Raw genomic sequence first — 72089 nt, 5'->3', positions numbered from 1 at the left:
CTGCCAAATAGTCACGCACAAAATTCAATTAAATGCCGAAAAACCTTGTAGGACTAAACCTTATCGGTATGACAAACAAAAAGACGTAATCATCGAAGAAGATATTCAGGAGATGTTAAAGAATAAAATAATAACGCCCATAAATAGTGAGTACGCGAATCCAGTCGTACTATGTAGGAAAAAGAACGAGTTTCCTCCTTCGGATAAAAGGGCTTGGAGGTTTGCTATTGATTACAGAAAACTAAATAGTATTACCAAATTTCCAGTTTACCCTTTGCCGGTTATAGACGAGATCATTAGACAGATCAAATCGACAAGATATATGTCTACTTTGGACTTAACGTCTGGCTACTATCAAATAGCTATGAGACCCGAAGATATACATAAAACCGCGTTTATAACAAAATCGGGCACTTATGTATTTTTTCGCATGCCTTTTGGGTTGTGTGGGGCCCCATCAACATTCCAGAGAGCTATGGACATTGTTCTAAAGCCTGTCCTAGTAAAATCAACTTTAATTTATCTAGATGATATAATTATAACGAGTAGTACGTTGGAACAACACATTAATGATCTAGAACAAGTTTTTAAATTTTTAAAAGAGGCCGGTCTTACAATTAACGCCTCAAAATGCAAGTTCGCAACTAAAGAACTTAAATATCTCGGTTATAAAATTTCGCAAAAGGGTATAGAAACGCAAGATTCAAAAATAAAAGCTATTAAGAATTTCCCACCGCCCAACACCGCCAAGAAACTTTCTTCCTTCCTTGGGTTATGTTCTTACTACCGATCTTTCATAAAAGATTTCGCTAATATTGTTGAACCACTCTTAGTAATCAAACGAAAAAGGGGTAAATTTACGTGGACAGCGGAAGCTAACACAGCTTTTGAAAGATTAAAAGAAGCGCTCATTAATGCCCCTGTTTTAAAATTCCCGGAGGGGGACGAAAACCTGGAAATTGCAGCAGATGCGTCAGACTATGCGGTGGGTGCGGTTCTTATGCAAAATAACCATCCGCTGGCATTTTTTAGTAAAACATTGAATCAGACACAAAGGAATTATACAGCTACAGAAAGAGAAACATTAGCTATGAAATAATAGATAATTTATTATTCTATACGAAAACAACAAACGAAAATCTTGAGTATAAGCCAGTCATCCCAGCCTCGCTTCGATTAAGCATTTTGTAGGAGTTGCACGAAGCAAAAACAGCGGGCCATCTAGGGGTCAGAAAGACTTTAAAAAGGGTACGCGAGGCGGTATATTTCCCGCAATTATACAAAATAGTAACGGCGTATGTCAGGTCCTGCAATCAATGTCAGTTAATAAATGATATTAATTACAGCCTGGCCGGGTACTTAAATAGCATTCGCGCTACATTTCCGAATGAAATTTTAGGCATAGATCTTCTTGGTCCCTTCCCCCAGAGCCAGTTAAATAAAAATCGTTTTCTTTTAGTAATAGTAGATCATTTTTCAAAATGGACAGAAATTGTTCCACTTAAACGAGCGTCAGCCAAAACTGTCGCAGATGCATTCTTACACAGATACATTTTAAAATACGGTGCACCGATAAAAGTCATTAGCGATAACGGAAAACAATTCATTAGTCAAATATTTGAAAACATATGCAATGGACTTGGCATACGCCATATCAAAATGGTTCCGTATAGACCACAGGCTAACATAGCAGAAAGAGTTAATAAAAATATAGTAAAAATAATTCGCAGTTACGTGAGCACACATCACAAGCGCTGGGATGGCTACATAAATGAATTAGCTTATGCTTTAAGAACGGCACATCATGATACTACGGGAAAAACTCCAGCAGAATTATTTTTAGGCAGAAAGTTAATTACGCCTTTAGATAAATTATTCTTTGTGCAACAAAGAGAGCAGGAGTTTAAACAAAAAGATGTGCAAAAGCTGATTGATCAGGCGCTTAAAACCTCGGATACGGCAAGAAATAGGCAGAAAATATATTATGATAGAAAACGCCGTGAAGTAGATTTTAAAGTTGGGGATAAAGTATTGAAGCGGAAATTTTCTTTATCAAGTGCCCCAGACAATTTTACGGCAAAGCTAGCTCCAAAGTTTGAAGGCCCCTATGTAATTCAGGAAATCAAAGGAGTAGTATTATATCTTAAGAACGAGAGAGGGGAAATCTGGAAAGCAACTCCCGACCAGGTGAAAAAATACTATAATCCAAATGATTTTGAAATCCTTAAAAGTTTCTTGCAGGACTCAAGTCTAAACGAAATAGAAGGGCCAGAGACTACAACAACTATTCCACCACCCAAGAAACAGAGAACTGAAGAGAGACCTAGCACTTCTACAACCCGGACGTCGGTATCAAAAAGAAAAAATAATTTTCAAACTCCAGCGTTTAAGAAAAACAAAAATACAGATGCACCGGGTAAAGAAACCGTGGTAAAGAGAAAAACACCACCTACAAAGGATAGCAGGAGAAATTACACATCAAGGAGAACGCGCACACGGCCACAGTGTCAGGTGCCAGCAAGGCCGCCGTTCCGGAAACTGAAACGCCAGCAGGAGGCACGAAAATACGACGAACAGAAGAAATTCAAGAAGGACTCCAGACCGGAGGACGGGTAAGACCAGCCGTCCCAGGGATAAACGGAAATGCCAACAACCAGACGATTACTCCGCCAAGAGGCCAGCATGTAGAGGACGCAAAAGAAAAAGTCAGGTATACGACACTCGGAGGGCAGTAAGGAGAAGATTAACATCCATGAAAGCTCTAACTTGGGACCAATTCTGCCAAAAACGAATGACGGAGTTTCAAGCATCGAAAACTCAAAGATAAGTTAAAACCTTCTATAATTTTTTTTCTCTTTTGTTCCGAAATGTTATGCATAAGTACGAAGTTCTATGTTTTGACGAAAGTCAATATGTCTCGGTTGAGACTTAGGTTTGATTTACTTTATTTAGCTAAGGCAAAAGTATTATTTTCTTTAAGTGTAAAAGCTAAAAACAAGCATTTTCTGGTGGTCGAAAGACTAATTCTGTTATGTTAAAGCCAAAATTTGGCGGAAGATAAAAATAACTTCGAATTCTTGTATTAATAAGAATTTTAGTTTCAGTGCCGCCAGCTTGGCGAAGATTGAGTAAAGTAAAAATTTATTTTCTCTTATTCATTTTATGGTAAATTGTAAAAATCATATGTATTAAAATTTTGTTAATGTACGTAAATACTTGAATGTTATGTAAAAGTAGAATTTAGTCTAGAAGCATAAAATTGTAGATGCTAAAAGTGAATGCTGAAAAGCAATGAAGTCAAAATTTAAGTATTAAATTGTAGATAAAGTCATGCTTTAGAGCGAAAGCCTGCATGTTTAAAGATGAATGAGGGGGAAGTTAGAATGAATGTGTTTTGTAGGGTTCTCCACCTACATTTGAATTTTTAAGACTATTAAAGTAGCTCATTGAGTTGTAGAATGTCGAGTAAGGTGTGTCTATTTGGTCGTTGAATTCTAACAAATCATGGTGGTTAGGGTAAGTGTTGTAAGACTAAAACAAGAATATTCCCGTTTGACACCACACACGGTGGAGAGCCAGGGTAAAGTTAAATTAATGCTTGAAAAATTGAATGAATGTGAAGTAAGCAATAACTAAGAAAAACGAATCGTTTAAAAACAAAAATTTATTGTGCCAAGAAAGTGTAAATTATAATGTATTTAGAAAGATACTGATACTTATTCCTTCCAGATGCTGGAAGGAAAGACCAAGATTGATTGATGAAGTCCAGGAAAAGTTGCTGTAAGAAGAGAGAGTTAAAACGAGCAACAGAAGTTTAGTATACAAATTGTTACATAAGATTTTTTTTGTGTAAACGAGGTTCTCGCCAGTTAGTTCAGAATTAGAGAAACTTACCACAGGTCGTTTGTAGGACCTGTTTCCAAGTTTTCCAAATTCTGGCAGCGGCAAATGTAGGGTTTATATTTATTTTAACTAACATTTATTTTAAGTTTAAACTATCTTTCCTGTCAAGCCTTACTTTCCCCTGGAACTGCCAATGCCAGAATATGTAAATTTTAGTAGAACGCGCAAGGATTCAAATTATCAGCGGAAGTATTATGAGTTAAATAGGAAGGAAACGAGTTCGGTGTGTGATATTCTTACTTCACGAGCGCGGAGGCAGTTAGCGAGAAATTGAAGAACCCCGCGTTTCGGCCTATGTGCTTGGCGGAATCGTTCAAGTGAGCTTCAAGTCTGCTGAATTAGCAGCGGTGTTGTAAAACGCGATGAGTTAGTTATTTTAGAGAGCCTCGTAGTTAGAGTCTTGTCTTTAGTTTCTTTTCAGGTTATTATTTTTATTTGACCGCCGAGTTGGCGCAGTCTGTGAGCGTCAAGAGCACGCAATTGTAATTTTTACGTTGAATAAAAAGGGACTTAAACCCTTCACAGGACTGTGTATTTTATCCAGTTTTCACAGTCACCTCTTGGTTGCGTGCAAGTTGGAGGCGCGCAACGTTACAATCTTATGCTTTGCAGAATGGCAACAAAAAGCTTTACGGATGACCGAAAACACACGTCCTTATTTATGTTTTATTATTGATTTAGCTAAAATGACAGTGCAATTACTGCTAACGCGAATGTAATACAATAATGCGATAATAAAATATTAATGTAATAATATGTATATAATATAATAATACAATAATGTGAATATAATAAAATAACACAGTAATAAAATTTATATAATGTAACAATATAATAACCAGAATGTAATACAATAATGCAATAATACAATATTCATGTAATAATATGTATATAGTTTAATAATATTATCATATGTATATAATGTAATAATACAATACTTTCCGATTTGATTACAGGATCCTGGCATGTTTTGGAAGTTAGCCGTTTTTCATCAAGTCCTAAGGAGTGCCGGAACCCTTGCAGAGCTCATTACTTATGGTAAAGAATGCGACCTTCGTCAAGATCTTTATTTTAGGAATCATCACCGACTTGCATAAAAGTGCCGGCGCCCTTCTCAGCTTCATTAACGGGGAGAAAGCAACTTTCATCCATCATCCCGTAATTATCATCCTGGCGGGATTACCATATTAAACATATATATAAGTGGGTTACTATTTTTCAAGAACGCTTCGGTATGAAACCTTATAAAACCGGCAACATTCGCCTCATAATTTGTAGTCGAAGTGTGCTGGTACTTTAAAATTAGAGCATCTTTATTTGGAGTTCCTATCGTAAACCTCAGTTTCTAACCTGGAAGTCGTCGAGGTATCGACATCATTATGTCAGTTACGATGGGTTCCGTACTGGCGGGGAACAATTGCCGAGTTGCATAAAGGTGCCTGCGTCTTTAAGGAACTTACAACAAATGGCGACTAGAGAAATTTTCCGAATTGCCGATAGCTCCAACCGCCCATGCTCATGCGGGGTGGTAGCAGGTCTTGATGACCAGCATAGAAGTATATCTGTGCCTAGGGATGCAGTTACTTCACAAAATCTGTATGCTTGGAAACGCATACGTGGCTGCGTCTGTATCGCACATAATATCTGAAACAAGTTGGAGTAAACTTCAGCTGCCATCTTCGTCGCCAGGGCAACCCCTATTATGTTATGTACCTGAGTTTAACGCAGCTTATTTAAATTACCATTTTATGTTCTGTACTATTTATTTTTATTTACTTTTGTCTTATTTCTTTCTCATGAGTTAATTTTTTTATTTAATATGTATGATTATTAGTTGCATGGTTATATATGTTTATTTATTTAGTATTATATATATACACTTACGAGGCAAAAGATTATGATCCTCCCCACAATTTTGAGTGAAATCTTCTGGATGAAGTTTAGAGCACGTGATTAAGTGGGAATGGTGTTTAATTGATGTTGGAGAAGGTAAGGAATCATTCTTGCACTTACATTTGCGAGTGATGAGAAAGGCTGCTGATCAAAGCGAATTGGATAGAGGCCATTGCAAACTGAATTTTGTAATGGCCCAAAGACTCGGAAAGAGTATCTCCGAACCTGAACTAAGTTGTTCACGATCTGCCGTTGTTAGTATTTCTGCAAAGTGGATAAATGAGAGTGAAACCAGCAGTAGACGCGAAGGTATTAGACGCCGCGTCATCAAGCAGAAAGGACGTCGGAAACTGTCCCGATTGGTACAATAAAATCGGCGCCAGACGGTGACTCATCTGATACCCGAATATACTATTTTTCCAAATGCGAGTATTTCGGAACATACAGTTCAGTGGACGCTGTTGGATATGGGTCTGCGTAGAAAACATCCCACCTCGTGTTCCTCTGTTGACTAAAGGTCATTATAGATCACGCCTACAATTGGTCCGGGAACATAGAGACTGGACCATGGAGAAGTGGAATACAGTTGTCTGGTCGGGTGAATCACGATTTCTCATTCATAACCTCGATCGTCTTTGTCAGCCGTCTTCCAGGCGAACAGTTGCTCTCCCCTTTAGACACAGTAGATCATACACAGGCTGGTGGTGGCAGTATTATGCTTTACGGGAAGTTCTAATGGGCGGCTCTGGGGCCTTTAATTGTGGTAGAATAGACCATGAAAGCTTCGGACTATATTGTTACGAAATGTACAGGCGCGGTGAGATAGCTTCCTCGCAAAGCAGTTTTAGGGTTGCCATAAAATGGCAAGGTAAGACAGGGTTGCCACATTTAGCGAGAAATCGCTTATTTGGCGACAAAATTGGTGATATACCATGGACGGATGGAGAACCTTCTGGAACGAATTCTTACCGGTTTAGCCCAGGATGTTCTCGAACACAAGCCGACAGCTATATAAACCCTGCTGGTCCGCAGTCAGTTAGCGTGTGTGTGTCTCGTCCAGCGAGTCAGTCCCTGCGGAGTCGATCGAGTTGACAGCCGGGCAGCGAGTGCCCACTGAGTCGTCGAGTGCACCGCAAGAGTCTTGTAGTATATCGCGGTTAGTGCATTGTCGAGAGAGCGTGTTGAGCTCCGGGAACGACTGAACCGAAGAGTCGGAAGCTGTGCTCGTGTGTCGTCGCGTGCATCGCAAGTTGTAGCGTGGAGAGTCTCGAGAGTACGTGAAGTTCCGAGAACGACCGAGCAGAGTTGGGAGCTTTGCAATGAAGCTGTTTCCACCGTTATTGCCTGACAGCGTAAAGGCTGTGTCACTGATTGTTCCAGCGTATTTAGAGTAGATATTCGACGACTGCAAAAAGTGTTTTTGGAGCTGTCCTGATTAATATTGGCTAAATAAAGTGTGTTTCGATACTTCATGAAGTGTCGTCGTTATTCACTCCAAATCTACGAACCCCGTACGAACGTGAAGGAAGAATATAACGTAACAACTGGTGTCAGAAGAAAGAAAAACGTAACAATATAAACGTAGATTTTCACCTCTACACGGCGTCTGTCTTCACAATTGGAAATTGGATCTTCTAGCAAGCTAACGCCTCATATCACAAGGGTCGATTTGTGTTGGAGTGGTTCGAGGAGCCTAAGTATGAATTAATGTTCTGGCTCCCTAAAAAGCCGGAAATTAACTTCGTAGAACACATTTGGAATGTCATGCATCGGTAGCTCAGAGATCAAACACTACTATATCAGAAAATCTCTACTTTGCTTGACCGCTACTTAGATATTTAGTACACAATATCTCCAGACATCTACCAAGAACTTGTTGTATTCGTGCCAAAACGAGTTGCAGCTGTTTAGTTGGCCAAAGATCGCATAACACGTTCTTAAGAAGGTGGTCATACTGTTTTGGCTCTTAAGTAAATGTGTTTCAATTATCTTCTAATTAATGTCATGTACTCTAATTTGACCTTCAATAATTGCATATATTGGCTTCATTAATGTATTATTTTATATTTTTATATCAGTAATTATGTTAAATGTTCGTAGTCATACTCAATGCATTACATAGCTGACTGTACCAAGGATAACCGTGTAACTCAGTCATACCTTTACCTACATTGTAATTATCGACAGAACTTATTAATTGTTCACGGTGTGGAGCTTATTCCGTCAGCGAGGCGATCTGGCCGATATTCTAACCGTTCCAGTGGATCGGCTGCCTCGCCATCGATGGAAATAGAGAAAAAAAGAAAGCCCCAATCGCACCTAGATCATATAAAGATGTGTGTCCCTCAATTCTGTAGAGAAATTTATACATTTTCTAAAAGTCGAACATATAGAATCTTATACAAAAGGAATATTCACAGGGTGGTTCTTATGCGAGTAAAGTATGGATAGGATATACGGTAAACTAAAACTGATCAGTGTTCGAAAGGAAGTAATTATTTTATTTCAGTTCTTTTTCGAACTTGCTAGTAAACATAAAGTAATCAATGTCCAAATGCAATTATTTTTACGTAATTAAAAGTTAATTAATTTTAACATTTGAGAAATGAATGAAGATTAATTAATGATTAATTAAACATAAATATTTATTTCTCATTAGATAGAAAATTTAATGCTATTCAAAAACAAATATGATTAAATAAAATTAATCAAATTAAATATGATTAAATAAATGCATAGAAATATTGTATTGATTCCATCAAACAATTTTTTAAATAAAGTCATTAATTTATACGTTTAACGCATCAGAAACGCTTGATATCATACGGAATTTGCTCGAAATTAAATATATATTTTTTTAATTGTGGGCACTAGCCATTTTAGGTTTTGGCCACTACTGAGGCATGAAGCGGTGGCCATTTTATTTACGGAGGCAACTTATAGGTGGCCACCATTACCTCTTATGGAGGGATAGACCATTTACATACACGCCTTCTCCGGGATTCGAACCCTGGCCCTTCGGTACGGCAGTCAGAATCACTAACCATTTTCCTGTGTGGGCTGCAGTTAAAAGGAATTTAGAAGTTGATTCGAGTTCGAATTCATGAGAAGTTTATTTTAATTCGAAGTTTCCGGAATTTCTAACAAATATGACTACAGCTTAGAAAGTTAGAAGCTTTATACAGCTTAGAACACAACGTTGCTACAGCTAGAAAATTTCAAGAATCCATGTTATAGTTGTAACTTATGCTCACTTGTCTGACAGTAACATCAACCTAAGCCCACGAAACTCCTCGTGGTAAAGAGCGCAAGATATGCCTGTCATTGGCATTAGCCTTGAACACAATGCTGGTGACAATGCGATTTAGGTCAGTTCCGCTCCCAAATTTTATGGACAACACTTCGGGCGGGACAGGCCTGAGGGTCTTCCACCCCTCTCCCTTTCCACCAAAGCAGACGAGAGGACTTTTGGCTCGCCGCAAATTGGAAGTGCCGCCGTACGGCACCGACACTGTACGTTTGCAAACCTCCATGCCTTCTCCGGAATTTGATCCCGGGGCCTTCGTCACGGCAGTAAGCGACGATAACCACTATACCGGTTGGGCGATTCAAGAATCTTTAAGTTTGGAAGATTACAAATATACGGCTTCCTTGCCATGCAACTAGCATGTGAATTACGGCATAATTCTGAAGTGGCAGGAAAATGATTTGAGTCCTGTGATCCAAATTCGAGAAGAATCTGAAGTTCCACAAGCTTTACAAAACTTTGACAGTTCAACATTTACGAAAAGATATCGTGGAAGAATTGGAGGAATTTAAAAACTGAAAAAATATTTTTTACTGCATCAGGGTGTAAAAGGAGAAAACAAAGACACTACAAAACTCCGCGTTGTGTTCGACCCATCATTACATGCTGAAGGCAAATTGTCAATAAAAATGTTTCACTACTTTTAAAATTATATAAATATGGATTTGTGGCTTTTCAGAAAATATAACTGCGGCTGTCCAAATTCCCTAAATTCCAAATGCGTAATAAGTTTTTGGAGATTTCAAAAAATAAATTAAGTTTTAGCTTTTGAATAGAATTTTCTAATCTAAATTTTAAAATGACACCTGACGTGAAGGGGAGATTAAAAATTTGCCGAACAGTTGTGATTTTTTTTTTCCTTATATTGTTTTCATTTCAAAAACTACTCAGATAAAAATAAATACACTTTAAATAAAGTAAAACTAAGTTTTGAGTTTGAAACCATTTTTTTTTATTATTTTAATATGCGATAACTTCATGTACGAAACCTTAATTTCAGGGATTAAAAATTTATAATTAAGAGCATAAATTTAATCTTGTGATTTAAATTGATTTTTTTGCTTTAACAAATTTAATTTTTGTATTATATAAGCAATACTTAAAAAAGCCATCCAGACGGGAGTGTGGTTAGTGACTCTGACTGTCGTACCGAAGAGTCCAGGTTCGAATCCCGGAGAAGGCAATGAAATAAGTTTTCCGTCTTTTTCACAGTGGCATCAAGTATTAGGAGCCTCCATAATAAAGTAATCAGCGTTTCCCAACTTTGTAGAGGTCGATGACTATAATGGTTTGTGCCCGACATTGGGACCAAAACGTACTTTACAAAAAATTGCGCAAAATGAAACATAAATGTACACTTTGGTCACATTAAAGTGACCTTGAAATGTGACTAAAAAGCATTAAGCTAGAGAGGAAAGAAAGAGCAAGAATTTCCATTCAAAAAAATGGTTCAACACTCAATGAATCAAACGGTTTTTATTTTAAATTTTATATATTCTATATAGTACATCCGAAACTGAAAATTGACTTTGATTATAATCATTTGATCAAAATCATTTCATTTGGTCATTGAAAACTTTACAAATTTCTATAGAATACCACTTTATAAAACTTTGGAACTGATTTTCGATTCGACTCTAAAGAATTCGAATCTGTGAATCATTCTATTAGCAGGGTGTCTCTCGTTGAGTGAGGACGTGCGACAATGAGCTCCCCACAAGCCACCTGCAGCGAAGCGACGCCGGAAATCATGGCCGGCAACCCCACCGATACCAGCGCCGAGATGGACACGACCGTCCCTGTCTCCGACTCTGATCCAGTTCAAGAAGTGAATCCGGATGATCTACTTATCCAGATAAAACAACTCTATCTGCTCAAGGCAAGATTCACAGACTTGGAGCAGAATTTGTCCAGGGCTCGAAGATCTACTCCTCTTGCAAGCTTCGACCTCAAGTGCGTGCAACAGGAATCTAAGGTAACGCTTTTTAATCTTACCACTCTTGCTAAACGCCTTAATCTGCCTCTCTTTGCCATTCCCCCAACTGAGGAAGAATGCATAAAAAAATTACTTAAATCGGCCAAAGAATTATCTAACGATGTTATCTCTGAACAAAATAATGTTAATTCGGATAAAATTCAAAATTCAGAAAAAAAAAACAATCCAACAGCCAAATCCTAAAACCTGCAAAGTTAAATGCAGAAAAAATCCTCCATAGTGCCAAAAAAATTCAAAAATTATCTCTAAATTCGCGAGATACTAATGATTTTCCTAAAAATAAGAAAATTAGAAAAGTTGACGATGAGGGGTTTCAGCGGCCTCCTCGCCATCTTGTTGCACGTGGTGCGCCGAATTCCCCTTCCAAACCTGATTCAAACAATAGCCTTCCTCCATTTTGGAGTGAACAACCAGAGGAGGAATTGCCTCCCACCCAACCTGCGGTTAGGGTGGAAGAGAAAAGTGATCTCGCGGAGCAACCCGGCGACGGTACTTCCCCCCCTACTGAAAGCTCTAAGAATTCAAAGAGAAAAATCCCATTCTTCTTTGTAGAACCCAAAGATTTTGAATTTCTGACGTCTTTAGTACAGGCTACTGTGCCTACGGCCATCTGTAGGATGAAGGGTAAGTTTCTGCGTATCGAAATGCAGACCGAAGAAGATTATCGTTCGGTGGCCCAAATTTTAAATAACCAGGGCGCCGAATATAAATCGTTTAATCTAAAGCAGGATCGGCCCGTAAAGGCAATACTACGCGGCTTACCCAACTCTGCAAAAGCAGATAAAATCAAGGCTGAACTACAACTCCTAGGTTATTCTGTTATCAATGTAACGCAACTCCGTAGGCACAGGTCCCGCTATCCTATGCCATTATTTTTAGTACAATTAAATCCTTCCTTAAATGTCTATGACATCTTTGAGGAGACTTCAATGTTCGGCATTGAGATTAAATTCGAAAAACATATTGGGAAGAAGGGGCCGAGCCAGTGTTGGCGCTGCCAAGGCTTCTTCCATAGTTCCGCAGTGTGCACACTGCCAATCCGGTGTCTGAGGTGCGCCGGCCCGCATTACGCGTACCAATGCGCCAAAGACCCGGAGGAAGCCAACACCTGCGCGAACTGCCTTGGGCGGCACGCAGCCAACTGGTTTCACTGTCCCCGAGACCCAGCAAATAAAAATAACCCCCCCTATTAGATCGGATAGCGGGATTTCAAAATTTGTACCGGCTCCGGTTAAAGCTCCAATTAGCAGCACGGATCCCTCATTTAGTGATGTCGTTTCCGGACGGAAAAATCCCGGACTACCATCATCTACTAAGGAACAGAAGCAAGCATCTGCGTTGAAGCAAGCTTCGAAACCAGCACAGAAGCAGAGTCCTCTCCTCCAGCCAGCACCACCGGCCCAGGCTCCAGCCCCAACTGTAGATGATGGCAGTTGCACAGACACTCTCCGGAGCGTTTTCCAAATTGCCTCGGAGTTTGGAATTGAACACAAGATCCTCCTTGAAGCTTTTAGAAATGCTCTCCCTAGGCTCCGAAATGTCTCCACGGGGCCTGAGAGAGCATTTTATATTTACGAGGCATACTGTGGCCTCCTAAACTAAAGGCTTGAAATTCAACTGTGCAACTAGTGAAGATACTCTCCTGATCTCCTACTGGAATGCCAATGGAATCAAGAAGAAGATTCACGAAGTCCGGGATTTTATTAATGAGCATCACATGGACCTCTTCCTCGTTCAGGAGACGCATCTGGTTGAGGGACTTAGCGCGAACATCGCGAATTATTTCTGCTACCGAAACGACAGAGAGGTATGCATCAGTGACACTGTTCGTGCTAGTGGCGGTACTAGCATTTATGTAAAACGCTCCCTAAAACATTCTAGGATACCCACGCCACCACTGGAGGCCTTAGAAGCGACTATAGTACAAATTCATATTCCAAATTGTCCCCCAATAGCAGTAGCGTCCTGCTATATGCCTCCGAGACAGGGACCCGCATTTATCTCTGATCTCAGAAAATTAAGTGGTGTTGCAAATAACCTGATTATCGCAGGAGATTTAAATGCCCGTCATAGAAGTTGGGATTGTGTCACTGCCAACAACTATGGCGACAAACTCAAAATTTGGGCTCAGGACGCCCGTATCCAAATTATTGCGCCAAACACACTTACCCATTACCAGTTTCCTGGGGGGTTAGGTGCTCCTTCCATTATTGATTTGGCCTTATTTAAAAATATTCCAGTAGATTATTCGATCGAAGTGATTCCGGAATTGTCCTCTGACCATTATCCGGTTCACCTCACCCTTAAAACATCCAAAATTAACCAAAATTTACCGGCGCAAGTCTCCACAAATTGGGACAACTTTCGGTATGTCTTGGAAAATGGTATTCTCCCCCCTATCAAAATTCACGATAATCAGGAGGTTGATTTAGCCATTGACAAGCTCAACCAAACCCTAGGAAGCGCATTTTCAGCTGCTTCCAAACCCAAATTCAGGCAAAATTATTATAAATTACCTGATCACATTAAAGATAAAATCAAAATTAAAAACCGCCTTCGCAGAGACTGGCAAAATACCCGTTTGGAAAACTTTCGAGCGCAACTGCGAAGGATCCAGAATGAGATCAAGTCTGACATTAAGAAATACACAGACGAAAAATACGCAAACTATCTTAAGTCCTTAAAGACTTCTGATAATAGCCTCTGGGTTGCTAGCGCACGGCTTCGCAAACCAAAACACGACATTCCCCCCCTAATGGGCACGGTCAACGACCGGATGGCATTAACAGACACCGAAAAGGCTGAACGCATAGCAGACAGCCTTCAAACACAATTTTCACCTAACACTGGACTCATGTTCGATTCCTGTGCAGAGCACACGCATGAAGTCCAACACCAAGTTGAAGAATTTCTCTCCTCAGATACAAATTCTGAGGAACCCATCACCACAACAATGACTGAGATTTCTGCTTTTGTCAAAAATCTCACCCCTGCAAAAGCACCTGGCCTGGATAGGATTTCTAATCGCATGATTAAAAATTTACCAGTAAAATTCATATTTTACCTAGCAGTTCTGATAAATTCAATGCTAAGGCTAAAATATTATCCTCATAGCTGGAAGAATGCATTAGTCATTCCTATTCTAAAACCTGGATTGGACCCAAAGGTCCCTCAAAATTATAGGCCGATCAGCCTTCTGTCTTCACTTAGTAAAATTTACGAAGCTATACTGCTTAGATACCTGAATGATTTCTGCCGAAACCGAAATATTATTATTCCTCAGCAATTCGGCTTTCGTGCTAAACACTCAACTCAGGCCCAGCTACTGAGGGTAGTTGAAATCATTCATACAGGATCTCGCAGTGGAAAGCCTACAGCTATCGTTTACTTAGACGTAGCAAAGGCTTTCGACAGATGTTGGCATATCGGAATTTTATTCAAGCTCATGCGACTTGAAATTTCGGCTAATTTTGTGCACATAATGCACTCTTACCTCACTAATCGTACCTTTTCTGTTAAAGTTAAATATTCTGTCTCTTCTCCTCGCCCTATCTTGGCTGGGGTGCCTCAGGGAGGAATTCTTAGCGCTACGCTCTTCAACTTGTATGTAAATGACATACCACAAACACCAAGTGTCGATCTAGCACTCTATGCAGACGACACAGCCATCATTTCACAGCATTCAACATTAAATGCCACTCTCAATCACCTACAGCTGTATTTAACAGACTTGGAGTCCTGGCTCATTACCTGGAAAATCAAAATTAATGTCGCAAAAAGTGCCGCCACAGTTTTCTTTTCCAGAAAGAGGAATGTCCATAGTCAACTCCCTCCACTCAGATTATTTAAAGAAAATGTACCCTGGGTGGAATCCTACAAATATCTGGGAGTATATCTAGATGCGAAGCTGCTCTGGAATACCCACATCAATTATGCCATTTCAAAAGCAAGAACAACAAGAACCCAACTGATGTCTCTCCTCAAAAGAACAAGCAACCTCTCCCTCAATAACAAGATCCTACTGTATAAAAGTACCATCCTTCCAATCCTGACCTATGCAGTTGTCGTATGGTCAACTGCTGCCAATAGCCATCTGAAAAAAATCCAAGTATTCCAGAGCGTCACGCTTCGTATCCTGACAAATGCTCATTATTTCGTCCGTAATGAAGTGCTTCATAACGATCTCAAAATTCTTCCCCTTGACGCCTTTTTCAGGCAAAATTCGGCCAAATTCTTTAATAGATTAACACAGATCGAAAACCCAGTCTTGCATTCACTTCCTGCTTATGATCCAGCTGAGCCCAGCTCAGCTAAGCGACCTAGGAGCGTTCTTGATAGAACTTTTAACATCTTTCCTAGGAAGCCAAAGCGGAGGTGTCTGCTTGACTAGGAATTCTTTCTAAAAATTTTTTAAATTAACAAGCACTTCACGGGCCTAACCCGGCGACCCTTAACTATTTCTATACTTCCACATGCCCGCCGGACCTAATTCGGCCTCGTTTCTCGGTTTTATATCCGTGCTGCTATAGGTAACATGCTCCTCCACTTGCCAAGACCTCATCTTTTCATGAAACACGGACCAGACAACTTAAACTTAAAATTATACTAGCTTTAAAGATTCTCAATATTTTAGTAAACAACTTAAACTATTTTGCTTTTAAAATCTAAATAATTATCCTAATTATTAAAATTTACACCTTTCGTATGCTACTCAAAACACTTTTTATGTAAATCTTTGTTCCAGCAATCTGCATATAAATATACAAGCTTGCATATCTTCAGTCATCATCTGCAATCAGGTAATTCAGATTAATCCTGTCTCTATTTTTGTTTCTTTCGCCTTTTTAATCCACCTCCCCTCTCCAACTTAAATCACCTTTCCTCTCTTGCCTTCCCTTTAACTATCTTAAAACTTCTCCGTCTTTTTTACAGTTAACCTTCTTCACGGTTCTTTCCGCTTCAAAAGTTGCTCCTATTCTTCCATCGCCACGGGCGGTAGGAGAACTTTTTCGCCTCTTGAACTCTTTCCCCCTTCTTTTCTTTCCTCCATCCCTTGCTCCGAGCTTTAGTCGTAAGACTCTCTCCCCCCCAGCCCATCCCCAAGGCATTAGCAATTACTGCGGTTTTCCGTATTACCTAATATACCTTTCCCGAGCCCTGGAAAATTATGTTTCCCGGCTGATTGTCTTCCAATCTTTCCGATTCCATTAATGCAACGCATTCAGGAATTCGCCTTTATTCATCACCTCTCTCTCTTTCAACCTAGTAAAACAGGTTGAAAGCAGAAAGAATTTATCGTCCATAGTGTGGACTCCTTATTCACTTCCTTCCCTGTAAACCCTTAATGGTCTCCTTCATTACCCTTCAGCCAGTGCTTTGTCTTAATCACCTCAGTTTTCCTTAACGAAGTTGTGGAGGTAATTGCATTAAGTTGCAAAGGTACTCCGGAAAATATCGCCTTGGGCCTTGGTGAATCATTCTGTAGAGGATTACGAGTAAAGTTCGATACAGAACTTCTACAGAACGCTAGCAGCCTGCATGAAAACGTTTCATAATGGTGGCAACAAATGTTCATTTTGTTGTAAATTCCTCTAAATATTTAAATTTGTTGTTTTTGTTTATTGCTATAATATTGTATATTTTTTGGTCTAAAACACGTTAATTACTTAAATTTGTTGTTTCATTTTGTGTGGAAATCCATTTGTGGTCTTATGTTTTGTATATAAATATTTATTTATTGTTTAGAATGATAGATCTTTCAATTCTGAATCCGACAGCCATTAAATTGTTAACCTGTGCAACACCTTATGTATAATGGTTGTTATTAATCAGCTCTGAGAGTTGCAGTTCGGAGACTTTTAGAATTTACTTTTCGTTACTTTAATTTAGTTTACTTTAATTGCATTTTAGAATTTACTTTTGTGTGGTCAGCAGGAATCGTCAGCAGTATCCGAGGAGCTATTTACAGCTATTAATTTACTGTGTATATTTACTGTGTATTATAAGCTTCAATAAACTGAAAATTTCTTCCTCTTCATTTGGCATGATTATTTAAAAGAGACACACACACGAACCCACACCTCGCTCCAACTACAGGAAATTTGATTTAGAAATTACTTAATTCACCTTCAGATAAGGAGAAGGGATTACACTGAGGGAAAGAAGATTTTCGTAAATCGTAAATCGCTCACGATCATCCACTTACGAAGAAATACTGCTTTGAACTACTGGAGTTCAGCAGAACTACTAGTATCCAGGCGAACTTCGTTTTCATTTTATTGACCCACTCAAGGGATGATTCAAGTTGAAAGGCTGAGTCAACCTTGTCCAGCCTGGAGATCGAACTCCGGACCTGTGGTGCTGCTGCGCGACGCGCTAGCCACTGTGCTACCTGGCCTTGTTCAGCAGCTTACCTTTTGCCAATTGTTAGGCTACAAAAGACATTTAAACTATTTAATTCCCTTTTCAAACATTATCACTCATACTATGTACTAACTCTAGGAGTGGTACAGAACTGACACAACTCTATGAGTGGTATGACTTTATACATGAGCTATCACTTGTAGAAAATCTCACGAAAGTACACAGAAGACAGTACATGGAAAGAGCGGGATGCCTCATGGTCTTTTAAGGTAAACTAGCTCGTTTCATGTTACATATGGGAAAAACCATGCAGCCAGCCCGTGCAACTCGAACCCCAGACCGAACTACCGGTGTTTAACCAGTCGCTGGTGGGCTTCGGAAATCATAAGGCTCGCATTTGAAACTTTTGAAAGTCATATCAGGGTAAAATAACTCGAATGTGAAATCATTCAATGTTAAATAGTTTAAATAACATGAATTAAATTAATGAAATTTAGTTTTCTAATAAAAAAGCTCTTTTAAAATGATATCCAAAGTCACTCATCCTCACGTCTTGACTTTTGAAAATTTTCAAAATCATTTCAAGGTTAAATAAAGCGAATACAAGGTCATTCAAGGTTAAATAACTCAACTGACACCCTTAATGAAATTGAAGCTTAGCGATTTTTAGCAGAAAATCATTTTGAAGGTTGAATAACGGATTTTCAAGGTCATTTACCATCAGATTCTATGTTGAAGAACTTTTGAAAGTCATTTGAAGGTCGAATCGGTCAACGTGAAGGTCATTCAAGGTTCAGTAGCTCAAACTAAAGTCAGGTGAACGAAATTCACCCTCAAGAATAGCATTTCAAGGTCGAATAACGGATTTTCAAGGTCACTGAGCACGTTTCGGTACTTTTAAAACTTTTGAAAGTCATTTGAAGGTTAAATAAATCGAACATAAGGCCATTCAAGGTCATATAGGTGAAATAACACACATAGTGGAATTTAATCTTGGTGGTTTCTAGCAAAAAATTTCCTTTTGAAGTTATTGGAAGTCATTTGAAGGTCAAATCGGTCAAATTGAAGGTCATCCAAGGTTAAATTCAAAGTCAAACGAAATGTACGCTTAATTGTTTTTAACAGGATCACTCGTAAAAGTTGATTTTTAGGTATTTTATCACTTTTCCTACGTTGCAAACATGAATTTTTAACTTTTTCATTGTTGCACAGAACCGTGGGTAGGTGCTCCCAAAAGCAAAAATTGAAACTCGAAAGTATTTTTAATAGGATGTTTAATGCAGATTTGATCGTCTGAAATAATTAATTAAATATTGTTGCTGCCTGCATACGTGTTCCTAACAGATTGACTTCACACAGAAACAATGAAAGATTGGTAAAATTTATTTCACAAAAGAAATACTTTACAGATCTAGAGCTTTCCACAAAAATACTCATACAGCTCTTCTCAGTATGGCACAGTGCAATCAGTAGTTACCATCTCAAACTACTAATAACATAAACACAACACAATGGAAAACAAATCCAAAGAACGAAGCTCGCACGATCTCTGAACACTCCGTAGTCAGGATTATGCATTTTTCCCAGGGTGTATGAGTTCTTGGCAAATTGCTTTTTCAGCAAGTCCGAGGCCGTTGAGTTCTGCAGCCAGCAGAACTTGTTTGTACAACAAGTTTCACATGGAGAAATTCTGTAAGAAGAAAAATACAAATATTAAAAAGATATTGCAGCCATTCTGGCATCAAAACTGACAGTGGCATCAACAATAGAATAATGAATGCCTTCACATTTTGCTGAATCTTACAGAACGTTTTGGGTACCCCATCATAAAAGAATAACTTCCAATAACTCCACAGCTGAAAACACAGGAACGCATTTTATTGACTCGAATTTCGCCCTATGCCGCCCAGACGGTATAGTGGTTAGTGGAGCTGACTGCGGTACCAAAGGGCCCGGGTTCGAATCCAGGAGAAGGTACGGTTGTAATTATCCGTCCCTTCATAGGAGGCAAAGGTGGTACACCTATTAGGTGCCTCTATATTAAAATGACACTTATTTCTGGTCAAGCCGAAGCCGGCTGTGAGGTCAGCCATTGGGGGCGGGTCGTTGAATCAGGTTTCTTTTGAGAGCTTCAGCAATCTCAAAAGCTGTAGTGTCATCTTTTTCCATTAACAGGATGGCCTTGTTAAACAGTGCAATCTGTCCGTGGACAAACCACAAGTAGTAAACCCGTTAAAGCAGTAAACAAGTTTTTTATTGTTCATGGGCACATTTCTTGGTCTCAAGAAAACGCTTTCAAACCTTCAAAAATCTGTAAAATTCTTTTAAGAGCGGTCATCACTGATAGAAACCGAGTATTCCCGTGTTGAATGAGTTCACGTTACTGTATCTTGAGTTAAAAGACTTAATGACACTTAAAACTATTGCCTCACAATTAGTTTTTCCGAGTGATAATTTAGGTTAAAAAAACTAAGAAATTAGTTTTGATGGACAAGAATTCGAATTAAATCTTAGACTATGGTTTGCTGCGTGGTAAGCAACGGTCGCCTGTTTCTCTGCTAAGTTTTTATCATTGCAACTTGTAGTCTAAAAAAAAAAAAAAAAAAAAAAAAAAAAACTGGTCAGGTTTTGATGAGCCAGCAGCGCATGCCTAACTCTTTTTGTGTTTACTCGACTGCAAATGGTCTTTTATATCGGCTCGATCACCGTGGGCAACCGAAAACTCAGAATTGCAATGTGAACATATAGCTCTGTGATCTTCATCTTGATTACCAGTGCCCGTGCAATACCTTCTTCAAAAAAGGGAATTAATTCATTCTGTAAATCCTCAGGGAATTTACACGACCGTTTTGGCATTTTAATAGAGAACATATAAACTTTAACTTAAAACATAAATAAAACAGCGCTAGTTCACTAGCACAACAGGCACCGCTGACAGGAACTGACAACTGACTGAATTACCTCTATCAAGAATCTCTATCAAGAATTTGAATTGGGAATCCCCTTATTCTTTGCCTCTATCGCAAGCGGCTAGTGGTGAGTCCAAAGGGCGAGTCCAATGTTATTGCACACGAAGCGGTGTAGCGTGGAGGGAAATCTCTTCTGGCGCTTTAGCTACGATGTGCCCAATATTGAACTCGCCCAATGTTGCCTTAGTGACCAATATTGGACTCGCCCAACGTTGCCTTAGTGACCAATATTGGACTCACCCAAAGTTGCCTTAGTGACCAATATTGGACTTGCCCAACGTTGCCTTAGTGACCAATATTGGACTCGCCCAACGTTGCCTTAGTGACCAATATTGGACTCGCCCAACGTTGCCTTAGTGACCAATATTGGACTCGCTCAGTATTGGATTACTCGCCGAATGTTGCCATAGTGACCAATATTGGACTCGCCCGGACAGCTTCTCGCATCGCGCATAATAACGAGACAATTACTCTTCTGTAGTCTTCACTATAGGAAGTGATATTTATTAGCAGACCATTAATCTTCTATGGTTTTTCACTTTTCATACAGTACAGAAATAAGTGGCAAAGTAATTATCCTAAATAATCCTTCATAATTAATTATTTTTAGACTTTCTTGGTCATCTCTAAAATGAAATTTAATTTTTACCGGGACGTGAAGTAAACCGATCGGGCACCGGGATTTTGTCTGAAAACCAGAACTGACCGTGTCAAGCCGGGGCGTCTGGCAAGTATAGCTATTAGGTCTTATTAAAAGTACATGATGCCACCCAGCTGGTATAGTGGTTAGCGTCGCTGACTGCCGTGACGAAGGGCCCGGGTTCAAATCCCGGAGAAAGCATGGATGTTTGTAAATATATAGTGTCGGTACGGCATGTCGAGTGGTTTGGTGGAAGGGGAGAGGGATAGGAGGCCCTCGGATCCGTCCTCCCCCGGGGTGCTCTTCATCAAAATTTCACCTGTAGGATGCTCAAGGCTGTTGCCAACAACAAGCGTATCTTGCGCTCCTTGCCACGAGGAATTTCATGGTCTGTGAAATTCCTGAGCTGTTGTTATTATCAGATAAGTGAGCATAAGTAACAAAATCAACAACAACAAAAGTGGATGATAAGGAAGTACACGTTGCGGTGTACACCACGTGCGCCACGTATACATTATACACGGTGACGGTTTAAAGAAATTTTCCGGTATTACGTTGCATTTAATGAAGGGAATTTTATTGCTTTAATTTGTTTTTGTGTCGTAAGTGATTTATGCCATTAGTAAAATATGTGCTATGTGAACCAAGGAGGAAATACCTCAATGAAAACTGAATAGTTGAGCTTAAGGAGGCCATCTTCAAGGTGGGGTTGCTTACTTGTACGAGTTTTCTTGTGATTTTTATCATACTTGATGATTTTTCAACTCAGTTTTATTTAAACATACACGAAACTAAATCATTTGAATAATTTTATGAAGTACAAAGTCGGGAAAACTTTCTGAACAAGAATCTACCGGATTTTTAATTCCTGGGAGAAATTTTACATTTCTTTTAAGTTCTAGAACCAAATTCAATAGTCGTCATTAACAGCGATCGAGCGGTAAAGTCGCTGAACACTGGTCATTCCGACCTAGGTTCGAATCCAGGTGAATTTGCTTGCATTTCTCACGCTTTCGTTATATTCGCGTTCCTCACGCTGTTTTCTTTAGTTAAATTCACGTTCCTCTATTTCTTTTCGTTCCGCAATAATGCGAAAAAATTATATCTTTAGTGAACTCTTCGTTATATCCCTTACTCGTTAAAATGGCATCTTTAATATTAACTATTGTCATTTGTTCCGTAACATTCACACCAAGTTCGTTTGCTAGAACACACATATCTTGTTTACGCCCTTTAGGAAAAAAAAAAAAAAAAAAAAAGACATGATGACGCCTTTCACTTAAAAAAATTCTTCGATGAAAAAAAAAAGAAACACTTTATTATGGCACTAACTAGAAGGTTGTAATGAGGTCACCTTACCCAGAAACGATTTGTAGTAATTTCACTATAGAATGGCACTATACTAAAGTTAGTTGTATCGAAAGAAACACAGTGTCAAAATAATATATAAAAAACACTCACTTCCTTAAGAGAAAATGTTTTACAGGGCTTAGAAATGGCACAGTTTAAATAACATCAATAAAATCCTTCTCTGTTAACTATTTCTATTCTCAAAAGACCAAGGAAAAAAAAAATAAATAAATAAATAAAAATAAATAAATAAAAATTAAAAAAAAATAAATACAAAACATTCATGGATAGCGATACACTTATGAATAAACTAAAAGAATTACCCACATCTGCATGGGCGTTTTCGTAGTTTTCTTCATTTGTAACGTGTATATACTATGAGGCAGTTTCCCTTACAAACTGTTCACGAAGGCATCCCTCCCAGTTAGGCAGATAGCCCTAGTGCTCTTAGCCATAATAAACTAAGCCAAAATGCAGATATCCATCAATTTAAAACGTTCTAGAATCTAATCCTTTTCAGAAATTATTTGAAGAACTAACTTACTTACTTACTTTAGCATATTAAAAAATTGCTTAGTAATTTAATTTATAATCAAAGTTCAAAAAACAATTAAAAATGTGTTTGCTTAATAGATATATCTAAGACGTAATAGAACGCTAGTAAGAAAACTATTGATAGTAAGAACGCTTCCTAGTGGAAAATAATGCTTTGTTATTATTTACGTGCTCCGCACTAAGGCACTATACGAAAGGGAGCGATGCCTTGATGGAGGACTTTCTAAGGGAAATTGGCTCGTATTCACGCGTTACACATGGTCGCTGATGGGCCTGTCAATAATGCTTAATACGGTCAATAACTTTCGTGATATTTAAAAACTCGATTCAGTCGAAAACCATAAATTAAAAACTTTGCTCTAAATTATAAAATGTTGCTTTGTTAAATATAATTAGCCTATTTCAAAAATATAAACATTCAAAAGTGCGCATTAATAAAATATAGAAGAATGTAACACAAATAAATAAAGAGGAAAAATGAAAGTTAAAAAAAAATTGTTTCACATTTTCTTTTAATTTGTAGTAAAAGTATTTGATACTCTTCTGTTGTCGCAACCGGATTCAGAAATGTCCGTATGTATGCATGTATAACGTACACATACTCATACATAGGTACATATATATATATATATGCATATACGAACACATACATCCATACATACATGCATGTACTCATACATTTCTAAATCTGGTGCTGATAACCGAAGAGTACGAAATATTTATATTAGCATTTCTCTGAATTTTCGTAACATAGAATCATGACACTTTGAAAGAAAATGAAGATCGGAACAAAAATACGTACAGAAAAAGATATTTTCATGAATCTTCAGGGGTTTAAATGATTGCCGAGTTTCCAACAGCGGGCTGCATCCGAAGTAAAATATTATAATTCCTACGCCAGAAAAAAGAAAATATAAAAATATTTCAATATGAACGAAAGCAGTTTTATACACACCTGGAAAAGAAATTTTCAATATGAATGAGATAAGTTCTATACGCTGCCGAAACTGGTTAGCGTGGCTGACTGCGGTGACGAAGGGCCCCGGTTCGAATCCCGAAGAAGGCATGGATGTTTGAAAATGTATAGTGCGGTATGGTGGAACTCCAAATATGCGGCGAGCCAAAAACTATCGTGTGCACACGAGCTCGTGGAGCTTCCTAGTGTGGTTTGGTGGAAGTGGACATAGGTAGGAGACCCTCCATTCCCCCGGGGGGTGCTCGCCATCAAAATTGTGGGTGGAACTCAGCTCAATCGCACTCTCACCTGTGAGGTACTCAAGGCCAACGACAGGAATGCAGTGTGGAATGTCAATAATACTTTGTTATTGCAGTGTACGTATCTTACGCTCACGCCACGAGGAATTTCTTGGGCTTGGGTTAGTGTTACTAACAGACAAGTGAGCATAAGGTAACAACAACAAGTTTTATATTCTCAAACTATCTTCGGCTTCATCTTGACTTGTTTCAGTTTTCACCACCGGCCCAGCGGTAAAGTCATTCGCTGGTAGTTAGGTCCAAGGTTCGACTCCCGCGTACGGCCAGGTCGCATTGGGCGTTTCCGTGGTTTCTCTCATGTGTTACATATTTACCAGCCAGTTTCCCTTAAAATGTTTTCTACGAAAGCATCTGTCAAGCCTCGCGCTCGTTCAAACACAAGGTGGGTTCTTCTGTGTAAACTTACCATAGTGGGAAAATAACACTTGTCCGCTTTGACATTTTCTTCACTAATTTATTACACAGACTGCACTATTGATACACCATACAACGAATACACTGCAAAATAAACTATATACAATATATATATACAAGGCGCGCAAAAGAAATTAAAACATATTTCTTTTCTCTACGTTCTCACACGGCATGCTCGCCGGTCCAACTCCCAGTACCCTCTCTGTCCAGTCTTTCTTTCCCCACCAGCCTGGCTCGACCGGTTTTTCCGGGGTAAGTCACTTCCGTTCTTCGTCTTTCATCAGGGGAAGGAACTTCACAGCATCCCTCCCCTTAGGCATGTAGCCCTAGGGGTTTTGCCGTAATCACATATACAAAAGGTTTATCCTTACAATAGGAGATTTTAGTGTTTTTTATACATACATATGCATATTTTTATAATTTATAATTGTATTTAGCTTTCTATGCCCCTTGCCAATTTTAGAACTTGAAAGCTTCTTAAAGCTAACTCTTTTTCCTCGGAACATTATCTTTTGGATTTTCGTTAAATATTTAATGTTTTATTTTCGTGAAATATTTAATGTTTTATTCTAATATTTTTTAAATACTTGGTTGATGTTACCTATTTCTATTACTGTTGCTTGAAAACTTATATTTACATGTTACATTTTTATATTTTAAATTTTCTTACAACAACTATCGTTTCAATGTTAAAGACACTCCAGTGTTATATTGTTTTATTGCGCGATTTATCAAGTAACGGAGAAATAAACGTGACACGTGATTCCATAGATAATTTTTCTCCACCTCTAATTAGAGAAGATAGATGCAATTTTTTTTTTTGGTCCCAACGGCGGACTGTAGTCGTTAAGAGGCATTGACCACTACTATTAAGACCAGAAGCGGCGGTCTCTTTATTATGGAGATACCTAACATGTGGGCCATCGTTGCCTCCTACACATGACATCCATATCTTCTCCGGGATTCGAGCCCATGTCCTTCTGCACAGGAGTCAGAGGCATTAACCACTTTCCCGTCTGGGCGGAAGGCAATTTTAAAATTCCATCTTGTACTAGCTTCGACGCATCACACCAAGCAGCGAAAAATAGCATCTTGCAGGAGTGCGAAATTTAGCGTTTTTTAAAAAGCGTTAAATTAGCCTTAATTTAGCGTTAAATTTTCTATTAAAGTTTTTAATTACTATCTCGGCTTATTAAAAGTAGAAAGATGAGAATAGTGAAAATGGCTTTCCAAGAATTTTTGGAAACCGGGAGGGGAACGGCCTCTGTCGAAACTCAAATTCCCGCCGATTCGGAGGGAATGATGTTACAAGCGAACCAACAAACAAACAGACAGACTCGCACAGATAAGTAACAACAATAACAGATTCTACATATACAGTAGAGATGCTACGTATAATTAAAGAAAGAAGAAAGAGTTTGTGTGTCTTTCGTTCGTGCTGCGCGTAAGCTAATACACCCAGTGCTACGAAATTTGGTATATAGGTGCATCTAAATAAGGGCCAGTGCACCTCGAAGCGATTTTTTCAAAATTCGAATCATATTTTTTTTTATTTTATCTTTTCGATTTTATAGCATCATTTTGAATAGTTTCATTCTTTTAGAAATGTGGTCTTGGCAACAGTTTTTTTATTCAATTGTATACTGGAGTATTCAATTGTATACTGTTGAAAATCAGTACTGCCACTTGGAACAATGAGGGCGATCATTCTGTGCAGTTTTTAAATTGAATGTTTCTCTTGGATACTGGACGTTTGTCTAGAGAAAGCGACGGGAAGTTGGTTAATTTATTTATTAGGATAACTAATATTTGTATTAAAGGATATTGCTTATTTCATTGTAATTTTGTTATATGTAATACATTTTTAAATTTTTTTTTTTTTTTTTTTTTTTTTTTTTTTTTGTTCTGCGGAGTAAAATTCTGCGCAGGTTTTTAATTTAACGTATGGTATTCCCTTCAGACATTTTCCCGGTACATTTAAAAGCCAGACGAAGGCTATGCTCACTTTAAAATTATTTATTAAACTACAAAGATCATGAGTTCTTTTGAAAGAAGGAAGAAAAAAATAATATTTAACCGAAAGTTTAAGAAAGTTAGAAAAGGAGATGGATATATAATATATAAATATTAATTCTTTTAATTTGCCTAAGACCGGCAAATTAAAATTCTATCCGTGGGCAGTATAGAACTTTCCAGCGGGCCGTAGTTTGCCCATCCCTGCTTTAGACATACATCAGTATTTGAATAAGAGAGGCACTTCAGTGAAGGTTTGGTGTGATTTATTTAAGCACTCGAGAGGGCTATCTCCCTAAGGGGAGGAATGGCTTCGTGGTGGAATCTGTAAAGGACAGGACAGGAACAAGTACAGGGAGCACCACGCCATCGCACTTGACAAAAATCGTATAGCCCCCATGCACTACCTCTCTAGTGTACCGCCCCTTCCATAGGCGATTTGATTATGGTATACACAGGGCATAGTACTAACAACAAATAAGACATAGCACATCTTACTGTTACAACATACTTCGACACATAGGACATAGCATTAACATATTGTTACAGATTATTTACAATGCAAGAAGTTATGTTCATTATAGAGCTTGTTGGTTTTGGCACCGCCTCTTCCACAGGTGACCTGATTACAGTAAACATAGGACATATCACTAACAACGTATAGGACATAGCGAAACATACTATTACAACATATTTCAACACATAGGACATAGCATTATCATACTATTACGGATTATTTAGAACGCATAAAGTTATGTTCATAAGACACAGCATTATCATACTATTACAGATTATTTACAATGTAAGAGGTTATGTTCATTATAGATCTTGTTGGTTTTGACATAGCATATGCTTTATGATACCTAGGGTGATATATTTGAATTATGTATTGAATGTTGTACTGAGGTAATTAGGTAGGTAATGTTCCATTTAATCCAAGTTCAATGTTCAGAGTTTAGCGGTCCATGGGTGCTCTACTTTTAACATGTACTTTGATGAATTGTTGCATTTGATGCACTGGTCAGCTGCTTCACATGTGAGATTGGTACGTTCTACCTGGTGTAGATTCTGTTACCTGTTTTGTCTCGTTGTTGTTGCTACTTATGCTCACTTTTCTGACAGTAACATCAACCCAAGCCCAAGAAAATTCTCGTGGCAAGGAGCGGTCATGATACGAGCAAGAGCCTTGAGCAAGTGCAATTTAGCTCATTTCCGCCCCCAATTTAGATGAAGAGCACCGAAGATTGCCCACCCCTCTTCCCTTCCACCAAACCACATAAGAGGCCTTTCGGCTCAACGCGTATATAGAAAGCCGCTATACCGAACCGACACTATACATTTACCAACATCCGTGTCTTCTGCGGGATTCGAACCCGTGCCCTTCGACACGGCAGTCAACGACGCTAACCACTATACCGCATAGGCAGCAAATGTCTCGTATACACTTTAATCAGGAGGAAAACCATGAAAACACCCATGCATCCAGTCCGTTCACCGAACTACCAATGTCCAGAGACTTTACCGCTCTGCCACCGTTGGCTAGTCTGGTCAAAGAAGTTAGGCTGTCTGCGATATACTGGCATATGACCTCGAAGCCATTCATTTTTAAATAGGGGCTATCCGGTTACGAATGGTAAAAGCAGACGACGCTTCTGGACAGTACGTTTTTGCTAAGCGATTCTTTTGACTCGCCGGACCACCTTTTTGCCACCTATACAAACAGATATGATCATATTTAACCAGAAACAGGACAACAATGCTAAAGTTACGTTGCCATCGAAACATGACCTCTCCCTGTATTTGAAGAATGGAATCGTCTGAAAACACGTGACTCTAACGCCTTCTCGGGACAAACTTACTTTTGGTTTTACGTCAGATCTTCTATGCAGCATTTATTTGGAGAAATTCGTCTAATTTTATCCGATAAAGTGAAGAACGCAACTCTGCGATACTTTGTTGGATCATAATGCAAAGATTATTGATAAAATTTAACACTAAGTACAACATATGTGTATCGAATTTTGTAAACATGCCGGTAGTATACTGTATTGTCGTTGCGATTATGTATGTATGGTAAATTTCAAGCAAACTGAGTTCATAAGTTAGTTTCAAGATTGAATCAGAAATAAACAATTAAATAAATAAGTACCTAGAGTCCTCAAATTATGAATAACGTAGTCCTCCAACCGAACAAGTAACACTGGGAAGCCCGAATTTTGAATTTCTAATTTGCTTTATTATCTATTTCAAATTTCGTAAAACTTTAACGAATTTATTATTAACAAACTCAACTAACAGAAAGAACAGAAAGAAAATCTGAAAGATTTCAGATTTTATATTACACCCAAAGGTGCGTTTTATAACATTTTGTGTGTTACTTATTAACGTTTTGTGTGTTACCTTTATTGTTCCAACGCAAAATCGCAAAATGAAAATGTATGGTTGTATGCTTTATACCTTTATTGTGTATTATATCTTGTTCTTCGCACTTAAACCATAAAATTTAGTTCAATAGTAATATCACAAAATAATTTAAAAGAGCATATCTATAGAATTTCCGATACCCAGTCTCGCGTACTGGAGATAAAAATGCTTTTTTTTTTAGTACAATGTTTCCAGTGCTCGCTTTGAAATCGTTGAGTTTGTTCATTAAAAATTCTTTAATGTTTGACAAAATAATAGCCAAATAGTCTGGCAAGCTGGTGATAGAAGTGATTTTCTTTTAGCCCAAAGGGCATTAGCCCCGAAGGGCTATTAATTTTAAAACGGGATTTTGCGTCGATTAACTTTTTAAACTTTTGCCACCAAATATTATCGCTCTGTATTACATTTAAAGAAACAAAATAATGAAGAATCTGCATGAATGTATCAATATTTCTCGCATTGTAAAAAAAAAAAAAAAAAAAAAAAAAAAAAAAAAAATCTGAAATGTTTCAGATTTTAAATTACGTCCAAAGGGGCGTTTTTTTTACGTTTTGAGTGTTACCTTTATTTATTAAATATCATGTTCTTTGCACTTAAACCATAAATTTCAGTTCAAGAGCAATATCGCAAAATAATGTTAAATTAAGCATATCTTTAGAATTTCCGATATACACAGTCTCGCGAGCTGGAGATAAAAGTATTTATTTTCTATATAACGTTGTCATTTCTCGCTTTTAAAGCATTGAGTTTGTAAATCAAAAATTCGTTAAAGTTATTCGTTAATATAATAAAATTCGTTAATATAAAATCTATAATAAAACAAATTCCAAATTTGGGATTTCAGATGCCCATATTCGCAGTAGGATTTCGTCATTCAAAATTCGATGGCTCTATGTACCATTGTTTTATCACAATGCGAGAAATAGACAATCATTTATGCAGATTTTTCATTATTTAATTTCTTCAAATATAATGCAGGACTCTAACATTTTGTGGCAAGTTTGAAAATTGAACCGACAGTTTGAAAAGTGAACCGACGTTTATGAGTCCGACGCAAAATCGCAAAACGAAAACAATAGTCCTTCAGGGACAAAGCCCCTTTGGACTAAAAAAAAAATAGTACCTAGAGCCCTCAAATTATTAATTTATTATCTATTTCAAATTTAGTAAAACTTTAACGAATTTTTGATTAACAGACTCGACGATTTCAAAGCCAGCAATAGCAACACTGTACGGGAAAAAAAAAAAAAAATAAATAAAAAAATAAAAAAATAAAAAAAAAAAAAAATTTTATCTCCAGCGCGCGAAGACTGTGTATCGGAAATCTGTTTTATTGTTTTTAAATGTTTCTGATATTGCTGTTGAATTGAATTTCACGTGTTTTAAATGCAAGGAACATGATACTTAAACAATAAAGGTAACATGCAAAACGTTAAAAAACGCCCTTTTGGGAGTATATAAAATCTGAAAGCTTTCTGCTTTTTAGCCCAAAGGAGCTCTGTCCCTGAAGGACTATCGTTTTAATTTTGCGATTTTGTGTTGGTTCACTATAAATGCCCGTTTCACTATTCAAGCTGTTGCCACCAAATATGAGAGTCCTGCATTATATTTGAAGAAATTAAATAATGAAAAATCTGCTACAATGTATGTATATTTCTCGCATTGTGATAAAACAACGGTACGTAGAGCCATCGAATTTTGAAATACGTAATCCTACTGCGAATATGGGCATGAATATGGGCCCAATTTTGAAATTTGGAATTTGTTTTATGATCGATTTCACGTTTTGTAAAACTTGGACGAATTTTTGAAGGATTTCAAAGCGAGCCATGGCAATGTTGTACAGAAAAAGACATTTTTATCTCTAGCGCGTGAGACTGTGTATCGGAAATTCTAAAGACATGCTCAATTTAAAATTATTTTGCGATATTGCTCTTGAACTGAATTTTAGGGTTTAAGTGCGAAGAACGTGATATTTAATAAGTAAAGGTAATACATTAAATGTTAAAAAACGCCCCTTAAGATGTAATTTAAAATCTGAAACCTTTCGGATTTTCTTTTCTTTTCCTTTCTTCTATGTTAATTACATGAACTTTAAATCATTAATGCTTTTTTTCGTACAGTGTTTGCCACTGCTCGCTTTTAAATCATTGAGTTTGTTAATTAAAAATTCTTTAATGTTTGGCAAAATAATTGACAAAATAAACTTTCTCGCGCTCTGGAGATACAATATTTTTTTTTTCCTTAGTCTAAAGGGCGTCAGCCCAGAACGGCTATTAATTTCAAAACGGTATTTTGCGTCGAGTTACTTTTCAAACTGTTGCTACCAAATATTATCGCCAAGCATTATTTTTAAAGAAACAAAATAATGAAGAATCTGCAGGAATGAATGTTTCTCGCATTGTGAAGAAAAAGAGTACTGGTCGTGTTTTCCCCATGTGTCAAAGAGTCGTGGTTTTCCCCATGTGTAACGTGTATACGAGCCAGTTTCCCTTAGAAAGTCCTCCACGAAGGCATCCTTCCCCTTAGGCAGATAGCCCTAGTGTGCTTTGCCATAATTAAATACATCAACATCCATCTCTCTTTTCGGACCTTCTACGGACCCCTGCCTTCTACGGAGGTAGAAAGAAGAGACTAATTAAAGGAAGGTTTTAGAGGGTAGAATGAGAGCTATTCTGCCTGTTTGAAAGCCACGTTGCTAATTTAATTCTTTTGCGAAGAGTATTCTGCAGCGTTGAGTTATTCTCTTGTGACGCCGACCTCAGGTCAGAGCCAGACAGCGGGGTATTCCAATTGTACAGCTATTAGACTAACTTACTTTCTTACTTTTAGTTAATCCAGCCTTTATAGTCATTGCAATAGATTATGTTAGTGTATCAAGGACAGTACTGATTTAGCACCTAGACAGTACGACCACAGTTATGCACACCAAAAATGGCATAACTGGAACTGATGAACTCTACTGTATATATGAACTCAATCCATGAACTTTTAATGAACTGTCAATGAACTGTGAACCAACCATCTATGCTACTACGAACTGCTACGTCGTTCCAAAAACATCACATTAATATCACAATAACTTAACCAAGATATGTTGATATGTTTAATGTTTTCCCATTCAGTTCTATTTGTTTATTTGTGTTTATTTGTGTTTATTTGTGTACATACACTTATATTTACATTTCACCATCAACTGTAATGTGCTGTTACGAATTTGGTATTTAAAAAGCTAATGTTAGCTCAATTATAAATTAAATGATTTCATTTCCCGCGCAGTTCAGCGCGTGACGAATATTAAAAGAAGAAAGCTAAGCCGTAAAATTAAAAATACAAGAGCACGTGCGTTTAACATTAAATAAATAAATATGTCTTTTTGATTTCGAGAAAGTACCAGAAAATTCTCGCAAGCGATTTTAAAATCTTATAAAAGTAGGAAAACCTCTCAGTTCGAGTAGTTAGTTTCTTAGTTTGTTGTTGTTTAGAAAACTGCTCTTGTTGACTGTAGCGGACTTGTGCATTCATTTCGTAACGAACCCGTACACACGCAACAGTAGGGTATTGTATTGTAATGTCATTGTCATCAGCAACTCTAACTCCCGGCCATGCTCTGTACCACAAGTTCTCTATGCCCTAATAATAACATTTCAATTAACACCGATGTGGGGCGTAAGTACGCGCTGTGGAGGTATTCTTCTCCACAGGTGTTCTTTCTGTGGTGTTCTTCCTGTGGAGGGTTAGTGGAAAGGAGAGACACCAGTACCTGCCTATAGCGATGTGTTGGTGCTTCCCACACTTAGTCCTGTCCTGTCCTATCTTTAATTTAGGCCATAGATGTCTTCTGTTATGGCCTAAATTAAAGGTGCCTTCTGTTAAACTTTATTTTAATTAATAAAGAGGGTCCTTTACATTCTTTCCCAGTCCTGTGCTTGTTGTAGTTACATTACGTCGCGATAATTCGATACTAGTCTTACAGAGTTTTGGTCTAGTTTGTACTGTTTAAGAACATCAAACTCTATAAATTACTACTTAAAATGTTGATTTAGGTGTCGAGCAAGAACTGAACTTTATTAACCCTTTGCGGCGCAGTGTGTCCGGTCTGGACACACCTAAAAATTTCCTTCTGTACGCATAGAAAAATTGAATGAAAAAGGATTTATAGGTTACTACAGGTTACTCTGAACCTTCTTTATTTATAGTAGATGGAAGCTCTGCACACACCAGTCCATATATTTTAGCCATGTTTAGTTTTTTAAAACCCTCATTTTTCGAAGAAATCTTCCAGAATTTTTTTAGGGTATGAAAGGAATGGTTTGAAAAGAAATTTCTATGCTATTTTTTTTCTATTTTTTAGTATCAAATCTATTGTTTATTTTTTTGGCTGTAGGCTAATCTCCTTATTCTATATTAGTTTTAAATTTTTACCTTGAAATCTTGCCTAAAATCAAACGGCGAACCCTAGGTGTGCCCAGAATGGGCTCATCAATACTAACAACTGAAAGTCTGTATTCTTTGTTTCTCCGCATCTCATCGGTCAGTTCATTGACAACAATGCTCGTTTCAGCACTCTTTTCGAAGCTCTATTCAATCAGTGTGCCTACTTTGGGCACATCCACAGAATTAAATGATACATGCTATTTTCACAAAATTTTACCTGTGTACTCCTCTAGACCTAATTAGACTGGCTACCGTTTTTTTTAATCAAAAAATCAACGTTTTTTTTTAATCAAAAAGATTTCGTGCCGGAAAGAGTCAACTTTATTGAGACTCAACTTCATTAAAAATATCCTTTCTTAAGAAGTGTTCCTGATCAGAGGTTTTATTGTTTAGATATTTTCTGTTTATAAATTATTTGCTTTAAAAAGGAATTATTATTGTATTACTTTATTGATAACTAGCCGCTACGTAGCCAGCCTTCGTCTGGCTTTTAAATATACCAGAAAAATGCCTAAAGGGAACACAAAACATTAAATTTAAAAACTGCACGGAGTTTTACTCTGCAGAACAATTTTATCAAAAAACAATTTCAATAAAAATGTATTATATATAAAAATTTACAATAAAATAAGCAATATTCTTTAACATAAATGTTAATTCTCCTAATCAATAAATTAATCAACTTCCCGCTGCAAAATCTTAAGAATTCAAATGGTATAAAGGAAGTTATGTTTCCTAAAACAAATCATGCAAAATTTTTATATAATTAAAACATAATATAAAAAAAATTACAATGAAATAAGCAAAAAAATCTCATTTTTTCAAGAGGAAACAGTCAGCAGTCCAGTATCCTAAGCAACGAATGAAAAACTAATGTCAAAACGACATTTCTAAAAGAATAAAACTAGCATCAGAAAGCAATAACCAATCTAAATTGTGCTTTGTGGATGACATAATTCAAAATATACAAACGTTTTTGCCATTAGCTAATAAAGAGAGAGGTAGAGAGGAAAAAAAAGAAACTATTTCTGTTGTGCCTCGCGAGACGCATGCGCGTTAGAAAAAGAAGATTGCGATGTGCGTGTCCAAAAATCAAAAGAAAATAAGCAGCATTTTATGTCATATTTTCAACAGTCAGCAGTCCAGTATACAAAGCATGGAATGAAAAACTGTTGCCAAAACACATTTCTAAAATAATGAAATTATTCAAAATGATGATATTTCATCAAAAAAGATAAAATAAAAAAAATCTGACTCGAATTTTGAAAAAATCGCTTCGAGGTGCACTGGCTCTTGGCACCTATGTACCAAGTTTCGTAGCCCTGGATCTATTAGCTTATGCGCAGCACGAACAAAGGACACACACACACAGACAGACTCTTTCTTTTATTTTATGTAGAGATTGTATTTTTGATAAATATTACATTTGTTTGCAGTATCAAATCTACGAGATTAAGTTAGACAATGAACCCAAAGTGAAAGTTTAAAATAAAACCTATTTATTTAGATTAAATTTTTTTTATTTTTATTATTTTATTAGATTTTATTCTGACGATAAATTTGATAAATTTAATTTCAATACTTTAAAATATAAACAAAAACGACCTTCGCTACTTGGGGATATTTCAAAATATACGTTCATGTACTTGCAAAGTAGCGATGCTGAAAATAGTTGAAGAAGATTAAATTTGCAACTGCTGTAATGCCAGTGTTGGGATATGGACTGTAGTTCCAGTGCCAGCCCATTTTCAAGCGGTTCCTCTTGGGGTCAGTACTTCGGTGGGTGACCACCCACGTGACTGGCCCCGACGAATCAACATTCAACTTCGTTAGGACTCTGTGGATTATTTCTGTACATCTTAGATCATAGACACGATCATAGACACGGCTAATCACTTGTTTATATGGAAATGAGAACTTTGAATTTGTTTTTCACATGTTCGATTTATGTTTCGGTTATTTTTTAGGATAATTTGCAATTACTTAGCCGTTCTACAAGGGCTAGCGTTCTTTAACCCAGCCACCCTGGTGTTACACAGCTTCTCTTCGTGTTCGTGAACGGTTCAATCTAAATCAACTTGTATCTAAGCATTCGCGGGCCCACCAGCGGCCGAGTGGTAAAGTCGCTGAACACTGGTAGTTCGGTCCGAGGTTCGAATCCCGCGAAAGGGCTGGCTGCATGGGTGTTTTCGTGGTTTTCCCCATGTGTAACGTGTATGCGAGCCGGTTTCCCTTAGAAAGTCCTCTACGAAGGCATCCCTTCCCTTAGGCAGATAGCCCTCGAGGCTTTTCCGTAATTAAATAACCTAACAATAACCTAAATATTCGCAAGCAAAAGCGGAGCTGAATCGATAAAGTAAAATTCAGCTACAAAGGAAGCACAGTAGAGAGATGATTAGCTTATACTGATCCAAGTGATGATTAGCCGATACAAAAGCTCTCTTTCTATAAATTCAAGAACTCTGAGCTCATGTTATTTGCATTAATTAATTACTTTTGCTAAGTAATTGCAAATATTCTAATCCAAATATTTTCATAAGCGATACCCGCAATAATTAGGATAGCGCAAATACAAGAAACTAAGGTTATTTTCTCGTACGTTCCTTTGTAACACATGGGTATCGGATACCTTATGCCGCGACATTGCGAATTTCGCGACGTGTCCAGTTTAATAAAAGTATTAACCTAAAGACACTTCACATAAAAATACATCGATTGAGATTCTCAGAAGAGAAAACGTAACAAATGTGAAAGAGAAGAGTTTGTTGGTTGATGTGCTTAAGGCAAAGACTCGAGGGCTATCTGCCTAAGGGTAGGAATGCATTCGTGGAGGACGTTCTAAGGGAAACGGGATCGTTTACAAGTTACACATGAAAAAAAACCACAAAAATGCCCATGCAGCCACCCCTTTGCCTGAATTCGAATCTTGGACTGAACTACCGCTGTTCCGCGACTTTACTGCTAGGCCACTGGTGAGAACATTCCTAATGGATTGGAACATGAGATTATAGTAGAGATAAAATTGGATACACAAAATGGAACAGAAGAGAACATTCCTAATGGATTAGAACATGAGATTATAGTAGAGATAAAAATGGATACACAAAATGGAACAGAAGAGAACATTCCTAATGGATTGGAACATGAGATTATAGTAGAGATAAAATTGGATACACAAAATGGAACAGAAGAGAACATTCCTAATGGATTGGAACATGAGATTATAGTAGAGATAAAAATGGATACACAAAATGAAACAGAAGAGAACATTCCTAATGGATTGGAACATGAGATTATAGTAGAGATAAAATTGGATACACAAAATGGAACAGAAGAGAACATTCCTAATGGATTGGAACATGAGATTATAGTAGAGATAAAATTGGATACACAAAATGGAACAGAAGAGAACATTCCTAATGGATTGGAACATGAGATTATAGTAAAGATAAAAATGGATACACAAAATGGAACAGAAGAGAACATTCCTAATGGATTGGAACATGAGATTATAGTAGAGATAAAATTGGATACACAAAATGGAACAGAAGAGAACATTCCTAATGGATTGGAACATGAGATTATAGTAGAGATAAAATTGGATACACAAAATGGAACAGAAGAGAACATTCCTAATGGATTGGAACATGAGATTATAGTAGAGATAAAAATGAATACACAAAATGGAACAGAAGAGAACATTCCTAATGGATTGGAACATGAGATTATAGTAGAGATAAAATGGGATACACAAAATGGAACAGAAGAGAACATTTCTAATGGATTAGAACATGAGATTATAGTAGAGATAAAAATGGATACACAAAATGGAACAGAAGAGAACATTTCCTAATGGATTGAAACATGAGATTATAGTAAAGATAAAAATGGATACACAAAATGGAACAGAAGAGAACATTCCTAGTGGATTGGAACATGAGATTATAGTAGAGATAAAATTGGATACATGAAATGGAACAGAAAAGAACATTCCTAATGGATTGGAACATGAGATTATAGTAGAGATAAAAATGGATACACAAAATGGAACAGAAGAGAACATTCCTAATGGATTGGAACATGAGATTATAGTAGAAATAAAAATAGATACACAAAATGGAACAGAACAGAACATTCCTAATGGATTGGAACATGAGATTATAGTAGAGATAAAAATGGATACATAAAATGGAACAGAAGAGAACATTCCTAATGGATTGGAACATGAGATTATAGTAGTGGTAAAATTGGATACACAAAATGGAACAGAAGAGAACATTCCTAATGAATGGGAACATGAGATTACAGTAGAGATAAAAATGGGTACACAACATAGAACAGAAGAGAACATTCCTAATGAATTGGAACATGAGTTTATAGTAGAGACAAAAATGGATACACAAAATGCTCCCCAAAGAAATTTAAAAGAGACAGTAAAATAACTAGAACATAATGTATGTGTTACATAATTCCCACGGCATTCGGCTAGAAGGCGCTGTGTACGTTCCAACAGCCAGTGGCAGGGGAGATTCTAAAGGCAGAAATGTGTAGGGTGCAGAATGCAGAGATGTCTAATAATGCATCTTCAACTATCCGCCTAGACGGTGTAGTGGTTAGGGGAGTCTACTTGCAGTACCGAAGGTTTATAACTCGGGTTTAATTTCGGAGAAGACATAGATATTTGTAAATGTATAGCGTCTTTGCGTCTTGCGGGCACTCTAAATATGCGGCGAGCCGGAAATCCTCTCGAGAGGTTGATGGTAGGGGAAGAAGAGTGGGGACCCTTCGCGTGCTGTCCATCGAAACTAGGGGCGGAACTGAGCGAAGTCGTACTGCCACCTGTATGGGGCTGAAAGCTCTTGCCAATGACAGGCGCTCTCCCAGCCACGATGAAGGTCGTGAGCTTGTTCTTATGTTGCGGTCAGACAAGTGAAATATGTCGCAACATGCATCTTAAACTATTTAATTTTTGTTGCAATTTGTTGTAAATAAATTTTGTTATTATTTTCGGAAGGCTCTTCTATGCGCCATGAGCCATGTTAAACCATTAGATGCTGAAGAAACATCTACCTAGCAGTAAGAATATATGTGGTAGGATTTTCGATATGTTACGCTTCTCGCTTTACAAAATGCTCGTATTTTTTTTTATACGTCGCATTCCTGAGCTTTTTTTCTTACATTTCTAAACCATATAAATGCGTATAGCAGTATGAACATAGCTTGTGCATAACATATTGTTACGGATTTCATATTTAAATAGCTAACGTTAGTTGAATTATAAATTAAATTGTTTTATTCCCCGTGCAGTGCAGCGCGTGACGAATATTAAAGAAAGCTCGGAAAGTTAAAAATACAAGAGCGCGTGCACTTAACATTTAATAAATGAATATCTCTTTTTGATTTCGAGAAAGTTCCAGAAAATTCTCGCGCGGGATTTAAAATATTATAAATAGGAGGAAAACCTCTCAATTCGAGGATTAGTTAGTTTGTTGTTGTTTTAAGAGTTTATTTAGTAAACTGCTCTTGTAGCGAATTCGCGGATTAGTTTTTTCTAGCTGTTTTGAATTAAGTTCTCTTGAACGTTTGAGTAGTTAAAAGATAACTACTGTGAGATATTGTAATACTGCACGAATACGTCAGGAAATTTAAGCATAAAATTAAGCGAAAAATGTAAAAATTAATTCGGATTAGTATCAGAAATCTGTTTTAACATCTATTTTTGAAGAAATTCCATCTCTTTATCCAAACAATCTTTACTGTGTTAAGTTCTATTGGGATAAGGCTCCATGCCATACTGCACTATTTTTTGAAAAAAATGAGAAATGAAACGGAATTGAAAAACTCATCCCACCCGAGTTTCCTGATGCGTCTCCTACAGATTATTGCTCATCTGGACTTTTCAAACAAGCTTTTTGTAAGCGGCATCTGAAAACATTGGATGGACACGGGAAAATTGTGAAGGAGGAATGAAATAAAATCAACCTTTTCTTAAGGGGACTCATACACCTTAAAACCCATAAGATCTTTGAATATGTGACTGTTGCAAGAATTGGGACAACTTATTTATTTTAAGCGAAACTATTTCAAACTTTTTACAGCTGACTACATAATATAATACTTTCTGAAACAGGTATCAGAAAGTGTGTGTTGCCACAAATATTTTTATAATTTAATCCACTTTGTGACAAATTCCATATTTAATATATAGCTTTTATAACATTTGGAAACTACTGTGAACCACAAATTCTAATAATTTCATGTTAAATTTTTATTTCATTTGGATTTGAGTTTATAAAATGTAATTTCATTAAAAAAATCTGTAATGTTTTCGTGCATAAAATGTTTTAATATTAAGATATTCATCAGATTTTTGGTTCAGTTAGAAAATAGTGCCCATATAAAGAATTCCATCAAATTTCAAGTAGGTACCATTAGCCATTTTTAAAATATCATGCGCGCAAGCTGGAAACATGACGAAAAATTTTGTCACAAAGTGGATTAAATTAAAAAAATATTTGTGGCAACACAAACTTTCTGGTTACTAGTTTCCAAAGCAGCTATGTTATATAAACAGCTGTAAAATGTTGGAAGCAATTGCTTTAAAATAAATAAAATATCTCAATTCTTGCATAGGTCACATATTCGAAGATCATAAGGGGTTTTAAGGTATATGAGGCCCCTTAAAACATCAATATTTTGACAAAAGGACTTTTATCTCAAAAATCAGATTAAATATTACAGTATATTAAATATTAAATATTACATAAATTAAATATTACAGGATATTAATATTAAATATTACAGGATGTAATATGATAGTTCAACAAAAGGGCTATCGGACAGAACATAATAAAAAACTAAATTCTAAGGTTTGTTTACATATAAATCTTTGCAAAATCCTTACAAAAATGTGTGACCGACCTCTGTAAATAATCACCTCTGCCAAAACTTTGTATGCGTCAATACAATGTATCATCAATACAATGTATCGATAATTGTGCGTAATTGAAAAGGTTAATGATTATTATTATTATTATTATTTTTTTTTTGGTTTATTGAGATTACGGCAAAGCACACTAGGGCTATCTGCCTAAGAGGAGGGATGCCTTCGTGGAGGACTTTCTAAAGCAAACCGGCTCGTATACACGTTACACATAGGGAAAACCACGAAAACGCCCATGCAGCCAGCCCGTTCGCGGGATTCGAACCTCGGACCGAACTACCAGTGTTCAGCGACTTCACCGCTCGGCCGCTGATAGGCGAAATGGTTAATGAAGCAAATAAAGATTGGATCGCGCAGCCCAGACAGGAGGTTTAGCTTATGAATGTCTTATATCGTGAGATATTACTGCCGAATTTTCATTTTAAAAGTTTACATTTCAATTATTCATCATTCAAATTGAAGTTTCTTTTTTAAAAACTTTTCATGATTCAGTTTTAAATGCTTCTAAGTTAGCTTCATCCAACTACAATTCTGCTAACTTTAAAGGAGATAATATGCTCAATAATCCATTAGTAAATAAATTATATATATGTGATGTACCAGGTTTTGTCAGGAATAAATTGATTGTTGAAGAATCATAAATGTAGTCGTAGCTTAAATTATCAATAAGTTTAAAAAACAGGATCCATTTATTATTGGTCAGGAGAAATAGCAGTTACAAAATCAGATATCCGGAGTAAATAAAAAAGAACTACTAATAACATTTTGTATGAAGTTTACTGCATCGTGACATTTAAGAAAAAAGCCCCGATATTCTTTTGCGAGTTCTTTTATAGCCTCTGGAAAGGCGGAGCTTCCAAGAAATGATGTCAGCCTCGTCAGCCAATCCAGTTCGCTTTAAATATTTCCAGAACATTCTATAACTGTACGTGTAGAAAAGGCGGGAAAAACAATTTGACTACGAGGCTGTGGATTTAATTCCACGTACTTTCAAATAAGAGAACGTCGCCATTAAAAATGAAAAGAACGTACAGTTAGAATTTTAAGTGTATTCCTGACTATGGAATTTTATTATTACATATATATACGTGTGCATATCTATATCTATCTACAAAAAACATCCTTCATAAAGAAAATGTGCCACTAGAGCTCAAAATATAATTTACATGTTTGTTCTTTCCCTGAATTTTCAAATGGAAAAGAAACACGTCAACGTAAAATTTAGTATCAGGCAAAGAACATGAAAAACATTAGTTGTGCATAGAATTTTAGGCCAAACTATCGATTTTGAGACCGATTTTTAGACGCAGTCGCATTTTGTCAGCAAAAATATTTCTGCTTCTGACCAATATTTGAAAATGACTGGGTGTATCATATTCCCATGGGAAAACTTTTATAGCTTTTCTCTCGTTTTCATATGCTTAAATAACAGAAATAAAGGAAACACTACGCTTTTTTACTAACAAAAATTCAAAACATTTAACATTACAGATTTCTTTTTAAATAACGAATGTGTCGAGACTGATAGATTTTAGAAGGTTATTAGATAGGACATTGATATAAGAAGAAATAATAAATAGACTCTGGCTGCCGACCGAAATGATCGAGTAGACCCAGGTTCGAATCCCGGAGAAGACATGCATGTAAATTGTCTGTCCCTTCATTGGGAACGGTGGTCTACTTATTAGATGTCTCCATGATGAAAGAACCACAGCTTCCGGTCTTAGTAGTTGAATGTCTATGACAATTCGTGCCGACCATTGAGGAAAAAAAGATCGAATAAGTAAAGCCCTAAAATCGATCATTCTCAGTTCTATTTGTTTGGTCTTTTCTAATTTTTGCTGCGGCTGAGCGGTAAAGTCGCTGAACACTGGTAGTTCGGTCCGAGGTTCGAATCCCGCGAACGGGCTGGCTGCATGGGCGTTTTCGTGTTTTTCCCCATGTGTAACGTGTATACGAGACAGTTTTCCTTAGAAAGTCCTCCACGAAGGCACCCCTCCTCTTAGGCAGATAGCCCTCGTGTGCTTTGCCGTAATTAAATACACACACTAATTTTTGCGTTACTGAAAATTTATGACCTAAAAAAGTAATCGAAATGTGCAGGAATAATCAATTTCGAAGTCAGGCTCCTATGTTATAAGTACTCATATTGATTGTTAGATGACGTTCATTTAAGGTTTCACTATACTAAATGAATTCTCCGAAATTGAATATAAATTACTTATTACGTAAAATTCTAAATCTCATGTACCTAAAACTTGTAGAGTCCTTAGGTTAATTGAAAGTAAAAAAGATGAAAAATACGCAACCGCCTTCGCTGGGAATCGAACCACGGACCTCTGGAATATCGGCCCAGCATGCTACCGTTACACCACGAAGGCACGCTAGGGAAGTGGGAGAAATACCTTATAAACTCATGTAAGATTATTTCAGTACTCAAATAATAGTTTATTATGGATAATTATTTCCTTTCGCATAAAGCGTGCAAATGAAGACTAATCTGAACTACAATTTCAAACGAGGAGGAGAAAATAAATGATGCGTGGTTATGACGACACGAGTTACTATCGCAAATGGTTTGGTTTGGTTTGTTAGATTACGTTAAAGCACTCGAGGGCTATCTGCCTTAAGGGAGGGATGCCTTCGTGGAGGACATTTTAAGGGAAAATGGCTCGTATAAACGTAACACATGGTAAAACCACGAAAACACCCATGCAGCCAGCCTGTTCGCGGGATTCGAACCTCGGACCGAACTACCAGTGTTCAGCGACGTTACCGCTCGGCCGCTGGTGGGCACTATCGCAAATGCAGAGGGCTGGCAACGACTTTGATTATTTTAAAGTGACAGATTATAGCATTTGTCGTAGAAATAATACTTTTAATTAGGCTCACCAGCGGCATAGTGGTAAAATCGTCGAACACTGGTAGTTGGGTCTTGGATTTGAATCCTGGAGAACATACTGGCTGCATGGGCGTTTTCCTGATTTTTCCCATGTGTGACGTGTATACGAGCCAGTTTCCTTTAGAAAGGCTTCCATCAAGACATCCCTCTCCTTAGGCAGATAGCCCTCGAGTGCTTTGCCATAATCAAATAAACTAAATATAATAATTTTAATGAACTAGCTGGTTCACCAACAGGTACAATACTTTCTTTCTTATGAATAATAAAATTATCATGATAATTAGTTATAGAAATGCACACTTTACCTGGAGCGCTGTTGGAGATGATATTGCAGAAGCCAAACCAATTTCACTGTAGTACAAGTAACCTTAAAATAAAGATGTAATTTCTTTTATTAGTATAAATACTCTTAGTGACAGTAAATCTAAATTTCAGTTTTTAAGAAATAAATTTCGCCTTCATCTTCTAATTTCATCAGAAGGAAACAAAATGAATATAACAAAGAAATATAAATATTTTTAAATACACTGGCTAAACCTTTTAGGAATCTTATATGACTGAATATTGGGGTGATGTTGGAAAATGGATTCTGAATCAGTAGAAATTCTGCACTAATCTAGTGCTTCGCATTAGAGAATAAAGAACATAACAGGGGTTGGACAAAAATATGGAAACACCTTTAAAAAAACATGTTTCTTTGCTTAATATGGTGTAGGAAACCCGTTGGCATCCAAAACAGCTTGCAGTCTTCTCGGAATGGATAAATACAGTTCTTGTATGTTTGCCAAGGGAATATTATACCATTCTTCCTGCAAAACGGTGCAAGTTCAGATAACGATGTTGGCGGTGGATAACGAGAACGCGCTTTCCGTTCCAATGTAGACCACAAAGGTTCGATATTCAGGTCTGGTGACTGTGGTGGCCAGGGGAGATGGGACAACTCATCCTCGTGCTCAGAAAACCAGTCCTGGACAATGTGAGCTGTGTGAACAGGGCTCTGTCGTCTTGGAAGACACCATCACCATCGGGGAACAAAGTTTGTACCATGGGATGAACTTGATCGGCCAAAATGTTCACATAAGTCTTGGCAGTCATGTGCCCTGACACAGTTATCATGGGGCTAGCAGAGAACCACGATATGGCTGCCCAAACCATAACAGAACCCCCGCCATGTTTCACTCTTGGCAACAAGCAGTCTGTATTATAGGCTTGAGATGGCGTTCTCCTGACGTAAACTCGGTCAGAAGTGGGAAACAATGTGAAAGAAGACTCGTCAGACCATATTACTCGCTTTCACTGCTCTATAGTCTAGGCTTTATGACTTAAACACCACCTTTTCCTGTTATGGGCATTAACATCACTGATGAGTGGCTTCCAAATTGCAGCACGGCCAGCAATTCCCTGTTTATGAAGCTCCCTTCTAATTGTTTTGGCACTCACAGGGTTCGGTAACACAACATTCATTTCAGCAGTAACTTTTGCAGCTGTGGTCTTCTTATTTTTCGTCACAATGTCCCTTAATGATCGTCTGTCACGATCACTCAGGACACACTTTCGTCCGCGCTGTGATTTAGCAGATGATGTTTTTCCGCTTTTCAAATATGCGGAATAAATCTTCGATACAGTACCTCTTGAAACACTAAACACCTCGGCTACCCTGCTTACGGAAGCACCTACCATACGTGCTCCAACAATTTGCCCACGTTCGAAGTCTGTTAACTCTGACATAACGGAATGACAACCTCACATAACAGTACTCCGACAACAACTGAACTGTTAAGCACATTTACGAAGTTGTATAGGTGGTGTCAGTAGTCAAAAACGCCAGCGCCACCTACATATTTCATTAAAATCAATCTTTCTTTTCAAACATGCATTTCACAAGGTGTTTCCATATTTTTGTCCATCCACTGTATGTTACAAAAATATACTTTTATTTACACAGCGAAAATGCGCAGCAATATACTTAATGAAAGCTCGTTCTCTAATAACATACTTTTTTTTACACTCAAGTTGCGCATGCGCATTGACAATTACCAAAGGAAGCTTGGCAAATACTGCCATCTATTGGATAAACTATTTGCTACAGAAATGACTATATATGAGTATATACTATATATGACTTGGGAAATATATATTTAGGTGTCAAATTGAGAGCCTTTGTAGAATACGTTTACAACATAGATTAAGTTCTAAAAAGAGGAATTAGATATTTTAAAGTGAAATATGTGTTCCTTTAATATTGCATTCTGCAGAATTACTTTGTTCTAAGTTTTCTAAACGAATCAGTATGAAGTATTAAAATAATTTAGCAGCGCTGAGACATACAGTATGCAAAGACAATTGTTTTAATTGGATAATATTGACTGCTTTACTATTGTTCTACTGGATTGAGGAAAATAATTACCGTACAAAGTCCGTAATCCGGACTCGTCGGGACTTCGGCGATTCCGGATTAGGGGGTTTTTCCGGATTATAGATCATCAATTTAAATCTGGTAAGATGACATGCAGAAATTATACAATTAAAATATGAAACCGTAATTCAAGAAATAAAGAGCAATTATGATCTAAAGGGTATCAAAATTTACAAAAAAAAGCTTAATATTTATTTGTTTACATTATTAAACATTTCTTTCAATGTAAGTTGTTTAAGTTGCTTCATTTTTTGTGCTAATACTTTCTCTTTAATTCTCTCTTCTATAAACAGACATAATTTCTTGTTCAGTTACAAAGTTCCACTGTTCAAGTCCTGTAATTGCTGTGTCGAGAATACCGACTAACTTGTCAATCGAAATTTTTTCGTTTTCAATAATAACTTCTCTGTCACTTTCTTCACTATCGAAAGCACGCATGTGTAAACGCTTTACTGGCTTTACGCGCATGCGTAGCGGACGCGCGCATCAAACGCGCATGCGTAATTTTTTGGCTTTGAGGTCCGGATTATAGATCATTCCGGATAATGGACATATGGATTACGGACTTTGTCCTGTATTAAGAGATTGACAGAAAATGCCAAATATTGAGTATACATAATCATTGACGGAAATGTAACCTTTTTTTTCAGAAATTAAACTTTTGAACTAATATATGCTGTAAGAAAACAAATACAGTACAACTCGCTTATAACGAGCTCTTACTTAACGAGAACCCGGATTTAAGGGGGAAATCGAAAATACTTGGTTGGTACAATGGGAGCATAAGTCGCTTTTAACGAGCAAATCCGGTTATAGTTAGCAATAGTTTTGGGATTCATACAACTTCTATTGAGTTCCACTTCTTCAGGTCAGCTAATCCTTTCTTGGAAAATTTTCTTTAACATTCCGAAGTCAAACGAAGGTTAATGATGAGTCATAAGTCCTGCGCATGCATGTCGGCGGCCTTTTTTTTTATCTTGGAGAGTGATCAGGTTTGAATTTTTCTTAATGAATTCTTCAAGTGTTATTCAGCCTATGGACCAAGGAATCATCAAAAGTTTTAAATCAAACTTGACGCACCTGATGATTTTGATGCTTCTCGATAGGAGAGGAAAAATAGGAACATCCTTGAAATGTTAATGAAAGCGTACTTAAAGGCGATACATTTAATGAATGATGAATTGAAAATAACGTTAATTTAACGTAACATCAACATGCATTACCAATTGCTTTCATAAAGCTGGGTTGGACATTTCTCAAGCGAGACAAATCACTGAGAAAGAAGAAAACATAGACGTCTTGGAGAATTTGGAAATGAACAGAGAAGAATTTGAAAATTATATGTATGTTGACGCAAATGTTATCAACTGCTTCCAAGGATATTGTGGCTGCAAATTAAGCAGACGGAGAAAATAATAAAGCGGCGTTGATAAATGCCACGAATGTGAATAATTTCAAGCTGAGCCGCCCCCAACGTCCTCAATGGCTTTTTCAGTGTGCAGAAGAACTTGAGAAGTTGTTCGAAGCCAGGGGTGCAAATGACGAAGTTTTTCGGGCCCTGAGTCTTCTCCAAAGAACAATAACACAAGAAAGAGACAATCAGGCAGTTCGAAGTAAATTAGCCAGCTTCTTTTGTACTGCACAGAAATGAAAAAAAAAAAAAAAAAAAAAAAAAAACCAATAAAAAGAAATTCTGAAAGGTTTCATATTTTAAATTACTTCCAAAGAGGCGTTTTTATAACATTTTGCGTGTTAACTTTATTTATTAGATATCATGATCTTCGCACTTAAACCATAAAATTCAGTTCAAGAGCAATATCGTCAAATAATTTTAAATTGAGCGTATCTTTAGAATTTCCGATACACAATCTCAAGCGTTGGAGATAAAAATGCTTTTTTTCTGTACAACATTGACATTGCTCGCTTTGAAATGCCTGAGTTGGTTAATGAAAAATTCGTTAAAATTTTACAAAACATTAAATCGATAATAAAACAAATTCCAAGTTTCAAATTTGGGCTTTCAGATGCTCATATTCGCAATAGAATTACGTCATTCAAAACTTGAAGGATCTAGGTACCGTTGTTTTATCACAGTGTGAGAAAAATACATACATTCATGCAGATTCTTTATTATTTAATTTCTTGAACTACAATACAGAGCGATAATATTTGGTGGCAACAGTTTGAAAAGTGAATCGGAGATTCAGAGTGATTCGAAAACAGTAGTCCCTCAGAGGCAAAGTCCCCTTTGGACTAATAAAATATTTATAATAATGCAAGTATGTATGAAATTTTATGATTATTTTTTCACGAAATCATTTTTTAGGAGCCTTAGGTTATAATGAGCAAATCTCGCGGTCGCTTCAAGATCATTATAAACGAGTTCGACTGTATTTTCTAATTTAACAACATCGATAGATTACTGCATTATGCCTTTCGTCCTTGTTCAGCAGTGGCATTAGCTTGTAGAGTCATTAGGTTAATTGGAAGCAGAAAAGATGAAAAATATGCAACCGCCTTCGCCGGGAATCGAACCACGGACCTCTGGAATACCGGCCCAGCGTGCTACCGTTACACAACGAAGCCACGCTAGGGAAGTGGAAGAAGTACCTTATATACTCTTTTTTTAAAGGTCGACTAGGATTTTAGGGGACCTAGTCGCCAAATCCTGGGTGCAGAGAATCATCATCCACAACCTTTTTAGTTCGGGCCCCACTTGTAGAGTCATTAGGTTAATTGGAAGCAGAAAAGATGAAAAATATGTAACCGCCTTCGCCGGGAATCGAACCACGGACCTCTGGAATACCGGCCCAGCGTGCTACTGTTACACCACGAAGGCACGCTAGGGAAGTGGGAGAAGTACTTTATATACTCCTTTTTTTAAAGGTCGACTAGGGTTTTAGGGGACATAGTCGCCAAATCCTCGGTGCAGAGAATCATCATCCACAACCCTTTTAGTTCGAGCGCAACTTGTAGAGTCATTAGGCTAATTGGAAACAGAAAAGATGAAAAATATGCAACCGCCTTCGCCGGGAATTGAACCACGAACCTCTGGATTACCGTCCCAGCATGCTACCGTTACACCACGAAGTGGGAAGTGGGAGAAATACTTTATAAGCTGAAGGAATGCTTACAGCAATGCTAGTGATTAAGGATAAAGTAAGAAATCAAACACAGACTCGCCTGATGAATGGATTACATTTAAAAAAAAGAAGAGTAAAATCATTAATAAATTACAGATTTTACTTCTTCTGAAAGCGTAACTAATTTAGCAGAATTTTCTAAAATAATGGATAAAATGTTTAGTGTATTATTAAGTGTTTCCAGTATTTTTCTGGAATAGGTAAATAGATTATTGAATAATTGTGCTCATTGTAATGTTAAACTCTTTTTTATGAGATACTGAAATCAGACATAAATGATGCAGTAAGATAAAATTTTAAAATTTATCTATTAATACGTACATTATTTATATAGATATCTTACTTTTAATGCGTGTATGTGTCACTTCTTGTAGATATTAAGCATTTTACTTTTTAACATATACAGTAACTTATATAAATGTTAAGTGCTTCCTCTAAAATAGGCCATGCGTAACGTGCATACGAGTCAGTTTCCCTTAGAAAGTCCTCCTCGAAGGCAGCCCTCCCCTTAGGCAGATAGCCCTAGTGTGCTTTGCCATAATTAAATACACAAAACACACCGCTAAAATAGGAACTTTCGTTATGGCGATTGGCAACTGAATTGTGTTCATAGATGCTGGCAAAGAAACTTTGCCAGTCATTTAATAATTTTCGAGTTTTACATTGATTCCTTTATGATAATAAAACGTTCTAATTAAATAAAAGGTTCTATTATAAAAGTTCTAAAATTAAAAAATAATTAAGAAGACTCTCCTAATGAATCTTTAACTGGAATCTTTAAATATTGTGCAGGAAATTGAATATTTTGCAGAAGGAAAAAAATGTCGAATTACCTGGATTATAAACCCGAAATTCAGTGCGATTCGTTTCGAGGTATTCCCATGTTGTTAGTTTAGAAAAGACTAATGTAGTATTTACTTCGTACGTTGCACCCAACTCCTTGATTATGGTGCAGCAGCAAATGTAAATTCCTTTTATCCTTTTCCATTTTGGGAGTTTGAGTTTTTTTCCCCCTCTTTACATGTAGTTGGCAGCTATGCTTCTTTTATTTTTTTTTGGCATTTTGTGTCGAATCACTATAAACGACTTATCACTCTTCAGATAGTTACAACCAAATGGTATATACATTGTACTAAAAGACATTAAATAATGAAGCATTTGCTTGTTTCTTGAACTGTGGAAACGGTACAACGGTACTTGCAAATTTTGAATGACGTAATCCTCCACCCGAATATGCTCATCTGGAAGCCCTTCTGTTTGTTACTAGTCCAAAGGGGCTTTGTTCCTGAAAGACAATTGTTTTCGTTTTGGGATTTTGCGTTGGTTCACTATAAATGTCCGTTTCACTTTTCAAACTGTTGCCACCAAATGTTAGAGCCCTGCATTATATTTGAAGAAATTAAATAATGAAAAATCTGCATAAATGTATGTATATTTCTCGCATTGTGATAAAACCACGGTACATAGAGCTATCGACTTTTCAATGACGTCATCCTACTGCGAATATGGGCATGTGGAAGCCGAAATTTGGAATTTGTTTTATTATAGATTTCGTATTTCGTAAAATTTTAACGAATTTTTGAGTAACAAGCTCAACGATTTGGAAGCGAGCAAGGGCAACAATCTACGGGGGGGGGAGGGACCTTTTTATTAATTTATTTATTTATGGATGGACGAAAGGATGGATGGGATGCGATTGGACGGAGGGAGGGAAAGACGGACGGACTGATGGAAGCTTTTATAGAATTTAACATTCTAAAATTTAATTTTACTATACGGATAATTTAATTTCTAAAATTTAATACTAATAATCTGTTATGCGCACTATACCGTAAAATAATGGACCACATATTAAATATTAAATTTCCAAAAAAAATGATTAAATCTGAAGCATATATTTTTTAATAATACCCAATATAATTATTTCAATTAAAAGTGTTTTATAGCTCTATCTTTGATTTTGTGAATAAAACAATACTTGAAAACACAGAACTTAGATCATTTTTCAAATTTTGGTTATTAGCCAAGGCGTTTTTTTTTATCATTTTGTGAGTTATGTTAATTATTATTTATTAAATATCATGTTCTTCGCAATTAAACTATAAAATTCAATAGTAAAATAATTTTAAATTGAGCGGATCTTTAGAATTTCCGATACAGTTACGCGCGCTGGAGATAAATATTTTTTTTTTTCTTTTTTTGCAGAGTGTTACCATTACTCGCTTTGAAATAGTTTATTTCGGTAATCAAAAATTCGTTAAAGTTTTATAGAATATGAAATCGATAATAAAACAATTTCCAAATTTCAAATTTGCTCTTTCAGATGATCATATTCGCAGTAGGATTACGTCACTCAAAATTGGCTGGCTTTAGGTACCGTTGTTTTATCACAATGCGAGAAGCGTACATACATTTATAGATTCTTCGTTATTTAATTTCTTCAAATATTTCTGTAACATTTGGTGGCAAAAATTTGAAAAGTGATACACCGTTTATAGTGATTCGACGCAAAATCGCAAAACGAAAACAATAATACTTTAGTGTCAAAGTCCCTTTGGACTGAAAATACGAGTAAAACACCAAATACAGGTAAAGAAGCAATTTTTACAAATAAAACTACAGATTTTATGGAAAAAGAAAAGCCATTCGACCTCCGGCAAGAAGATAAATTTTTCGGTGCGTAAAGCTGAATATTTACTTTTGGTCCCACTCGGTAAAAAGATACTGAAGGTGCAAAAACTGAATTCAATATTCTACTGAGTTTCAAACGAAAAAAAATATAAACAAATATAAAAAATAGTAGTTTGTTAGGCTTAACTCGCCAGTTTTAAACTGTGGATAATTCTACAACCATTAAACCACATAATTCAATCACTTTTAAAGGGAAAAAATGCACAATTAACCTATATATAAGAATTTAAAATGTATGCTCACCAAGCCTGGTAACACAGTGAGAATATATACATACAACTGGCGCAGCCGACTGCAGCGAAAAAGGGAGGTGCACAACTAAATGTTACAGCAAACCCATATCTAAAATTTCAGCGTTGTACCTCTATTTATTCTTAAGTTATGAAAGATATATACATACATACACGCAGAGGTCAAGAAAGAAGTCTTTTCTGAATGAATTTTACATCGAATTTGTAATCATTTTCCCCAAGAACAGTCTTATTCCGTCCGTACATACAGATGTCACTCAAAAGCACCTTTCAAGTGGTTTAGAGAGCGAATGGAATTATTTTTGTTGAAATATGATACCCGAAATTTTTTGCGATTACAATACTTTTTTTACATCGCACAATGAAGTAATCAAACAGGTGCTAATCCTAAACTACTCACCAAACTAATCCTTTATTGTTTGCTTTTGTTGTCTGGCAGCCGTATATTTTTTTAAACAGATTAAAATTTAATTTATAAAGAACTTTACATTTAAAAGTGTCAAGCTCCTTTTCCAAGTTTAAATTAAATATAACATAAAAATGACGTAAGTAGGAAACATGGAAAAGCTAAAATATACTAGAACAACCATTCAGGGAAAATAAAGAAATGAAATATATATATAGACTTCCATTCTATATGTTTCGCCACATTTTAAAATAACAAAGAGATTTCATTTTAAATGCAGAATTTTTTAATACTCTTATAAATTTTGAATGATAAATTATAGCACTTACTTTTCGTAAGCAGCATAACATATTCCTACCGCACAAGATTTTACCGCTCCTAAAATAAAATAATCAGAAAAATGCCAAAATAAGAGATCGAAGAATAATACATTAAGAACAATCGTAAAACGAACTATATATACAAAGAGCCTTGCAATGCAATACGGAAAAATTTGAGGATAACAATTAGATTTTATTTTAAATGCAGATGATAATATACTCACTTTGACAATATCGAAAATTAAAAATAGCATCGTCCGTTGACAATTATCAGACAGGCAGTGACCGTGAAAGTCACTTCGCAATTCAAACAACTTTAGCAAAGTGTCTAAACCACATTTGATGTTTTATCGCTTTCAACAAATATGCCAAATTTCAAACGCGCCAATATATAAATCCACGCATATCTTCGGAAATTTTGAATAAAAAACTGTAATTTTTTTCAGGTATGCTTAGAAATACGTCTACTTTAAGATGATGGTAAAAAGTTTCTAGGATATAATTATAATTTTTTTTCAAAAATTTATAAAAATTATTTAAAAATACAAGTTTAAAAAATAAATCATAAAAAACTGTGCAACTTTTTTTTGGAATGAACTTGAATTTCGAATTGTGAAAGGAAGAAACAAATAAGTTTAATAAAAATAAGAAAGATTAATAAATTGTTGGGATTTATATTTAAATTTTAGTTCACACTTTCTTATAAGCCTTCATTCCCCTAAGTGTCAGTGCCAGAGTAGTTAAATTTGCTAGCGCGCGTGAAGTGAATGCAAATTTTACTTTGAGGAGAAAAAATTTAAATATTGAGTTTTTCAGAAGGGAAGTGGGACTATATATCAGATTTTCCTCACCCTGGTTTGGACAATTACTCTCTGTTACCATGTTTTGCCGACGATACGGCGATTGCAATTAAATCCATCCAAGCTAATCATGCAATAAACAAAATGCAAAATTGCTTCTATGCCGTAGAAGACTGGTGCACAAATTGGCGCGTAAAAATCAATGCTAGCAAGTCAAAACTTTTAATTCTTAGCAAAACTAAGAAAAACATTGCTTTTAAAGATCTCTAACTTTTTCAGGAAGCTGTTCCTTTGGTTACAAAGGCGAAAAACTTAGGAATTATTTTGAACCAAAGGCTCCCATGGTCTAACCACATTAATAGTGCCAAGAGCAAAGCCATGGGCATAATATGCAGATTTCTCCGGGTCATTGAAAAATATTCAAATCTCAGCTTGCGTACCAAAAAAACCTTTTATATATACCACTTGCATTCGACCGATACTTTGTTATTCTGCTTCTGGTTGGAACACGGTCACTCAAACTCAACTGCATCAATTACAAGTAGTGCAAAACAAATTTCTGCGAATTATTACTGATTCACACTATCTTATCCGCAATAAACTTTTACACAGAGACTTAAAACTTGAGACGATTCCAGATTACATCAGAAGATCTAATGAAAAATTCTTCAACAAAGCTGTGCAATGTGACTTTGTTAATTACTCCCAAGTCTTTAATAATGAAATTCTCTTCGAAGAGAGAAGCGTCAGACCACTTACAGCTCACACTTTCATGGGAGGAGACGACAACTTTTTCACTCAACTCCTCAACTACTGGTAGCTGTTTATACTTCCAATGCATCTGATTTTGATTGAAGTTCTTCTGTAGCTTGAATATTATTCTTGGAGATAGATAAAACTATTGCTGTGAGACTTTTCGCATTGTGATGATATAGTAGTGTTGTAAATAGGTTGCTTAGGTTGTTGTAGAGTTCCTGTAGTGTATTGCGTTGATTAGTTGTATTAAAATTGTGTTGCATAGTTGTACTGTATTGTGTTGTATTTAGCACTATTGATTGATGTTGTTTAGTTGTATTTGAATTTGTCATTGGAACTATTGCTGTAGTGTATCTTCTCATATTGTTTTCATTGATTTGCATTGTCCTGGGTCCTCCATGAAAGCTATGATCGCTCTTCACGTTTTGCTAACTTGTCCGATTGGATTGTCTTGCTTCTTTTGGTACTTCTCTTCTTCCCATTTTTCTCCGTTTTCTCATCTGAGATTTTTTCCACGTCCGGATTTCTTTATGTCAAGTGCCCTTGGGTTTTAATTCTGGAAACGGCAACATAGCTCTTATCAAATGCTCGGTGAATTATAGAGTCTAAGTAAGGTAAGTGGGAGAGTTGGGCTTTAGCTGCCGTAGGTACGTTTGGCTGATTGCTGGTTCAAGTGGCTTAAATGCATTTATCTGCTGCCACAAGTTTTAAAAGGGCGTCGAAGTTCGGGATCTCGCTGAGCCCTGTAGGTTAGTTTAGCACTTGTTAAATATTTCAACTTTTGATTTTAAGTTACCTGCTTTTCAGTTACCGCCCAAGTTGAGGTGAAGTTTGTTAGCGTCAAGTTGACACAGTGTAAATTTTAAAGAGTTAATAAAGGGTTTGAACCCTTCTTCCGTGTAGTTTCCTGCTAATCCAGTATACAAATAGAAGTTAACCCACCTGGATATTACAAAATATATACCAAACTCAATTAACATTGAGGAGCTGAAATATTGAGGGCTAATGTTTTAAAAAGTACTCGTGCGATTTTTACAAATCTTGGTAGTTTGGTGTAATTTGAGTCGTAAAATAGAAATATGCAAAAAAAAAAAAAAAAAAAAAAAAAGGGTATGCTATTTCAGAAAAGGTCGGACTTTGTGTAAAAATACATATATTAGAACAATGTAATAGATATTGCAGCTCCTCAACGTGCGCCCATTGTATTATGTAGACGTTCCTCTACAACCAGAAGCATTGTGCAGCTCCTCAACTTGCATCTATTGTATTAGATAAGCTCTCCTCTGTAACCAGAAATATAATGCAGCTCCTCAACTTGCACATATTATATTAGAAAGGCGATCCTCTATAACCAGAAATATTCTGCAGCTCATCAACTTGCACCTATTTTAATAGATATGCACTCCGATGCAACCAGAAACATTGTGCAGTTCCTCAACTTGCACCTATTGTATTAGATAGAAGCTCCTCTATAACCAGAAGCATTGTGCAACTCCTCAACATGCACATATTGTATTAGATAGGCGCTCCTCTATAACCAGAATTATACTGCAGCTCCTCAACTTGCGCCTATTATAATATATAGATGCTCCTCGGTATCCAGAAACATTGTGCAGCTCTTCAACTTGCATCTATTGTATTAGATAGGTTCCCCCTGTAACCAGAATCCTTGTGTAGATCCTCAATTTGCACCTATTGTATTGGATTGACACACCTCTATAACCAGAAACATTTAGCAGCTCCTCAACTTGCGCATATTGTATTAGATAGGCGCTCCTCTATAACCAGAAATATTGTGCAGCTCCTCAACTTGCACCTATTGTATCAGATAGACGCTCCTTTAAAACCAGAAGTATTTTGCAGCTCCTCAACTTGCGCCTATTGTATTATATAGACGCTCCTCTGTAACCAGAAACATTATGCAGCCCCTCAGTTTGCATCTATTGATTTAGAAAAGGTCTCCTCTGTAACGAGAAGCATTGTGCTGCTCCTCAATTTGCACCTTTTGTATTGGAACGACGCACATCTATAACCAGAAATATTCTGTAGCTCCTCAACTTGCGCCTATTGTATTAGATAGGCGTTCGTCTATAACCAGAAATATAATTCAGCTCCTCAAGTTGCACCTATTGTATTAGATAGGTGCTGCTCTATAGCCAGAAATATACTGCAGCTCCTCAACGTGCGCCCATTGTATTATATAGACGCTTCTGTATAACCAGAAGCATTGTGCAGCTCCTCAACTTACACATATTGTATCAGATAGACGGTCCTCTATAACAGTGGTGCACAAACTTTTTTCGACTGCGACCCCTTTAGTAGAGAGAAACTTTTGGCGACCCCTAGAGATAAATGTTCACAAATACGATGTATATTTCGCGCATTTCTTTCGTTTCGAATAAAAACATCATCATATCTGACTCATATTAATTTTATTTATAATTTTAAGAAAATACTTTTTGTATAACACAAAAATCAGTAAATTGCCCTTTAATGAGACGTATGTGGCTGCAAGTTTCTAATTATCTCATCGATGTTTGGATGTATGTTGCTAATTGCAATTCGCATATCATCATCAGGGTTTAAAAGCGAGCGGTATTTAGTTTTTATTGAAACTAGTTTGCTAAATCCAGTTTCACATAAATACGTTGATGCAAATTGTATTAACACTCTGATGGCATTCTTGCATAAAACGGGATATTGTTTTTCCCCGGATAGCCAACATTTTTGGCAAGGCTGAGTCTTAGATTGATTTAGAAGAGTATAATCACTAATTAGATCTATCAATTGCTCTTTCTCACTAATTTGAAGAGTTGAACTGCATATGTCAAAGGAAAATGGATCACGAATCCAACCAAGATCGTTTTCAGGAAAATCCTCGAATCTTCTCGAAAAGTTTTCCTTTAACTTTTCAATGTGATTGGAAACGATGTTTTTAAATGTAAATATATCTATATTATTTTCCTTGATAAAATCGTTAAAGCAAGGGAACATGTCGGTGTTGTTTTTATTCAGTTCAGTTTGCCAGAGACTAAGCTTATTCTTAAAAGTTTGAATTTTACTGGCTGAAGATATGATAGTTGAATTCTCACCCTGCAAGCTCAAATTTAAGTCGTTAAGTTTTTCGAAAATATCAACTAAATAGCTCAGCTTCCCTAGCCAAACTTCATTGATATAATAACTTGCCAATCTATGTTCCCTTTCGATTAAAAACATACACACTTCATTTCTCAAATATCCGTCGTAGTATTTTCCCACGTGAAAGCCATCTGACTTCGGTGAATAACAGTAATCTCTCATACGTTGAGCTCATCTCATTGCAAAGTATTGAAAAGAGACGGCTGTTGTGGCTCTTGCATTTAATGTAGTTAATTGAACTAACAGCGTCTTATTATATGTTGTGCAACTCTTCATCCATATCTTTTGCAACAAGAGCTTGCCGATGAATCATACAGTGATTAAATACCATATGAGGCGCCACCTTCTAAATTAAGCCACTGAGCCCTTTAGTCGAATTTGTTAATGCTGCAGCACCATCAGTACAAATCGCAAAACAGTTTGCCCAGGTAAAGGGACTTTGTTTCAAAATATTCATTTATTACTTCGAATATTTTTTCTCCAGTTGTTTTTCCCTTCCAAACTTTTGCAACATAAAAACGTTTCTGTTATATCTTCATTAAAAATAAATCTAACGTAAATAATTAGTTGTGACATGACATTTTAGTAATATCGGTAGTCTCGTCCAGTTGTAAATTAAATACAGATGAATTTTGCATGCGTTTTATGACTTCTGACTCGTTAATTCGTGACATTTCGGAAATCGGCCAAGACACGGTATCTCTTGATAATGGTATTGCTTTTAGTTCATTTCCATATTTATCGCCATGCATAATTGATGCCATATTAGTTGCTTCAGGAAGGATAAGGGATTCTCCAATTGTATGGGGTTACATTGTTTTTCCTATTAGATAAGAAACTTCTAAAGAAGCTCGTAATGCTTTCTGAGGTATTGTTGTAAATTTCTTTAAATGTGCACTTTGAATTTTCAGATTTTCAGCTCGTTTTTGAAAAAAATCGGCATGTTTATTTTGAAGTTCTTTATGTTCTTTATAACCAGAAGCATTGAGCAGTTCATCAACTTGCACATATTGTATTAGTTAGACGATCCTCTATAACCTGAAATAGAATGCAGCTCCTCAACTCGCACCTATTGTATTAGACAGGAGCTCCTCCATAACCAGAACTATACTGCAGCTTCTCAACGCGCGCCTATTGTATTATATAGACGCTCTTGTATAACCAGAAGCATTGTGCAGCTCCTCAACTTGCACCTATTGTATCAGAAAGAGGCTCCTCTATAACAAGAAATATAATGCAGCTCCTCAACTTCACCTATTGTATTAGATAGGCGCTCCTCTATAACCAGATATATTGTGCAGCTCCTCGAATCGCAAATATTGTATTAGATAGGCGCTCCTCTATAACCAGAAATAATCTGCAGCTCCTCAACTTACACTTATTGTAATAGATAGGCGCTCCTCTATAAACAGAAAATTCTGCAGCTTCTCAACTTGCAGCTATTGTATAATAAACGAGCTCCTCTATAACCAGAAATATTGTGCAGCTCCTCAACTTGCGCCTATTGTATTAGATAGGTGTTCGTCTATAACCAGAAATATAATTCAGCTCCTCAAGTTGCACCTATTGTATTAGATAGGCGCTCCTCTATAACCAGAATTATAATGCAGCTCCTCAACTTGCGCCCATTGTATTATATAGACGCTCGTGTATAACCAGAGGCATTGTGCAGCTCCTCAACTTGCACCTATTGTGTCAGATAGACGCTCCTCTATAACCAGAAATATAATGCAGCTCCACAACGTGCACCTATTGTATTAGATAGGCGCTCATCTATAACTAGATATATTGTGCAGCTCCTCAACTTGCACCTATTTTATTAGATAGGCGCTCCTCTATAACCAGAAATATTCTACAGCTCATCAACTTACACCTATTGTAATAGGTAGGCGCTCCTCTATAACCAGAAGCATTGTGCAGCTCCTAAAATTGCACTTTTGTCTAAGATAGACGCTCCTCCACAACCAGAAGCAAAGTGAAGCTCCTCAACGTGCACATATTGTATTAGATAGACGCCAGTCTATAACCAGAACCATTGTGCAGCTCCTCAACTTGCATCTACTGCATAAGATAGACGCTCCTCTATAACCAGAAGCATACTGCAGCTTCTCAACTTGCACCTATTGTATTAGATAGACGCTCCTCTATAACCAGAAACAATGAGCAGTTCCTCAACTTGCACATATTGTATTAGATAGACGCTCCTTTATAACCTGAAATATAATGTAGCTCCTCAGTTTTCATCTATTGTATTAGAAAAGCTATCTTCTGTAACCATAAGCATTTGGCAGCTCATCAATTTGCACGTATTGTATCAGGTAGACGCTCCTCTATAACCAGAAATATAACGCAGCTCCTCAACTTGCACCTATTGTATTAGATAAGCTATTCTCTGTAACTAGAAGCATTGTGCCGTCCCTCAATTTGCAGCTATTGTATTATATAGACGCTCTTCTATAGCGAGAAATATTCTGCAGCTCCTCAACGTGCGCACATTGTATTATATAGACGCTGCTCTATAACCAGAAGCATCGTGCAGCTCCTCAATTTGAACCTATTGTATTGGTTAGACACACCTCTATAACCAGAAACATTTACCAGCTCCTTAACTTGCGCATATTGTATTAGATACGGGCTCCTCAATAACCAGATATATTGTGCAGCTCCTCAACTAGCACCTATTGTAATAGATAGGCGCTCCTCTATAACCAGAAGAATTGTGCAGTTCCTCAAATTGCACCTATTGTATTAGATATACGCTTCTCCAGAACCAGAAGCATTGTGCAGCTCTCCTCAGTTTGCATCTATTGTATTAGGAAAGCTCTCCTCTGTAACGAGAAGCATTGTGCAGCTCCTCAAATTGCACCTATTGTATTGGATAGACGCACAACTATAACCAGAAATATAATGCAGCTCCTCAACTTGCAACTATTGTATTAGATACGCGCTCCTCTATAACCTGGAATATTCTGTAGCTCCTCAACTTGCACCTATTGTAATAGATAGGCGAACCTCTATAAGCAGGAGCATTGTGCAGCTCCTCAACTTGCACGTATTGTATTAGACAGATGCTACTCTATAACTAGAAACATTGTGCAGCTCCTCAACTTGCATATATTGTACTAGATACGCGCTCCTGTATAAAGAGAAATGTTCTGCAGCTCCTCAACTTGCACGTATTGTAATAGATAGGCGCTCCTCTATAAACAGAAATTTCTGCAGCTCCTCAACTTGCACCTATTGTATAACATAGGAGCTCCGCTATAACCAGAAATATTCTTCAGCTCCTCAACTCTCACCTATTGCAATAGATAGGCGCACCTCTATAACGAGAAGCATTGTGCAGATAATCGCTCCTCTATAACCAGAATTATACTGCAGCTCCTCAACTTGCCCCTACTGTATTATATAGACACTCCTCTGCATCCAGAATCTTTCTGCAGCTTCTCGACTTTCATCTACTGTATTAGATAGGCTCACCCCTGTAACCAGAATCATTTTGCATCTCCTCAATTTGCACCTATTGTATTGGATAGACTCACCTCTATAACCAGAAATATTGTGCAACTCCTCAACTTAGACCTATTGTATCAAATAGACGCTCCTCTATAACCAGAAATATAATGCAGCTCCTCAACTTCCACCTATTTTATTAGATAGGCGCTCCTCTATGACCAGAAATATTCTGCAGCTCCTCAACTTGCACCTATTGTAATAGGTAGGCGCTCTTCTATAACCAGAAGCATTATGCAGCTCCTAAAAATTGCACCTATTGTATAAGATAGACGCTCCTCCAGAACCAGAAGCATTGTGTAGCTCCTCAACTTGCGTTTATTGTTTTATATAGACGCTCCTCTGTAAATAGAAACATTGTGCAGCTCCACAGTTTGCATCTATTGTATTAGAAAATCTCTCCTCTGTAACCAGAATCATTGTGCAGCTCCTCATTTTGCAGATATTGTATTTGATAGACACACATCTATAACCAGAAATATAATGCAGGTCCTCAACTTGCAAATATTGTATTAGATATTCGCTCCTCTATAACTAGAAATCCTCTGTAGCTCCTCAACTTGAACATATTTTATTAGATAAACGCTCCTCTATAACCAGAAAATTCTGCAGCTCCTCAACTTGCAACTATTGTATAATATACGAGCTCCTCTATAACCAGAAATATACTGCAGCTCATCAACTTGCGCCTATTGTATTAGATAGGCGCTTGTCTATAACAAGAAATATAATGCAGCTGCTCAAGTCGCACCTATTGTATTAGATAGGGGCTAATACATAAACAGAAATATTCTGCAGCTCCTCTACTTGCACGTGTTGTAATAGACAGGCGCTCCTCTGTAGCCAGAAGCATTGTGCAGCTCCTCACCTTGCACCTATTGTATTATGTAGACGCTCCTCTATAACCAGAAGCATTCTGCAACACCTCAACTTGCACCTATTGTATTAGATATACGGTCCTCTATAACCAGAAGCATGGCGCAGCTCCTCAACGTGCGCCTATTTGATTATATAGACGCTCCTCTGTAACCAGAAACAATGTGCAGCTGGTCAACTTGAATCTATAGTATTAGATAGGCTCTCCTCTGTAACCAAAAGCATTGTGCAGTTCCTCAATTTGCACTTATTGTATTATATAGACGCTCCTCTATAGCCAGAAATATTCTGCAGCTCCTCAACGTGCGCACATTGTATTATATAGACGCTCCCCTATAACCAGAAGCACCGTGCAGCTCCTCAATTTGCACCTATTGTATAATATACGAGCTCATCCATAACCAGAAATATACTGCAGCTCCTCAACGCGCGCCTATTGTATTATATAGACGCTCTTGTATAACCAGAAGCATTGTGCAACTCCTCAACTTGCACCTATTGTATCAGAAAGACGCTCCTCTATAGCAAGAAATATAATGCAGCTCCTCAACTTCACCTATTGTATTAGATAGGCGCTCCTCTATAAACAGAAAATTCTGCAGCTTCTCAACTTGCAGCTATTGTATAATAAACGAGCTCCTCTATAACCAGAAATATTGTGAAGCTCCTCAACTTGCGCCTATTGTATTAGATAGGTGTTCGTCTATAACCAGAAATATAATTCAGCTCCTCAAGTTGCACCTATTGTATTAGATAGGCGCTCCTCTATAACCAGAATTATAATGCAGCTCCTCAAGTTGCGCCCATTGTATTATATAGACGCTCGTGTATAACCAGAGGCATTGTGCAGCTCCTCAACTTGCACCTATTCTATTAGATAGGCACTCGTCTAAAGCCAGAAATATAATGCAGCTCGCACACTTGCACCTATTATAATAGATAGGCGCTCATCTATAACCAGAAATATTCTGCAGCTCCTCAACTTTCACCTATTGCAATAGATAGGCGCACCTCTATAACCAGAAACATTGTGCAGCTCCTCAACTTGCCCATATTGTATTAGATAGTCGCTCCTCTAGAACCAGAATTATACTGCAGCTCCTCAACTTGCCCCTACTGTATTATATAGACACTCCTCTGTATCCAGAATCTTTCTGCAGCTCCTCGACTTTCATCTACTGTATTAGATAGGCTCTCCCCTGTAACCAGAATCATTTTGCATCTCCTCAATTTGCACCTATTGTATTGGATAGACTCACCTCTATAACCAGAAATATTGTGCAACTCCTCAACTTACACCTATTGTATCAAATAGACGCTCCTCTATAACCAGAAATATAATGCAGCTCCTCAACTTCCACCTATTTTATTAGATAGGCGCTCCTCTATGACCAGAAATATTCTGCAGCTCCTCAACTTGCACCTATTGTAATAGGTAGGCGCTCTTCTATAACCAGAAGCATTGTGCAGCTCCTAAAAATTGCACCTATTGTATAAGATAGACGCTCCTCCAGAACCAGTAGCATTGTGCAGCTCCTCAACTTGCGTTTATTGTTTTATATAGACGCTCCTCTGTAAATAGAAACATTGTGCAGCTGCACAGTTTGCATCTATTGTATTAGAAAATCTCTCCTCTGTAACCAGAATCATTGTGCAGCTCCTCAATTTGCAGATATTGTATTTGATAGACACACATCTATAACCAGAAATATAATGCAGGTCCTCAACTTCCAAATATTGTATTAAATAGGCGCTCCTCTATAACCAGAAATATTCTGTAGCTCCTCAACTTATTACAGAAATATTCTGTAGCACATATTTTATTATTTATAAATTATATATTATAGATTATAACCTATTACAGAAATATTCTGTAGCACATATTTTATTAGATAGGCGCTCCTCTATAACCAGACATATTCCGCAGCTCCTCAACTTGCACATATTGCATTAGACAGACGCTAGTCTATAACCAGAACCATTGTGCAGCTCCTCAACTTTCATATATCGTATTAGATAGACGCTCCTCTATAACCAGAAATAATCTGCAGCACCTCAACTTGCACTTATTGTAATAGATAGGCGCTCCTCTATAAACAGAAAATTCTGCAGCTCCTCAACGTGCAACTATTGTATAATATACGAGCTCCTCCATAACCAGAAATATACAGCAGCTCCTCAACGTGCGCCCATTGTATTATATAGACGCTCCTGTATAACCAGAAGCATTGTGCAGCTCCTCAACTTGCACCTATTGTATCAGATAGACGCTCCTCTATAACCAGAAATATAATGCAGCTTCTCATATTGCATATATTGTAATAGATAGGCGCTTCTCTGTAACCAGAAGCAGCTCCTCAACTTACACCAATTGTATTGGATAGACGCACCTCTATAACCGGAAACATTTTGTAGCCCTTCAACTTGCACATATTGTATTAGACAGATGCTAGTCTATAACCAGAATCATTGTGCAGCTCCTCAACTTGCACCTATTGTGTTAGATAGACGCTCCTCCAAAACAGAAGCACTGAGCAGTTCCTGAACTTCCATATATTGTATTAGATAGGCGCTCCTCTATAACCAGAAATATTCTGCAGCTCGTTTACTTGCAGCTATTGTAATAGATAGGCGCTCGTCTATAACCAGAAGCACTGTGCAGCTCCTGACCTTGCAACTATTGTATTATGTAGACGCTCCTCTATAACCAGAAGCATTGCGCAGCTCCTCAACTTGCGTCTATTGTATTATATAGACGCTCCTCTGTAACCAGAAACATTGTGCAGCTGCTCAACTTGAATATATAGTATTATATAGACGCTACTCTAAAACCAGAAAATAATGCAGCTCCTCAACTAGCACCTATTCTATTAGATAGGTGCTCGTCTATAACCAGAATCATTGTGCAGCTCCTCAATTTACACCTATTGTATTGGATAGACACAACTCTATAACCAGAAACATTTACCACCTCCTCAACTTGCACATATTGTATTAGATAGGCGCTCCTGTATAACCAGAAATATTGTGCAGCTCCTCAATTTGCACCTATTGTATCAGATATATGCTCCTCTATAACCAGAAATATAATGCAGCTCGTCAACTTGGACCTATTGTATTAGATATTCGTTCTTCTGTAACCAGAATTATTCTGCAGCTCCTCAACTTGCACCTATTGTAATAGATAGGCGCTCCTCTATAACCAGAAGAATTGTGCAGCTCCTCAAATTGCGCCTATTGTATTAGATATACGCTCCTCCAGAACCAGAAGCATTGTGCAGCTGCTCCTCAGTTTGCATCTCTTGTATTAGAAAAGCTCTTCTCTGTAACCAGAAGCATTGTGCAGCTCCTCAATTTGCACGTATTGTATTGGATAGACGCACATCTATAACCAGAAATATAATGCAGCTCCTCAATTTGCAACTATTGTATTAGATAGGCACTCCTCTATAAACAGAAATATTCTGCAGCTCCTCAACTTGCCCCTATTGTAACAGATAGGCGCTCCTCTATAACCAGAAGCGTTGCAGGGAATTGCATATTTTGCAGAAAGAAAAAAAAATGTCGAATTACCTGGATTAAAACCCCGAAATTCAGTGCAATTCGTTTCAAGGTATTTCCATGTTGTTAGTTCAGAAAAAGACTAATGTAGTATTTACTTCGTTCTTTGCACCCAATTCCTTGCTGATGGTGCAGCAGCTAATGTAAATTTCTTCTATCCTTTTCCATTTTGGGCGTTTGGTTTTTTCCCGATTTTCATGTAGTTGGCAGCTATGCTTCTTTTATTTTTTTGGCATCTTGTCGAATCACTATAAACTGCGTATAACTTTTCAGATAGTTACAACCAAATGTTATATACATTATACTTAAAGGTATTGAATAATGACGCATCTGCATAAATGTATGTTTTCCGAACTGTGGAAACGGTATAACGGTACTTAGAAACATCAAATTTTGAATGACGTAAGCCTCCACCTGAACATGCGCATCTGGAAGCCCTTCTTTTTACTATTAGTCCAAAGGGCCTTTGTTCCTGAAGGACAATTGTCTTCGTTTTGCGACTTTGCGTTGGTTCACTATAAATGTCCGTTTCACTTTTCAAACTGTTGCCACCAAATCTTAGAGCCCTGCATTATTTACTCATGTCCATAAATTAAGGATAATTCAGACTCACGCGGAAATCGAACTCTAAAATAAATATATCACCTGTAAAATCACTACACACATCTTCAAGAGTCATATGCAAATTTCAGGAAGTAACCAGATGAGACCGATGGTACGTCACAATGACGAGAGTGTAAGAGAGTGATATATAAGGAATACAGGCAAAGAAGTAAAATTGTTGGCAGGGGCTTTATAAGCATTTCAATGCAATAACCGAATAGTTATGATACAACGGACGCATTTGGAGGATTTTTTACGTGGTAGAATTATCGGCCGTCTGGAATGTGGGCGTACCGAACTGGAAGTATCAGACGAACTTGGAATTGCCCAGAGTGTCATCTCCAGGCTTTGGCAACGATTCCAAGATGATGGTAATGTGAGTAGACGTTATAGCACAGGTCGCCCAGAGTTAAAACGCCGAATGAGAACCGGTATTTGGCAGTTACTGCCAAAAGAAACAGGCGGAGCACAGCCTCAGACCTGTTTCGTCAGCTATCTTCAGCCACTGGTACGACAATTTCAAGGCAGACCCTCTACAGACGCTTAGGGCAGATTGGTCTATATGCTCGTAGACCTGTCAGATGCGTTTCCACGTACTGCAACTCACTGTTGCCTGCGGTTAGCCTGGAGTAGAGAGCATGCATTGTGGACACCGCAACAGTGAGCTTTTGTGATGTTTTCCGACGAGTCCAGGTTTAGCTTGCAGTCTGATTCTCGCCGGACTTTCATATGGAGAGCTCCAGGTATCCGTTACCACCAAGAAAACATCATTGAATGACACCGTTACGATGGTGCAGGAGTGCTCGTTTGGAGTGGAATTATTCTGGGTTCCAGAACTGACCTGCATGTTCGAATTGGAACCATGACAAGCCAAATCTGTCGGGACGTCATTCTGGAACAACATGTACGTTTGTTTCGGGGCGCCATGGGCGCACAATTTGTGTTTATGGACGACAACTCCCGTCCTCACCATGCAAACATCGTAAGCGAATGCCTTCAATCGGAGAATATCACCCGTATGGAATGGCCAGCATTCTCACTGGAGTTGAATCCAGTAGAGCAGATGTGGGACATGCTTGGCCGACGAGTTGCAGCCCGTCAACCTTCTCCTACATGTCTACCGGAATTTCGGAGAGCATTGCGTTTTGAGTGGTGTAATATCCCCCAAGATCAGATCGATAATTTGATACTCAGCATGCCTAGGCGTTGTACGGACTGTATTGCATCGTCTTGGAGACATAGAATGTATTAACAATCATACCAACCATGTAATATTGTTTTTTTGTAATTAGGTTTTTTTTGTAATTTGCTCCAGGGGGAAACACTCGCTAATTTTTTAATAATATCAAACATATAGCATCTTTTTTTTGCTCTTTACCTTTTGTTTAATAAATATGCTTTACAAATAAGTCAAATTTGTTTTGCTCCTAACTCTTCCTTTGCATGATTTTGTATTATACTTAATTCATGGACATGAGTGTATTTGAAGAAATTAAATAATGAAAAATCTGCATAAATGTATGTATATTTCTCACATTGTGGTAAAACAACGGTACATAGAGCTATCGAATTTTCAATGACGTCATCCTACTGCGAATATGCGCATGTGGAAGCCCAAATTTGAAATTTGGAATTTGTTTTATTATAGATTTCGTAAAATTTTAACGAATTTTTGAGTAAAAAGCTCAACGATATGAAAGCGAGCAAGGGCAACAATCTACGGGGGGGGGACCTTTTTATTAATTTATTTATTTATGGATGGACGAAAGGATGGATGGGATGGGATTGGAGGGAGGGAGGGAAAGACGGACGGACTGATGGAAGCTTTTATAGAATTTAATATGTTAAAATTTAATTTTACTATACGGATAATTTAATTTCTAAAATTTAATACTAATAATCTGTTATGCGCACTATACCGTAAAATAATGGACCACATATTAAATATTAAATTTCCAAAAAAAATGATTAAATCTGAAGCATATATTTTTTAATAATACCCAATATAATTATTTCAATTAAAAGTGTTTTATAGCTCTATCTTTGATTTTGTGAATAAAACAATACTTGAAAACACAGAACTTAGATCATTTTTCAAATTTTGGTTATTAGCCAAGGCGTTTTTTTTTATCATTTTGTGAGTTATGTTAATTATTATTTATTAAATATCATGTTCTTCGCAATTAAACTATAAAATTCAATAGTAAAATAATTTTAAATTGAGCGGATCTTTAGAATTTCCGATACAGTTACGCGCGCTGGAGATAAATATTTTTTTTTTCTTTTTTTGCAGAGTGTTACCATTACTCGCTTTGAAATAGTTTATTTCGGTAATCAAAAATTCGTTAAAGTTTTATAGAATATGAAATCGATAATAAAACAATTTCCAAATTTCAAATTTGCTCTTTCAGATGATCATATTCGCAGTAGGATTACGTCACTCAAAATTGGCTGGCTTTAGGTACCGTTGTTTTATCACAATGCGAGAAACGTACATACATTTATAGATTCTTCGTTATTTAATTTCTTCAAATATTTCTGTAACATTTGGTGGCAAAAATTTGAAAAGTGATACACCGTTTATAGTGATTCGACGCAAAATCGCAAAACGAAAACAATAATACTTTAGTGTCAAAGTCCCTTTGGACTGAAAATACGAGTAAAACACCAAATACAGGTAAAGAAGCAATTTTTACAAATAAAACTACAGATTTTATGGAAAAAGAAAAGCCATTCGACCTCCGGCAAGAAGATAAATTTTTCGGTGCGTAAAGCTGAATATTTACTTTTGGTCCCACTAGGTAAAAAGATACTGAAGGTGCAAAAACTGAATTCAATATTCTACTGAGTTTCAAACGAAAAAAAATATAAACAAATATAAAAAATAGTAGTTTGTTAGGCTTAACTCGCCAGTTTTAAACTGTGGATAATTCTACAACCATTAAACCACATAATTCAATCACTTTTAAAGGGAAAAAATGCACAATTAACCTATATATAAGAATTTAAAATGTATGCTCACCAAGCCTGGTAACACAGTGAGAATATATACATACAACTGGCGCAGCCGACTGCAGCGAAAAAGGGAGGTGCACAACTAAATGTTACAGCAAACCCATATCTAAAATTTCAGCGTTGTACCTCTATTTATTCTTAAGTTATGAAAGATATATACATACATACACGCAGAGGTCAAGAAAGAAGTCTTTTCTGAATGAATTTTAAATCGAATTTGTAAGCATTTTCCCCAAGAACAGTCTTTTATTCCGTCCGTACATACAGATGTCACTCAAAAGCACCTTTCAAGTAGTTTAGAGAGCGGATGGAATGTATACTTTTGTGTAAATATGATACCCGAAATTTTTTGCGATTACAATACTTTTTTTTTACATCGCACAATGAAGTAAACAAACAGGTGCTAATCCTAAACTAATCACCAAACTAATCCTTTATTGTTTGCTTTTGTTGTCTGGCAGCCGTATATTTTTTTAAACAGATTAAAATTTAATTTATAAAGAACTTTACATTTAAAAGTGCCAAGCTCCGTTTCCACGTTTAAATTAAATATAACATAAAAATAACGTAAATAGGAAACATGGAAAAGCTAAAATATACTAGAACAACCATTCAGGGAAAATAAAGAAATGAAATATATATATAGACTTCCATTCTATATGTTTCGCCACATTTTAAAATAACAAAGAGATTTCATTTTAAATGCAGAATTTTATAATACTCTTATAAAATTTGAATGATAAATTATAGCACTTACTTTTCGTTGATAAGCAGCATAACATATTCATACCGCACAAGATTTTACCGCTCCTAAAATAAAATAATCAGAAAAATGCCAAAATAAGAGATCGAAGAATAATACCTTAAGAATAAACGTAAAACGAACTATATATACAAAGAGCCTTGCATACAATACGGAAAAATTTCAGGATAACAATTAGATTTTATTTTAAATGCAGATGATAATATACTCACTTTGACAATATCGAAAATTAATAAGAGCATCGTCCGTTGACAATTATCGGACAGGCAGTTCCTATTTTCAAACAAATTTATCAAAGTGTCTAAACCACATTTGATGATTCATCGCTTTCAACAAATATGCCAAATTTCAAACGCGCCAATATATAAATTCACACAAATCTTCGGAAATTTTGAATAAAAAACTAATTTTTTGCAGGTATGCTTAGAAATACGTCTACTTTAAGATTGATGGTATATATTTTCTAGGATATAATTATAATTTTTTTTATAAATTTATAAAAATTACTTAAAAATACAAGTTTGAAAAATAAATCATAAAAAACTGTGCGACTTTTATTTGGAATGAACCTGAATTTCGAAATGTGAAAGGAAGAAACAGATAAGTTTAATAAAAAAAGAAAGATTAATAAATTGTTGGGATTTATATTTAAATTTTAGTTCACACTTTCTTATAAGCCTTCATTCCCCTAAGTGTCAGTGCCAGAGTAGTTAAATTAGGTAGCGCGCGTGACGTGAATGGAAATTCTACTTTGAGGAGAAAAAGTTTAAAATACCGAGGTTTTAGAAGGGAAGTGGGATTGGATTGGATTATTCAGTTATGGCAAAGCACACGGGGGCTATCTGCCTAAAGGGAGGGATGCCTTTCGTGGAGGACTTTCTAAGGGAAACTGGCTCGTATACACGTTACACATGGGGAAAACCACGAAAACGCCCATGCAGCCAGCCCGTTCGCGGGATTCGAATCTCGGACCGAACTACCAGTGTTCAGCGTCTTTACCGCTCGGCCGCTGGTGGGCCTAGAAGGGAAGTGGGAGAGTTGGGGTTTGTCTGATTGCTTCTTCAAGTGGCTTAAATGCATTTATCTGCTGCCACTAGTTTTAGAAGGGGGTCGAAGTTCGGTATCTTGCTAAGCCCTGTAGGTTAGTTTAGCACTTGTTAAATATTTCAACTTTTGATTTTCAATTACCCGCTTTTCAGTTACCGCTTAAGTAGAGGCAAAATCTGTTAGCGTCGGGTTGACGCAGTGTAAATTTTAAAGAGTTAATAAAGGGTTTGAACTCTTCTTCTGTGTAGTTTCCTGCTACTCAAGTATACAAATAGAAGTTAACCCACGTGGACATTACAAAGTATATACCAAACTCAATTAACATGGAGGAGCTACATAAACTAATATTGAGGGCTAATATTTTAAAAAGTACTCGTGCAATTTTTACAAATCTTGGTAGTTTGGCGTAATTTGAGTGATTCAATTCAATCTTCAATCACCAAAGCTTTTAGGACCTGTCTTCTCTGAGTTCTCTTCCTCAAAATTGGGGGCGGAACTTGAGCTGTGAGTTACGTCTGTGCTGCTCAAGGCTCTTGCCAAACAGGCGCAATTCTGCACTTCATTACTACAATAAATTTCGCTGGGAGAGAGAGGGGAGACCCTCGGACTCTTCACGCCACCCCCGGGGGCTATCTTTTGGGGGGGGGCTGAGCTGAAGTTGGGTAGTCACATACATGTTTCGCAAGTCTCTTGTCGACAACAAGCATATTTGACTCTTGCCCTGATGAATGTCGTGAGTTAAAAGTGAGATTAGTAACAAAAACAATGCAATTTTTGTATCCTAAGTCGTACATGAAGAGTTTAAAATAGAAAGTAAACTGTTTTAGTCGAAATAAGACAGCGTGTTACAAAATAATTGCTTATGAAGCATTAAGATAAGTATTTACTCTTTTTTTTAAGTCCACTTTATGGAAGTTGATAAAATAAATCGGAGAAGATAGTTAAATATTTTTTTTAAACTTCTCGGCAAGAGGATTCATTATTTCCCTCATTCAGTTAATATGATTGAGCAAAAAGTTTAGATGCGTTTATTTAAACTAGATAATACCTGTGTTATTTTACCCAAGGTAAATTTGCCTCCAATTTTAATCAGGAAAGAAATTCATGCGACATTTAAATGGATAGAAAAACTGCGTCTAATAAAGCAAAATGAAATTATACAAATTTGAAGCTTTCATTCATTACGACATACTATTTTCGCACATTTTTTTCAGCTTTTTACTGTGTGATTCTTTACTTAGATGAACAAAAAACGTTATATCTTGTCATTTCGCTTAGCAGCAAAGTAAAAGCAAGTTTACTTAGTAACTAGCTTACAGCCTCACTTTACTTAATAATATCTTACAAAGGATATATAGAAGAAACGTCTGGTATAACTTAACAAATATTTATATTCTGAAAATGCT

At 36.9% G+C, this 72089-nt stretch overlaps 1 long non-coding RNA gene across 1 annotated transcript; it reads right to left on the bottom strand.

The window, feature by feature from the left end:
- Positions 1 to 18920: 18920 nt before the first annotated feature.
- On the bottom strand, positions 18921 to 52664 carry LOC118197615 (uncharacterized). Its single transcript, XR_015043243.1, has 4 exons — positions 52621 to 52664; positions 43690 to 43751; positions 23779 to 23868; positions 18921 to 19152 (listed from the first exon to the last, which is right to left on the bottom strand). It is a non-coding gene; the product is annotated as an uncharacterized LOC118197615 (long non-coding RNA).
- Between the last annotated feature and the right edge of the window lie 19425 nt (positions 52665 to 72089).

The sequence above is a fragment of the Stegodyphus dumicola genome, chromosome 9, assembly GCF_044657685.1.
Source record: "Stegodyphus dumicola isolate Sdum_Otavi_A_Nest chromosome 9, ASM4465768v1".
NCBI lineage: Eukaryota > Metazoa > Arthropoda > Arachnida > Araneae > Eresidae > Stegodyphus > Stegodyphus dumicola.
The sequence above is the reverse complement of the archived record's forward strand: the minus strand, read 5'-3'. Positions and strand labels throughout refer to the sequence as shown.